This window comes from Mustelus asterias, chromosome 24 (genome assembly GCF_964213995.1).
Source record: "Mustelus asterias chromosome 24, sMusAst1.hap1.1, whole genome shotgun sequence".
Lineage (NCBI taxonomy): Eukaryota > Metazoa > Chordata > Chondrichthyes > Carcharhiniformes > Triakidae > Mustelus > Mustelus asterias.
Window position 1 is genome coordinate 22021020 of NC_135824.1, and position 72089 is coordinate 22093108.

Here is a 72089-nt window from a genome sequence, read left to right on the forward strand (position 1 = left end):
ATATTTTGGAAATTTAGGTTTAAGATTTGGGATTATATTTTTTTTAAATGCATACTTCTGTAAATTCTGATAATTACAAGGGCAACCACTGAATAGCAGGTGCTCCAGTTTTACAAAGAGCGGTAGCTCTTCAGGGGGAGTTTAGAAATTTCTATTTACTAAGAATTGAAACTGCTGAACAGCAAATTATAAATTCAAAAAAATAGTGTTTACTTGGACATATTAAAAAAAAATTGGATGTCTGGTAGACAAGCAAAAACGCTAAAATAGCATGATCTATTTTCCTCTTTTAAATAGTAAAAACTTGTACAGTAATCAAGAACATTTTTCAAAATACAACTTTTTGTACATGGTTTAGAAGACAATTTTGTATTGGAAACCCAACGATTAATGTGTGATTCTGCGGAATCCTGAATGATCTTAACAATTGGAAATAAAGGTTTCTTTTTACTTTTGAATCATTTTCTTTTGTTTGACATTGTGCGGCTGAAAGTGGGTTTGTGTTTCAAACAATGAAGGGACTTTTCAAAAAGCGTATTTAAGAAAAATCTAGAGTATTAAACATTTCATATGGTAATATTTTGCTTGTATTATCCTGTGGTAGGACATAGGCAGGAATCGACTGCCTGGTCCTTTTAAGTTTTCAGACCTCCTTCAAGGGATGTGCACTGAACCATACATTTCAAGATTAGTTCTGGTAGGAATGAAGAATCCTCCAAAAGAAGACAAAAAAAAATACTACTGTCATATTTTAATGCCCACTGTGTTTTATACAGTACCTTTTTGTTCACTGGGAAAATTTTTACTAAAAGTTGCAAAAAGTATTGTGCAGATATGTAAGTTTTTTTTGAATTACTTGAAATGCATTAATAAAGAATAGACTTGATCGACCAATTGAATGTTCTATTTTCTTGATGTTAACTGCATAGAAGTGTTATTCAAAGGATTTTGGGGCCTTTTGGTGCATTATATGTTTGCAGTGTTAGCCCAGATTCAAGATTTTCAAATCCCAGTCAAGAAAAAAGACCACTTTGGCCTTTTTTTTTACTGTTTTTCTTTCTTTTAAGGGGTGGGATTTTGCATTTGTTTTTAAATACTGTGCATTTTAATCAGGCCTAAAGTGAGAAACTCCTCAGACTTGGGTTGCTCTTATTCCAGTTTTAATAACTAATTTCTGAAAGGTCTCCACTTAAGTAAGAATTTTTGTCCAAAGGCTCGTGAGACACTTCAGATAAAATTTATTTGGCTGCTTTGGCATTGTGTAGTCAATGATTGTAGACATTTAGGATTTCTTTATCCTGAATAATACTCCATACCCTGCCCAAATTTGTATTATTGCATTTGGTAAAATACTTTTTATTAAATGAACCAGCATACACATTTTAAAATTTGCAATGGGGAGTTCACTAAAATCTGGCACTTTAGAGCATTTTGTGTTATCGGTAGCAGAGATTTTCTTCACTACAGTAACTTCCTACAGACATGCATGAAAAGCGTCCTTCCTGTTAAGTGTCTTGGGAGGCTGCCATTGATATTGCTGCTGAGTAAGTTTTCTTTTTCCCCTTTTGGCCTTTCCTGCTGTTTCTTTTCCTTCTCCCGCCCCACCACCCAACAATTGGTATCTGGGTGGAAAAGGTGATGCATGCATATATTTTCAGCAGATTTTCCCACATGCTCCTGCAGATCCTTTTTTATGAAGATCGCAACATTATATTTTACCGTACCTTACTCTGGATCAAGCTTCGCAGAGCAGAGAGAAGTGTTAGTAACAGTTGTAGGCACCAAGTAAAAATAATAGCTTGAAAAAAACAATTTGAAACATCATGACATAATTACAATATTAAAATAATTTAGAATGAAGTTCAGAATAACTGTTATCAATACATATTTGCAATTTGGGTGCATTCTGCAACCAGCATTTCACTGACACACAAATGTATGCACGTCAGACAAGTAAGGTCAAGGCTTTTTTTCCGTTTTGTTGATGAAATGGAGCAAATGTCGTATGCATTTAATTGGTTCTCTACATGAAACCTGCCACAGGGATAGAATTATGTTAAACTCGGGTCAATTTGGTATACAAGATTTGTATCATCTAATGGAAATTGAGTTTGGGTAGATGTCTGCCTTTGACCTAATATTTTCAGTATGAACTAAGCATTCAGACGTTATTGTTAATGCAACGAGACATCTGCTGCGCAGAGCTTGTAAAACGCTCAAAACAGGAAAACTGCGTCACCTGCTGCCAAGCACAGCTCTGTCGGAGATGTTTCTACCCTTTTTATAGATGCAAAAACTTGCAACAACAGTGAGGCAAAAGAGTAATTTGAACACACTTCTGTAACCATTCTAACTTTTAAAAGGATGGACAATATGAAATGCCTGAGGGAAAACGTTTCTTTCCTACAGTCACCTACATGTGCGCCCCCACCCAAAGAAAGTGTTAATGTGGCCTTTTGGAAAGTAGCATTTAAGACTTTACCATCTCAACAGAAGTGTAGAAGCTCCCCTGCAGAATGTTGGTTATTAATGCCACTGTCGTGGTTTCAGGTCACATTGCATCTGCAGAGCCTTTAAAGCCATTACAATGGTTGAAATGTGATCCCATCAATCTCTCTGTTGCTATGTGAGAAAGGGAATGAAGCTTAGTGAGGTGCTTGGAGCAAAAGCATATTGGATGTAAATTAAATTCAGTGGAGTTTTTATGACATGTAGTATTCTTTTTATCAGATACTGTTACAAAAAGAGTACCTAACCAAACCATGGGGTGAGAAATCTTAATATGCCACTTTTTGGGGTAATAAAATAAGTCTAAGTGTGAACTTGTACAGTCAATGCATACTTGTTTATTGAACCCTTTAATCAAAAGAGAGGCAATGGCCTAGTGGTATTATCGCTGGACTATTAATCCAGAAACTCAGCTAATGTTCTGGGGACCCGGGTTCGAATCCGGCCATGGCAGATGGAATTTGAATTCAATAAAAAAATATCTGGAATTAATCTACTGATGACCATGAAACCATTCTCGATTGTTGGAAAAACCCATCTGGTTCACTAATGTCCTTTCGGGAAGGGAATCTGCCGTCCTTACCGGGTCTGGCCTACATGTGTACGCAGCAATGTGGTTGACTCTCAACTGCTCTCGGACAACTCTGGATGGGCATTAAATGCTGGCCAGCCAGCGATGCCCATGTCCCATGAATAAAATAAAATGATTACTCTGTCCCACATTATATCCATAATAACCAGAAAGGTAACTAAACTCATTGATATTGTATTCCACCTGAATAACTTGTATTTGTGACAGTTTAGATATGTTTTTGGGATCCTTCCAAATAGAAAACTTCAATTTTTTAAACTTGTCTCAAATCGAGAATACTTTGACTGTAAAAGATAATCATCAATTATGAGTGGATGTTTGGAACTACAGAATATTGGTTAAAACAGTCTGATTCAGTGAATGAGAGCAACAACTTGTGTCATTGAAAGGCTTTGACAGTTTTACCCAAAGAAAATGTTTCCTAATGTCCTTTTATTTAAAAATACATTGTGTGTATGTGTATGCTTGAATACGTTCAAATGTATCTTAACTGTATTGTTAGCATCCTTCCTGTTTTAGCCAGCATGACATTGTTAGTCCTCACTCTAACCAATTTGTGTTAAATCACTTGTCTCTGAAGATAACAGGCATGTATTATTAGTCACGGAAGTGCTGAATTTCAGTAAGTCACAATTCCAAATTAAAGTTCATGCTCTCATTATCTATCTATATCCTTTGGTACCTTATAAATGACGGCATCGACTTATTTTACTAAACGCCTCATAAGTCAGGCCAATATTTCTAAAGAGAAACTTTCTGGAAAGCAGATCTCAAGTTAATTTTAGAATGAAGTATATTTATGTATCATAAACGCCTTCTGACAGTGAGAATTCTGTTATCCCATACTCTTAATATATTAACAGAAATTTCTTACCAAGCAGTTTCTACAATCATTATTTACTGTTGTTAAAAAAGTATTTTTCATTCATCTGTATAGATCTGGGATATTTTTTATTGTGGTTGTAGTTAATATATTTACACGTCCCTTCAATCATGTTTTAGGTTGTCTGTTAGAACAGGTTTATGATTTTTGAATGAATTCTGTGAACTGGTGATCTTGGTTTCAGTTGCTCTTAAACTGATGTTTTCTGGTTGAATCTTCTGTGATGCTTTCTACTTCTGTTACTCACACATCTTACGAATTTTTTCTCTTGGGCTGGTTGAAGGTGCATATCTATATTTGAGGGACAGAAGGTGACTCTGGAAAGAATATTTTTTTAAAACCTGGTTAATTCCAGTCAATCTTAATCATTTGGCAATAATACAGTCAATGTTGTCACTTGTGATTGTAATCTGATGTTGGACAGTTTGTGAACTATTTAATCATTGTAATCGGCTGGCTGAAAGCCATTTAATCATGACTCTCATCGGTACTAAAAAACCTCACTGTTGCTGCTATTGAATCAAGACAATCACAGCCCATAGTGAACTTAAAAAAATAAAATTCGTATTCAGATACATCTTCAAGGCAGCATGGCAAATGATCAGCTTGGTAAATTTATAAAATGCAACTTATTATGGCTTATAGAAAATTTGTGTAGTTAAAATATGAGGTAAACAGTTCTGGTAAAACCTCTTCTACATTTTATTAATTCCAAATCCCACACCTGTAAATAAGATTTTAAAAAGCCATTAACCCCCAAGCTTTCAGTAAATAGCAAGCAGATTCACTTTCACTGTGCTTTGACTTGTGGAGTGTCACAATGCTGCACTGTAATTAAAATGTGAAGCATTGGATAAGGATATTATTAAACTAGAAAGAGTGCAGAAAAGATTTACTAAGATGCTACCGGGACTTGATGCTTTGAGTTAGGAGAGGCTGGATAGATTGGGACTTTTTTCCCTGGACTGTAGGAGGCTTAGGGGTGATCTTATAGATGTCTATAAAATAATGAGGAGCATAAATAAGATAGATAGTCAACATCTTTTCCTAAAGGTAGGGGAGTCTAAAACTAGAGGGCATAGGTTTAAGGTGAGAGGAGGGATACAAAAGGGTCCAGACAGGCAATTATTTCACTCAGAGGGTGGTGAGTGTCTGGAATGAGCTGCCAGAGGTAGTAGTAGAAGCGGGTACAATTTTGTCTTTTAAAAAGCATTTAGACAGTTACATGGGTAAGATGGGTATAGAGGGATATGGGCCAAACGCAGGCGATTGGGAATAGCCAAGTGGTTTTAAAAAAAGGACGGCATAGACAAGTTGGACCGAAAGGCCCGTTTCCAAGCTGTAAACCTCTGACTCATTGAAACAAAGATTGCATTGAGACACCAATGCAAGGGCGGCACAGTGGTTAGCATTGCTACCTCACAGTGTCAGGCACCTGGGTTCAATTCTAGCCTTGTGTGACTGTCAGTGTGGAGTTTGCACATCCTCCCTGTACCTGCGTGGGATTCCTCCGCGTACCCCGGTTTCCCTTCAATAGTCCAAAGATGTGTAGGTTAGGTGGATTGGCCATGTTAAATTGCCCTTAGTGTCCCAGGATGGGTGGGTTAGGGGATAAGTGGGGTAAATACGTGGAGTTACAGGGTTGGGGTCTGGGTAGGATGCTCTTTCAGAGAATCGTGCAGACTCGATGGGCCGAATGGCCTGCCTCTGCACTGTAGGGATTTTATTCTAAGTTAAAATCATAATTGTCCTGATTTGTGTTGATTTTAAGACTATTATAGCCAAGTGATTCGATCACAGTCTCCTTGAACTTTTTTTAATTTGACAGACTTGCACAAATAGTGGGTCAACATCAATAAAGAATCGAGTTGACAACAAATGTTTAGAATCTCAATGAGCACAAATTTGAATGGCATGGCTTTTTTTGGTTAATGTAAACTTGGGGAATAACTCCTCTGTAAACGATCTGACACCACTTTGAATAGAGACCAAAATTTTACTATCGGCTCTAGAAATACATTTTTCTTCATAGAATCATAAAATCCCTCCAGTACAGAAGGAGGCCATTTGGCCCATCAAGTCTGTATCGACCGCAATCCCACCCAACCCCTATTCCTGTAACCCACATTTAACCCTGCTAATCCTCCTGACACTAAGGGGAGAATTTAGCATGACCAATCAATCTAACCTGCACGTCTTTCGGACTGTGGGAGGAAACCGGAGCACCTGGAGGAAACCCACGCAGACTCCATACAGACAGTGACCCGAGGCTGGAATTGAACCTGGGTCCCTGGCGCTGTGAGACAGCAGTGCTAGCCACTGTGCTGCCCCATTTTCTTTGAGGTATCCTTTGGCAGAAAAATATAACTAGAATTTTTGCACTTTGAGGATTTGAGAGAATAGATTTGATTTGATGGCATTACGCAGCTGCAATCGTTTTTCCATTACTTACTTGTGTTGTGTTTCTCCAGCTTTGACTCGTATTTTTCTCACGATAAGCTCTGGATTTAGATTTTGTCCCCATTGAAAGTACGTTTGAACAGTCTTCCAAATGTTTGTCCAAGCGACAGGGTTTTCCCATTTGAACTTCAACATCATCAAATCTCCAATGTTAATGTCGGTGTGTATCAGAAAGGAATATGTTTTGTTGGTCGTAATGCTTTCAACTCTGAAATAAAATCAAGATTCCCACACTATAAAATCGCAATCCAGCGTCATTTCAGAAAAGCTGTTTGTTGATGATTAGGATAGTATCAAACAAAAGATAGTGCCGGTATTCCCTACTCTGATGGGGATTCTTAAACAGTAGCTGAGAATAAGTACCGTGCACAGTTCTTTCCATCTGTTTTTCTTTTAATGACTTTGAAAAAGGGGCAAGCAGGATTCCACTGAGGAGCTCCAAATATCTTGGTTATGGGGAGAAAGCAGGATTAGGCTATTGAGTTGGGTGATCAGCCATGATCGTAATGAACGGCAGAGTAGGTTCGAAGGGCCAAATGGCCTCCTCCTGCTCCTATCTTCTATGTTTCTATGTTGTTTGAGGAAAAGGCAAAGCCTTTACTGGGGAAGTTGCTGTGATATGAGCAAAGGGCATGCTTCTGTAAAAGGCATCCACGTCTTGTTTTGACTGTCAGTAGATCCACAACCGGTTTATTTTGGGATCTTTTCTTTGGCCTGTTGATTAATTAGTTTTGTTCCCTTCCAGCTCTTGTATGAATGCTGAGAAAAGGCAAGGGAGAGGTGATAGAGGGAATTGTATTCACCGCAACCTGTCCATCTGTCTTAGGAGAGATGTGTTCCCAGACATGGAAGGGATTGTGTGAAGCCTGTGCAAGACTTTTGGTTGTATCATTTTCTGTCATGCAAAAGATAACAGGTGGCATGTATTACAAACCTGTCACATTCTTCCTAACTCTGACCTGACACTCAGCTCAATTTGTCTGTATTTTGTCAGTGGATGGACAGTTTTTAGTTAGCTGATAAGGTGAGTAGAAATTCTCTCTATTTTAGAAGACTCTAGGCCAAACTTAGAAGGGTTCATTTTGCCCGATGTGAAGCGTGCACTTCTGCACAAACATATTCCAATTACATAAGTTCTGAGGACTCCGGTACAGGGTTAGGATCAGTGCATGTGCACTTGTCCCCTGATTGCCAGTCTCCCCAACCCACCCACCCCCGCCTCAGTCTTCTCCCACACCCACCTCCCCCCCCCTCCCCCCCAATCTCCACCAATCCCATTGCAGAGTGCACAGCAGATTCCCCCCGCCACAATCGATCTGCACCCCCAGTAGGTCCTGCCCTGTGGGCACTGCCCGGTGCCCTGTGGGCACTCTGGCACCCTGTGAGCAGTGCCAGGGTACCAGGCTGACACTGCCCAAGGGGCACCCCCCGACCTCCCGGGGGGCCCTCAGCGGGGTAAGCATGCCTGTTCCCCGTTTGGGGAGCAGTTGTAAACCCCACTGGTGGGAACTTCTCCTGAGGCGGGGGGGGGGGGGTAGAGACACTAAGCAGGCCCGGAGACTACTGTCCTGGGCTCGCTAACCTTAGAGAAATGTCAATTTCCAAATGGCAATCAGGCCCGCGCCAATTACATCAGAAAAAAAGGGCCTGGGAGACTTAACTTGCAATCAGCCAGACTCGAGCAGCGCAGCAGGCTGGGAGAACCCCAGCCTGTCTCTTGTCACTAAAGGAATCATTAGAAAATTAGTATCTGTCGATTTAATGCCTTACTAAGTATCAGGAACTCCTGATCAAGTAGCACAACCTACCATGACGTTAATGGCTTTCCATCATGAACATACAGGATGCCTTACTGCATAGTGCTTCCAATTAGAGGCACAGACCTTAAGCAAAATCTACTTGCTTCTCTCTAACCCAATCATACTAGTCACCAGCCCCTGGTGATATGTGAGTATATATTCACACACACTGGCCTCTGGTTAATACCTGCCAACGTGTGTTAGTCCAAGTCTGACTGCCTGAGTATATCAGCCACCTTGCTGCATCTAAGTGCCACAAACCAGGTTTCCTCATCAGTTGCTTTCCCATATTCTGATGTTGGACAACTTGGAGATTTTAACAGTAAATTACTGCTACCTCTGATTTGTAATAAAACTGCATGTGTATTCAGAACATTGCACATGCTCAGGATATCACAAAGTGCTTCCCAGCCAGGGGAGAACCTTTGAAATGTACACAATGCAAATTGCCAACATCCAACAAAGTCCTAATTGACTGGAACACAAGGAGAAGACCCCCCTGCTCTTCATCAGATAGAACCAGAAGCTCTTTCACATCCCTTCAGGCAGTGGCTTCACATCAACCTTTCATTCAAAAGAAGCAATAATTTCAAGTAGTAGTAGACAGAAATTAGCCTTCATTTGGCATTGAACTGTTGTTATAGATCTATAAGCATCTTGATCTTTACTGTTATTCATTCAATTCCTGGCTTTTAGATTCTGGATCTGTTCTACCTGAAGTAAAATATCTATATTGAAATATTCCCTCGGTAGAATTCTCAACTCAATGAACCATACAAAACAAACTATAAATTGTCGGGCAGAAATGCACCTTGGCAGATTGATTTGTTTAGATTGATTTTTGGCTCAATTCATTTCAAATCTACCATATGTCAGAGAGTGTAAAACCAGCTCTTCCTAGTGTACAGTCCAATTAATGCCCACTTAAGGGTCCTGCCCTTGATGGTATTAACCCAACAGTGGGCAGAGGGTATGCACAACAAGCGAACCCATGTGGTGATGCTTATGGGCTCAGGAGTTCCTTGTTCAAAGGCGATCAGTGCCAGATCAAAGGATCCAGCATCCGGAATATGAGAGATGGGGAGTTGTTGAGACTCCTGCCCTGCCCTTGCTAGTCCACTTTACTGTGAGCACTCACATCCCCCCTCCTACCATCACTCCCTGTGGCCTGAGTCCATGACAATCTTGGCCGTTGGGTCATGTCATACCAGCAGCAGCCACCACCTTCCCAATGACACTGCATTCAATAGGGCTACTGGTCTTTGATTAACAGTTCACAGCAGGCGAAACCTCCGCTCCCGGAGTCCTTGATTCTGGAAAGGTCCGCCACTGGCCTGTTAAGTTCCTGAGGGCACTTAATTTAAAAGTCGCTTGCTTACTAAAGTCTCCTAGAGGCATGCTGGTTAGGTGCATTGGCCATGCTAAATTCTCAGTGTACCCGAACAGGTGCCGGGGTGTGGCGACTAGGGGATTTTCACAGTAACTTCATTGCAGTTAATGTAAGCCTACTTGTGACAATAATAAATAAACTAATAAATTCTGCCTTGACTCAGTGGTAGCACCCTCATCACTGAGTCAGAAGGTCATGAGTAGAAGTCTCATGATTAAGCATGGGTAAATCTCGAGTGCAAACAGAGATGCAGTCTTTTAGCATCAAACAGAGGCCCTTTCAGGTAGATATAAAACATAATATATTCAAAGATGTACAGGGACGTGTCTCCTGGTGACTGGCCAGCATTTACATCACAACCAACATCCCAAACAAATGAACGATCTAGTCATTTCTGTCTCATTGTCTATAGAAACTTACTATGTCCATGTTTGCCACCTCTTTTCTCTACACTTGAACTACATCCTTGCTTTGTGAAGTGATTTGGGGCATTGTGAGGTAGACAGAAGAATGACACATTTATGTTTTTGTTCTGTTTTTACAGATAAGGAAAATTGAGATGTGATTTGATTTGTTGCATTTTAGTTTTATTCTTCAAAAAGAAATCTCCATTTTAGTTTATTTAAGTTTGTGTGAAAGGCGCAACACTTATTCTACTGTTCGCCTGTGACCATAGATGCTGATGTGGTAATTGCAGTCATTTTTACTTTGAACACCAGAGGGTGCAAATATTGGGGAAACCATTAAAGAATCGAATTCTATTGGGCAGCAAGAAGTGAGAAAAGAAAAACAGGTCAGCAATTATCTACAGCCTTTATCTTAGATTGTGAGAGAATGGAAGCTATTGTGTTTCCAGTATGCACTTTCTCTAACTTAACTAAAGCCCATTTAAAAAAAATTAATTGACAGGCAATGGGCATCGCTGGTTATGCCAGCATTTATTACCCATCCCTCGTTTCCCTTGGTGGTGAGCTGCCTTCTTGAACTGCTGCAGTCTCTGTGTAGGTACACCCACAGTGTTATTAGGGAGGGAATTCCAGGATTTTGACCCTCCGACAGTGAAGGAACGGCGCTGTATTTCCTAGTCAGGATGGTGAGTGACTCGGAGGGAAACGTCCGGGTGGTGGTGGTGGTGTTCCCAGGTATTATCCTTCGAGATGGCAGTGGTCGTAGACTTGGAAGATGCCACTTAAGGAAACTTGGTGAGTTCACGAATACAAAATAGAATTAGAACCATAGAATCCCTACAGTGCAGAAGGAGGCCATTTAGCCATCGACCACAATCCCACCCAGGCCCTATTCCCGTAACCCCTCATATTTACCCTGCTAATCCCCCTGACACTAGGGTTAATTTAGCATAGCCAATCCACCTAACCCCCATATCTTTGGTGTGTGGGAGGAAACCGGAGTACCTGGATGAAACCCACACAGACATGGGAAGAACGTGCAGACTCCACACAGACAGTGACCCGAGGCCAGAATTGAACCCGGGACCCTGGCACTGTGAGGCAACAGTGCTAACCACTGTGCCGCCCCAATTGGATAAAAGTTATAGAGACAATTTTGGTATTGACACTAATACTTTATTTAAAATTATGTTCAAAGTCGGAGACAGTCAAGGGCTGCCTAGGTCTTTTGAGAGATTGGGCAGGTTATATATTAAGTTGAGGATTTGGCCGATGACTATGCCATGATTCCACGTTTTACAGGATAGGTGTTTAGCTAAAATTGCTTCATTAGAAGTAATTGCAGCAATGTTTTTAGCCAAGATCAATTCACATGAGGTTGATAATGCTGCAGGACCGAGTACTATTTGTCTCAGAATGCTGAAGGAAATGTTGGAGGTTATCTGGGCATCACTGGCTCACCCATTCAGTAACTCGCTGAGGTCCTGGTTGGTTGACATTGGGTTATTCAAGTGGGCCCTTTATTTAAAAGAGGTGCAAAATCAGATCCCTGGAAACTATAGCTCCATGAGTTTGACATTAATAGTGGCGAAATGATTGGAAAGCATTTATGTAGAATGTGTTTCTTAATGCCCTTGTGAGAGTTTGGCCATTATTGTGGATTTTATGAAATCTAGTTCTTGTCATACTGCTTTGATTTGAGTTTTGTGAAGAAATGTCCAAAATGCTGGGTGAAGATATGTTGCTTGCAATTTGGAAAAAAAAAATCAATTACCTCACGCAGGAAAGTATAGACTCCCCAAGGCACTATTGCATCATTATTACACTGGAGAGATAGCTAAGCTCATTGGTGATTAATCTGATTGGGGCCCAATTCAGCTGGAGATCCAGAGGACTCCTACACAGGGACTATCACTCATGACCATCTTAATTAATTACTCAAACAGAAGAATTCTTCACTTGCTGGAATAATAACAGCATATGGTAAAATCTCCAGGGTTCTCACTAAAGCAGGAGTGGGACGGACCCCTGTGTGGTTTTCATATGGAAGTGTGAAATGTGCATCCCTAAAAAAAACTGACAGCATCAATGCAGACGCTTACGTGATTGGACTGAGAATTACAGACATTCAGCCCCTCGAGCTTGTTCTGCCATTCAGTTGGACCAAAGCTGACCTGTATCTCAACTCCATTTACCCAGATGTTAAGAAAATTCCCAGGTAACACTTCTCAAATAAACATTTTCCAAAATATGTACAAATGAATCTTTTGAGCTATTGTTGAGGATATGGTTGTGCTTTGCAATATTATTCCATTCATTTACTTACCTTTACGTGCTACCTGTTAAAATAAAAATCACAGCCGAATTGGGAGTCCAATCTAATTGTGTCTGTAAATACGTATAACTAACACCAAAAACTCGAAATAAATTTTGCACAGCAAGTTGCTTCTCTTGGGAGATTGAAATGGCCGCCAGGTTAATCAATTGTTATCAAATCTCAGTTCTGTCAAAAGGTCATCCAGATTCGAAATGTTGGCTCTATTCTCTCTCTCTCCCTACAGATGCTGTCTGACCTGCTGAGATTTTCCAGCATTTTCTGTTTTTGTAATCAATTACGTATCTCAACCAATCAGATTAAAGACTCATTAACAGTGCAGATTTTGAGGAGATGCAAGATTCGACTGAGGTACAGAAAGTAAGATAAAGATTGGTTGAAGAGAGAAAAAAGACTAAGAAAATTGACTCAAACGGAAAATGCTGGAAAATCTCAGCAGGTCTGACAGCATCTGTGGAGAAAGAATGGAGAAAATTGACTGAGGAGAGTTGAGCTGTACATGGGGAAAATGCAAAATTGCCTAATAGTAAATAAATACAATGGTGCGACTTTGCCCTTGTATCCAACTCTTTGCTGCTATTTGTGTTGAATGAATGCATCATTACTACAATAGCAAGACCGTCTCTCTAGTGACCCTGTAATAATCTATGTTACTCTGTGAGATACAGGTGAGAAATGGTGAATCCTGGTGGTTTGCCGGATGCTGGTTGGACAAGTACAGAGAATGGTTTAGTTCCTCACCATTGATAATGAAATGGGAAAGTTCATCTTCAGTGTTAGTTTATCATAGATAGAATAGAAACTCTACAGTGCAGAAGGAGGCCATTCGGCCCATCGAGTCTGCACCGACCACAATCCCACCCAGGCCCTACCCCCATATCCCTACATATTTCCCTCTAACCTACACATCTCAAGACACTAAGGGGCAATTTTAGCATGGCCAATCAACCTAACCCGCACATCTTTGGACTGTGGGAGGAAACCGGAGCACCCGGAGGAAACCCACGCAGACACGAGGAGAATGTGCAAACTCCACACAGACAGTGACCCAAGCCGGGAATCGAACCCAGGTCCCTGGAGCTGTGAAGCAGCAGTGCTAACCACTGTGCTACCGTGCCGCCCATTTACACAAAGCTTTTCTGATGGCACTAAAATCATTGTGTATTTGAATAAACCCAACCTCACCTCAGTGATATCATTTAGCCGAATGGTGGAAAAGTGCAGTAAAAGCAAAAGTAAAATTTGATTAATGTTCTGCAATAGTTTGTTTAATTCATTATCTCGAACTGCCGTTACCACCAGGAATGGACTGCTAATCTCCCAGCAAGTGCTCTATCGAGACAGCGAAGGAACCCATGTGCACGACAACATTAACAACATTATGCTGTTCATGTGCATTTTACGTTAAAGTGGACACAGTGTGAAGATTTTTACTGCCAAATCAGTCCACTTGAACAGAGCGTTAACATTCGAATATGCAAAATACTATCATAACTTGTGACTCATTTTTAATCAACATAATGCAACCTTCTGTGGATTGGTGAATAGGGCCCTAGAAGGAGGCTTTGTTGGGATCAAAAATATAATATTCACTGATCTGTGTAGAAGTGAATACTTTGACCAAAAGTCAAGTTGTTTCCTTGATGTTAATGATTGTTAGATCAACAGGTTGATGGCTTATCCATTTTGAATATTGCAAAATATATGTATTGAGTGATTAATACAGCTACAGTGTTGTTCCTGATAAGGAATTGTATTCAGTGACCTGGCCTCCACAGCATTCTGTGGCAATGAATTCCATAGATTCACCACTCTCTGGTTGGCGAAATTCCTCCTCATCTCAGTTCTAAAGGGTCGTCCCTTTATTCTGAGGCTGTGCCCTTGGATCCCAGTCTCTCCTAATGGAAACATCTTCCCCATGTTCACTCTAACCAGGCATTTCGCTATTCTGTAAATTTCAAAGAGAACTCCATCGAGTACAGACCCATGTAGATGAATATTTGTATCTTTTCATAGTAATTGTCAAGTTTTGCATTTAATATCAGTGCTCGATAAATCATTCATGATCCTTCTTCGAACCTTATACAAAGTATGAGCCACAATTTGACACAGAAAATGTAGTGGTCAAAATTTGGTCCCTGTACCAAATAGGTTTAATGATGTGGAGATGCCGGCGTTGGACTGGGGTAAACACAGTAAGAGTTTTAACAACACCAGGTTAAAGTCCAACAGGCTTATTTGGTAGCAAATGCCATTAGCTTGCGGAGCGCTGCTCCTTCGTCAGATGGAGTGGATATCTGCTCTCAAACAGGGCATACAGAGACACAAAATCAAGTTACAGAATACTGATTAGAATACCCGTGACCACTGATCTTCGGGTAAGCGTTCTCCAAGGCGGCCTTCACGACACACGACAGCGCAGAGTCGCTGAGCAGAAACTGATAGCCAAGTTCCGCACACATGAGGACGGCCTAAACCGGGATCTTGGGTTTATGTCACACTATCAGTAACCCCCATAGCTTGCCTCCTGGACTTGCAGAATCTCACTGGCTGTCCTGTCTGGAGACAATACACATCTCTTTAACCTGTGCTTAATGCTCCCTCCACTCACATTGTCTGTATCTTTAAGACCTGGTTGGCTGCAGAGATTTGCATTCTAATCAGTATTCTGTAACTTGATTTTGTGTCTCTGTATGCCCTGTCTGAGAGCAGATATCCACTCCACCTGACGAAGGAGCAGCGCTCCGAAGCGAATGGCATTTGCTACCAAATAAACCTGTTGGACTTTAACCTGGTGTTGTTAAAACTCTTACCAAATAGGTTTAAACAGGACGCTGACAAAGCATAGCTTCTTGTGACACCCGATATAGGATAATCAGTCAGTCATTATCTACTTAAAGCAGCACTCAAGGTACCACTAAAAACAAATTGAAAGATTGAATTAATCTTCTCAAAAACCCAGGATGTTGTTCCTCAAAGCTAAAAAGAATTCACTTGTTGAGGAAGACCTTTTCAATGAAAATTATCTCAGTTTTTCACAGCATATTTGCATTTCTTCTTATTTTCCCCAAATGTTTGATGCATCACATCTCTACTCAGACATATTAGTGTCATCTGTCTATGCTTGATGTAAAGGATTGCTTTTGATCTAGTGAGCAGACTCTGCGTTTCAGCTTGTGTGAATAAGGAAAGTTAAGACACAATCGGGAAGTTCAACATTTCCTTTTCCAAACAAAAAAATGACTCATTCCTTTGGACCAAGGTGTTTCAATCCCCAAAATTACACCTGGAAAATCCGTCAAAGGGAACAAAGTCTGTTTGCGAAAAGGCTGTCATTTTGCCGTTTTCAGCAGGAGTTAAAAGTCTCTCCAGATATAGAACCATAGAAAATTACAGCTCAGAAACAGGCCTTTTGGCCCTTCTTGTCTGTGCTGAACCATTTTTTGCCTAGTCCCACTGACCTGCACTTGGACCATATCCCTCCACACCCCTCTCATCCATGAACCCGTCCAAGTTTTTCTTAAATGTTAAAAGTGACCCCGCATTTACCACTTTATCCGGCAGCTCATTCCACACTCCCACCACTCTCTGCGTGAAGAAGCCCCCCCTAATATTCCCTTTAAACTTTTCTCCTTTCACCCTTAACCCATGCCCTCTGGTCTTTTTCTCCCCTAGCCTCAGCGGAAAAAGCCTGCTTGCATTCACTCTATCTATACCCATCAAAATCTTATACACCTCTATCAAATTTCCCCTCAATCTTCTACGCACCAGGGAATAAAGTCCCAACCTATTCAATCTCTCTCTGTAACTCAGCTTCTCAAGTCCCGGCAACATCCTTGTGAACCTTCTCTGGACTCTTTCAACCTTATTTACATCCTTCCTGTAACTAGGTGACCAAAACTGTACACAATACTCCAATTTGGCCTCACCAATGCCTTATATAACCTTACCATAACACTCCAACGTTTATACTCGATACTCCGATTTATAAAGGCCAATGTACCAAAGGCACTCTTTACGACCCTATCCACCTGTGACGTCACTTTTAGGGAATTCTCTACCTGTATTCCCAGATCCCTCTGTTCAACTGCACTCTTCAGAGTCCTACCATTTACCCTGTACGTTCTACTTTGGTTTGTCCTTCCAAAGTGCAATATCTCACACTTGTCTGCGTTAAATTCCATTTGCCATTTTTCAGCCCATTTTTCTAGTTGGTCCAAATCCCTCTGCAAGCTTTGAAAACCTTCCTCACTATCCACTACACCTCCAATCTTTGTATCATCAGCAAACTTGCTGATCCAATTTACCACATTATCATCCAGATCATTGATATAGATGACAAACAACAATGGACCCAACACTGATCCCTGCGGCACATCACTAGTCACAGGTCTCCACTCAGAGAAGCAATCCTCCACAACCACTCTCTGGCTTCTTCCACTGAGCCAGTGTCTAATCCAATTTACTACCTCCCCATGTATACCTAGCGACTGAACCTTCCTAACTAACCTCCCATGAGGGACCTTGTCAAAGGCCTTGCTGAAATCCAGGTAGACAACATCCACCGCCTTCCCTTCATCCACTTTCCTGGTAACCTCCTCGAAAAACTCTAATAGATTGGTCAAACATGACCTGCCACGCACAAAGCCATGTTGACTCTCCCTAATAAGTCCCTGTCTATCCAAATATTTGTAGATCCTATCCCTTATCACACCTTCCAATAACTTGCCCACCACCGACGTCAAACTTACTGGCCTATAATTTCCCGGATTTCTTTTGGAACCTTTTTTAAACAACGGAACAGCATGAGCCACCCTCCAATCATCCAGCACCTCCCCCGTGAATACTGACATTTTAAATATGTCTGCCAGGGCCCCTGCAAGTTCAACACTAGCTTCCCTCAAGGTCCGTGGGAATACCCTGTCCGGTCCTGGGGATTTATCCACTCTGATTTGCCTCAAGACAACAAGCACCTCCTCCCCTTTAATCTGTAAAGGTTCCATGACCTCCCTACCTGCTTGCCCTATTTCCGTAGACTCCATGTCCGTTTCCTCAGTAAATACGGATGCAAAAAAAACATTTAGTATCTCCCCCATCTCTTTTGGTTCCATACACAGTCTACTACTCTGGTCTTCAAGAGGACCAATTTTATCCCTCACTATCCTTTTGCTCCTAACATACCTATAGAAGCTCTTTGGATTTTCCTTCACTCTGTCTGCCAAAATAAGACAGGTTGCTAAAAATATTTTGTGACTAAGGCTGTAATCAGACCACGGTTTGAATATTGTGAGCATTTTTGGGCCCTGTATCTAAGGAAGGATGTGCTGACCCTGGAGAGGGTTCACGAGAATGATCCCTGGAATGAAGAGCTTGATGTATGAGGAGCATTTGAGGACTCTGGGTCTGTACTCGATGGAGTTTAGAAAGATGGGGTGGGGGGGGATCTTATTGAAACTTACAGAATACTGAAAGGCCTGGATAGAGTGGATGTGGGGAAGATATTTCCATTCGTAGGAGCAACTAGGATCCAAGGGGATGACCCTTTAGAACCAAGATGAGGAGGAATTTTGTCAGCCAGAGGGTGGTGAATCTATGGAATTCATTGCCACAGAAGGCTGTGGAGGCCAGGTCATTGAGCGTATTTAAGGCAGAGATAGATAGGTTCTTGATTGGTATGGGGATCAAAGGCTACAGAGAAAAGGTGGGAGTATGGGGTTTAGAAACTTATCAGCCGTGATTGAATGGCGGAGCAGACTCGATGGGCCGAATGGCCTAATTCGGCTCCTATAACTTGGCCTATGTACTAAATCTGAGAGAATTTGCAATGTATTTTATTTGTTCACATGCTGTGGGCAGTGCTGGAAAGGCCAGCATTGGTTATCCTCGTGTACATTTATCCACCTGGATAAAATGTTTACAAAGGGAACTTTGGTGGTGTCCAGGGAAAACCTCTTTTGGAAAACGTCCGGTGCTGATGACCGAATTAATATGAGGCATGAAGTTCTGAGATGTGATGTTTTTAAAAAGGATCCAGGACTATCAATCCCTTCCACATTTCTACACGATGCAGAATTCAATAAACTGGAAACAAATTGGATAAAACTTCCTTTTTAAAAAAAAAACCCAGTACTCACAATTTGATTGGTAAATTTTCAGCATCACCTTCTGTTCCAATCAAGGAAACCTTGAGAGTAGGTTCCAATTTATTGTGTTCCATGTGGTTGATGAAGCGAATCTTGAATTGGTAATGATAAACTGAGGAAATTGAAATAAAATAAGTTGAAATTCATTTTATAATGAAATGTGTGCAACTCAAAAAACTGCCACTTTAATAATCTTGGTGTCACCTCCAATTTTCTTTTAAAATTAATCCACGGGATGGGGCGTCACTGGCTAGGCCAGCACTTACTGCCCATCCCTATTTGTCCTTTGGGAGGTGGTGGCGATCTGAACCACTGCAACCCCTGAGGTGTAGGTACACCCACTCTGCTGTTAGAGAGGGGAATTTCAGGATTTTGAATCAGTGACAGTGAAAAAACAGCGATATATTTCCAAGTCAGGGTGGTTAGTGACTTGAAGGGGAACCTCTGGGTGGTGGTCTTCCAAGGTAACTGCTGCCCTTGTTATTCTAGATGGCAGTGGTGGTAGGTTTGGAAGGTGCTGCCTCAGGAGCCTTGCTGAGTTCACGAATACTAAAATACAAATGGATAAAAGTTACAGTAACAATTTTGGCATTCTGATGCTTGCGTTCTCCTTGTGGTCGTGGGTTTGGAAGGTGCTGCCTCCTGCCCACTTTATGAAGCTATTGACTATTGCTGGGGTACATTTAAATGAACACGGGGGGCGGGTGGAGGGGACATCTAAAACCTTGCCTGTGTGTCCATTGAGAAGTGCTAAAAGGCTATTTGACCTTACAGCATTATGGCTAGTTCCTATCTTGTCATAGATTCATAGAGGTTGACAGCATGGAAACAGGCCATTCGGCCCAACTTGTCCATGATGCCCTGGTTTTAACCATGAAGCGAGTCCCAATTGCCCGCATTTGACCCATATCCCTCTATACTCATCCTATCCATGTAACTGTCTAAATGCTTTTTAAAAGGCAAAATTGCATCCGCCTCTACTATTACCACCTCTGGCAGCTTGTTCCAGAAACCCACCACCCTCTGTGTGAAATCCTTGGCCCTCTTGACCCTTTTGTATCTCCCCCCCGCTCACTTGTGCCCTCTAGTTTTAGACTCCCCTACTTTTGGGAAAAGATGTTGACTACCTACTTATCTATGCCCCTCATTATTCAGTCCTCACAAGCTTTGTCTCATCCAAATGCAGTTAGATGGGAACCTGGCCTGGCTAACCTCATCTACAACCTTGCTGCTGTACCAGCTGAGATCAGCGACTGAGGTCCAAATCCAGGGAGAGCTTCATTTTCACCATTTCATCTGAATAATAACCTGATTTTTTTTTTTTTTGCAAAGCGAGCAATGGAAATAATTGGGCACGTTACCTTTGTATGGCATGTTAGCGCGGGTTTTGAAGTACATTTTCTTGCTCCTTTGAGTGCGGACCTTTTTAATGTTATAACCCAAAGTGTTGCATCGATTCTTTCTGCAGCTCAAGCAGGTTCCTTTGTTAAACGTGCTCAGGTCATTGCACCAATAAGCCACAATCTGTTTGTCTTCATTCAGTAAGGAATCGATGAACAAGTGCACCGATCGTTCATGTGCACACTTCACAGTTTCTGTAATACCTGTGAGACCATGAAATAAACCAACAGTTGCCACAATAATTTGTCAGCTTAAAGTTTGAACAAAAGAACCCGATGATGTAAAATAATTGGATGAGAGGGAGTGGGGGTTGGGGGTGGGTAACTGACGATGCAAAATGCCTACAGCTTAAAGTCAGGCAGAAATAATGGCAATTACTGACCATCTGCAGATACTCTTCGGAGCAATAAATAGATTCCACCGTTACCCAAATATGTATTGTGATTACACAGAAATGAATGTTATTTGAATAGATGGGGGGTTAGGTTGAAGTTGTGCCCACAAGTACACCTGGATCCTGAGCTGAATTTGCTAATTCGCTGCGTGTGCTTGGAGATTGATTGAGTAAATACTCTATGGCGTTACGTTCGTGCTGGCAATGAACCGCTGAGATTACACTAATGAAGAAAAGCACAGACCTCTCATGCGTATGTGGATGTCCAGCTCTGCCAGTGACGTTGTCTGTTAATTGAACCTTAGATGATGGAGTGATGGGGATAAATATTAATAAATCAGCTGCTTATATCTTTAGTGCCCAATTTGCTACTTTCTTGGTGCATCTAACTGCAGGCGGTGGGGGTGGAGGTGGAGGGCGGGGGGCGGGGGGCGGGGTTACTTTAGACCATGGGCTCTCCCCTGTCTGCAGCATGTGAAATCTATGCTGAAAGAGGGACAATCACAGTCCTTTTCCCCTCACTTCCACCCCTTCCCCACTGCCCCATACAAAGGCTTTCTTCTCCACAATGTTGCAATCTGTGGCTTTGAAGTGAAAAATAGTTGTGGAACTGGGGGGGGGTTGGGTGGGGGTGAAATCAGCTGATGGACCACCCCATGCCTGCATTATCTTGTTTCAAGTTACAGTTCTAAGGAATGTCTTCATACAGCGATATATGGATTCTACTCCATGACTCTACTCTAGGACAGAGTTGAGGAGGAACCTCTTATCACCTCAACTCACTATCACCGGTGTCACGTGATAGCGAGTTGAGGAACAGGGAGAGAGTGCAGTTAAACATGTGGTTGCAGGGATGGTGTAGGAGGGAGGGTTTCAGATACGTGGATAATTGGAACACATTCTGGGGAAGGTGGGACCTGTACAAACAGGACGAGGTGCACCTGAACCAGAGGGGCACCAATATCCTGGGAGGGAAATTTGCCACGGCTCTTCAGGGGGGTTTAAACTAATTTGTCAGGGGTGTGGGAAAAGGAGCTGTAGTCCGGAAGTCAGTGTTGAGGGTGGTGAGGTATTGGGGAAGGTATCAAGGTCAAGGGTGGGTACCGGTAGACAGGAAGGTGGGTTGAAGTGTGTCTACTTCAATGCAAGGAGCATCCGGAACAAAGTAGATGAACTTGGGGCGTGGATTGGTACTTGGGACTACGATGTTGTGGCCATTACGGAGATGTGGGTAGAACAAGGACAGGAATGGTTGTTGGACGTTCCGGGGTATAAATGTTTCAGTAAGTGTAGGGAAGCTGGTAAAAGAGGTGGAGGAGTGGCATTGTTAATCAAGGATAGTCTAACGGCTGCGGAAAGGCACTTCGAGAGGGATCTGCACACTGAGGTAATATGGGCTGAAGTTAGAAATAGGAAAGGAGCGGTCCTGTTGTTAGGAGTTTACTATAGGCCCCCAAATAGTAATAGAGATGTGGAGGAAGAAATTGCTAAGCAGATTATGGATATGTGTGGGGGTCGCAGGGTAGTTGTCATGAGGGACTTTAACTTTCCAAATATTGATTGGAACCTTTGTAGGTCAAGTAGTTCGGATGGGGCAGTTTTTTGTGCAGTGTGTGCAGGAGGGTTTCCTGACACAATATGTGGATAGGCCGACAAGAGGTGAGGCCACATTGGATTTGGTACTGGGAAATGAACTGGGCCAAGTGTTAGATTTGGTTGTGGGAGAGCACTTTGGAGATAGTGACCACAATTCGGTGTCTTTTGTTATTGCAATGGAGAGGGATAGGGCCGTACGGCAGGGCAAGGTTTACAATTGGGGGAGAGGTAATTATGATGCGATTAGGCAAGAATTAGGGGGCATAAGTTGGGAACAGAAACTGTCAGGGAAAGGCACTAATGAAAAGTGTAACTTTTTCAAGGAACAAATACTGGGTGTCCTTGATAAGTATGTCCCTGTCAGGCAGGGAGGAAATGGCCGAGTGTGGGAACCATGGTTCACGAAAGAGGTGGAATGTCTTGTGAAAAGGAGGAGGGAAGCTTATGTAGGGATGAGGAAACAAGGTTCAGATGGCTCGATTGAGGGTTACAAGTTAGCAAGGAATGAGCTGAACAAGGGGCTTAGGAGAGCTAGAAGGGGACATGAGAAGTCCTTGGCGGGTCAGATCAAGGAAAGCCCCAAGGCTTTTTACTCTTATGTGAGGAATAAAAGAATGACCAGGGTGAGGTTAGGGCCGGTCAAGGACAGTAGTGGGAACTTGTGTATGGAGTCAGTAGAGATAGGCGAGGTGATGAATGAATACTTTTCTTCAGTGTTCACCAAGGAGAGGGGCCATTTTTTTGAGGAAGAGAAGGTGTTACAGGCTAATAGGCTGGGGGAAATAGTTGTTCGGAGGGAGGATGTACTGGCAGTTTTGAATAAACTGAAGGTCGATAAGTCCCCTGGGCCTGATGAAATATATCCTAGGATTCTTTGGGAGGCCAGGGATGAGATTGCAGAGCCTTTGGCTTTGATCTTTGGGTCCTCACTGTCCACGGGGATGGTGCCAGAGGACTGGAGAGTGGCAAATGTTGTTTCTCTGTTTAAGAAAGGGAATAGAAATGACCCTGGTAATTATAGACTGGTTAGTCTTACTTCGGTGGTTGGTAAATTGATGGAAAAGGTCCTTAGGGATGGGATTTACGACCATTTAGAAAGATGCGGATTAATCCGGGATAGTCAGCACGGATTCGGGAAGGGCAAGTCATGCCTCACAAATTTGATTGAATTTTTTGAGGAGGTAACTAAGTGTGTTGATGAAGGTAGGGCAGTTGATGTCATATACATGGATTTTAGTCAGGCGTTTGATAAGGTCCCCCATGGTCGGCTTATGATGAAAATAAGGAGGTGTGGGATAGAGGGAAAGTTGGCAGATTGGATAGGTAATTGGCTATCTGATCGAAGACAGAGGGTGGTGGTGGATGGAAAATTTTCGGACTGGAGGCAGGTTGCTAGCGGAGTGCCACAGGGATCAGTGCTTGGTCCTCTGCTCTTTGTGATTTTTATTAATGACTTAGAGGAGGGGGCTGAAGGGTGGATCAGCAAATTTGCTGATGACACCAAGATTGGTGGAGTAGTGGATGAGGTGAAGGGCTGTTGGAGGCTGCAAAGAGACATAGATAGGATGCAAAGCTGGGCTGAAAAATGGCAAATGGAGTTTAACCCTGATAAATGTGAGGTGATTCATTTTGGTAGGACTAATTTAAATGTAGATTACAGGGTCAAAGGTAAGGTTCTGAAGACTATGGAGGAACAGAGAGATCTTGGGGTCCATATCCACAGATCTCTAAAGGTTGCCACTCAAGTGGATAGAGCTGTGAAGAAGGCCTATAGTGTGTTAGCTTTTATTAACAGGGGGTTGGAGTTTAAGAGCCGTGGGGTTATGCTGCAACTGTACAGGACTTTGGTGAGACCACATTTGGAATATTGTGTGCAGTTCTGGTCACCTCACTATAAGAAGGATGTGGAAGCGCTGGAAAGAGTGCAGAGGAGATTTACCAGGATGCTGCCTGGTTTGGAGGGTAGATCTTATGAGGAAAGGTTGAGGGAGCTGGGGCTGTTCTCTCTGGAGCGGAGGAGGCTGAGGGGAGACTTAATAGAGGTTTATAAAATGATGAAGGGGATAGATAGAGTGAACATTCAAAGACTATTTCCTCGAGTGGATGGAGCTATTACAAGGGGGCATAACTATAGGGTTCATGGTGGGAGATATAGGAAGGATATCAGAGGTAGGTTCTTTACGCAGAGAGTGGTTGTGGTGTGGAATGGACTGCCTGCAGTGATAGTGGAGTCAGACACTTTAGGAACATTTAAGCGGTTATTGGATAGGCACATGGAGCACACCAGGATGACAGGGAGTGGGATAGCTTGATCTTGGTTTCAGATAAAGCTTGGCACAGCATCGTCGGCCGAAGGGCCTGTTCTGTGGTGTACTGTTCTATGTTTCTATGTTTCTCTCAGAGGGTCGTGAATCTCTGGAATTCTCTGCCCACTGAAGTGGTGGAGGCTACCTCGTTGAATATGTTTAAATCACGGATAGATGGATTCCTGATCGGTAAGGGAATTAGGGGTTATAGGGATCAGGCGGGTAAGTGGAACTGATCCACTTCATCTTATTGAATGGCGGGGCAGTCTCGAGGGGCTAGATGACCTACTCCTGCTCCTATTTCTTATGTTCTTATGACATACTCAATATTCCCACGACTGAATTCCACACTTCCTGTCCTGTGCCTCCATCATCAGTCACATCGGTAAACACATCATTATCACTGTAGCTTTTAGTGTTAACTTATTGTTCTTAAAATGCGGGAATATTTACAAACATTTCATCCAAGGTCCAATCATACCTAGAATTCCATACTGGGCAATGTGGTTGTACATGTGTTTGAGGTGGCAGCCAGGTTGAATGGTGCCACCGTTCGGGTAGAAATCATAATGGGCAACAGGCTGGTTGATTCCAACACTCAGTCCTATGTGCTCCTGCGTAAATGTGTGAACAGCATCAACAAAGGTCGCATCGTCAGGAGATAACCGTTCTGTTGATGACATGCCTTCAAACAGTGGTCCCGCTGGGTCCAGACCTGTACAATGAGCAGAGTACATTTATTAAAGAAAGGCGTATGTTTATATTACACATTTCGTGACTTCACGATGGTGGTAAATGTCTCACTGCCAATTTAAGTCCGTTTCTTGTACTGAGGTCACTGTTGCAACATGACACCAATTTACACGCAGGAATAAGCCTCAAATGGTGATAAAGTAAATGACGAGATCACCACTTTTTAGATTTTGGTTCCAGGATAAGTGTCGGCCAAAACATTTAACAGTACCCCCTTTCTCTTCTTCGAATAGTGTGAAAGGATCCTGTGGGGGGCAGATTGGGACCTCAGTTTAATGTTTCATCAGCAAAGTGGCACCTCCAACAGTGCAGCACTCCCTGTCAGCACTGCACTGAGATATAAATGATGTGGAGATGCCGGCGTTGGACTGGGGTGAACACAGTAAGAGTTTTAACAACACCAGGTTAAAGTCCAACAGGTTTATTTGGTAGCAAATGCCATTAGCTTTCGGAGCGCTGCTCCTTCGTCAGATGGAGTGGAAATGTGTCTCTCTGTGCCCTGTTTGAGAGCACATTTCCACTCCATCTGACGAAGGAGCAGCGCTCCAAAAGCTAATGGTATTTGCTACCAAATAAACCTGTTGGACTTTAACTTGGTGTTGTTAAAACTCTTACTGAGATATAAACTCAGACTTGTGCTCAAGTCTCTCGAACCCATAACCTTGTACAGACATTTAGTTGAATATAAGTAAATAATGAATTGAATACACCTCAGTTTGCTAATGCACACCTGAGCTTGCACGCAAAAATATTTTATAAACTGTAGTGAAGCCAAGTTATAAACATGCCTTTTCTAATTAACAGCTTTAAGGCCACTTGGTTAAATAGTTTGAAATAAATCTTAATTCAGGACATTTGCCACAATGTCATTTATCCTCCAACACTATGAAACAGTCAGTTTTTTAACACATTGCAGAGTTAGAGTGTGCATTGCCACCCACAATTTCTTGCATTGTACAATTCCCAATTCAGGAGCAAAAAAGGATACAGATAAAGACTGGTTCCTCACTCTTCCTGAGGAATGGAATGTGGGAAAGGAAAACCCAAGCTACTTTTCTTCAAATGGCTAAAAGTAAGCCATTGCAGACCTGACACAGAACGTACACGCAGAACTATTTTTAAAACTGAAGTGAAACCATGTTATAAACATGCCTTTTATAACCAACAGTTTCAAAGCCACTTGGTTAAATAGTTTGAATGGACAATATCACAAGAGGTGGAGTCTGCACGTTCTCCCCGTGTCTGCGTCGGTTTCCTCCCACACTCCAACGATGTGCGGGTTTGGTTGATTGGCCATGCTAAAATGCCCCTTAGTGTCAGGGGGACTAGTAGGGTGAATGCTTGGGATTGTGGGCATAGGCCTGGGTGAGATTGTTGTTGGTGCTGGCTCGATGAGCTGAATGGCCTCCTTCTGCACTGCAGGGAATCTATTCTATGATTTCTGTATGATTTCCAGTATAAAGTGATAGAACCATAGAACCCTACAATATAGAAGGAGGCTATTCAGCCCATCGAGTCTACACCGACCACAATCCCACCCAGGCCCTATTCCCCACAATCCCACGCTCATCCCCCTGACACTAAGGGGCAATTTCCCATAGTCAAACCACCTAACCCGCATATCTTTGGACTGTGGGAGGAAACTGGAGCACCCGGAGGAAACCCACGCAGACACGGGGAGAACGTGCAAACTCCACACAGACAGTGACCCAAGCCGGGAATTGAACCCGGGTCCCTGGTGCTGTGAGGCAACAGTGCTAACCACTGTGCTACCGTGCCGGATGAAAGGAAAAGAAATTAAAGAAACACTGGACATATTCAGATATTTGTTTAGGATCAATTCAGGATCTTAAATGATCCCGTATGGAATTGGAATATAACATATACAGTCAATGTATGATGATAATTTGGAAGCTCAGTGATTGGGTGCTGCTATGGTGAAGTGTTAGAAATCCTAGTACTGCCTCTCAGTCAGATTGGCACACTGGCCATTGTAGGTCGGGGAAGACTGAATGTTTCGGGGCAGTTTGACATTCCGAGTATTGCAGATCTGAGTTTGAATCTCAGATTTGATCAACTTTCACGTGAGTATTTGCCCAGTTTGTTCAAGGGAGCGGGAATCACTGAAGGAAACACACAACTGGAAGAGTTGAGAGCTCAGATGTCCACGTAAACTCTGCTGTTTCTGTTTACCAAATGGGAGAAGATCTGTTTCTGAGGTTTTACCTCGACTTCTGATTAGCCTTTCGTGTGTAACTGTGAAGGGACAAGGATCAAGAGATGAAAAGTCAAGGATATAAGATGGATTAACTGCTTCACGGAAAGATGCAACTGCACAAAGCTATCAGTTACAAAAAAGTGTGTAGTATTTGGGCTGTTTGATTTGACAGTGAAAATATAGCTGAACAATGTGAGAACAGAGTGAAGAGTACATTCTAATATTGCGTGCGTTACCTGGAAAAATTTGAACTATGAACATTACACTGACATTATCATGTTCTCAAACACGTTATGAAATATTCAGCGTGTATTAAATGTATTCAATCTTATTCATGGGGTCATGGTTAGTGAACAAGCCCAATTTCAATCTTGTGGCCCACTGAGATGAAGGAGGCCCACTCACACGGCCCACTCACCAACCTGGGTTGCCCTTTTAAACCATTCACCAATATATTGGATAAATATATTCAGAAACAACTATGTTTTCAGATTTAAATTCATTGAATGTCCACAGTTGGGATAAAACACTTTATGAACATTAAACTGATATTATTAACACTTTGTTAACTTGTTGTGCCTTTTGGGAAGTTTGCGGGATGTTATTATAACAATCTAGAGTCGATGGCTACTCCATTGTCTGGAACATTCAGAAACAATAGCCAACTTCAAGAAAGAAGTATCACATTCAGGAATAATTCCAATCCAGCCGAACCATTCCCATTCTTTGCTACTGTCCAGAATTCCTGCTCCGTATCCCAAAGTGCAAATCCTTCATTCCAGCAGCAAACATTTCTTCATGACGTCTGCAATTCTCAACCCGCTGGCAAATTAAATAGCAATTATAAGGTAGAAATGACCTAAAATGTGAAATATCTATCGCAATGGGTGGCACGGTAGCACAGTGGTTAGCACTGCTGCCTCACAGCTCCAGGGATCTGGGTTTGATTCCTGGCTTGGGGGCACTGTCTGTGCGGAGTTTGCACGTTCCCCCCGTGTCTGCGTGGGTTTCCTCCGGGTGCTCCGGTTTCCTCCCACACTCCAAAGATGTGTGGGTTAGGTTGATTGGCCATGCTAAATTGACCCTTAGTATCCTGAGATGCGTAGGTTAGAGGGATTAGTGGGTAAATATGTAGGGATATGGGGGTAGGTCCTGGGTGGGATTGTGGTTGGTGCAGACTCTTTCTGCACTGTAGGGTTTCTATGATTCTAATTCATCCCCTCCCTGTTAATTACGATGGAATAGAGGAAGCATTTTTCCAAGTATAGAAAAGGTCTGAAAAGGGTAGTAAACATTTGCACACACTGATTTCAGATCGTGCTAGCAGCAAAAAAATCATTGCTCCTGTCATGGTTGCCATGGCTATGAATTTTAATGAGTTTAAGGTTCCTCTTCATTGATCACTGTGCAGTTGCTACAGAGACATTTCCTTTCAATGCAATTGTCTTCAGCCATGACATGCAGTGCGACATGATTGGTGTAATATGTAGTAAATAATTGTTCAGTATGCGTGATAGAAATGTGATGGGCGTGTCTTACTGTCATACCTTGTAAAAACTGGCGACCACTAACTAGATGAATAAATGCTTCATTAAGATCTCTTCTCGGCCTTTTGGCTAAGATCAAATGTGGTATGGGTTGCCTGCGCTTGGTCGAGGTCATTAGGTCACATTATGGGCTTCATTTTCATATGAAGCAATTTTTCTTGGGCAACACCTCGGCCTTTTGGCTAAGATGCAAAGCCTTAGAGGAGGAAGATCTGTGCCTCCTCCAATCAGCTTGGCTCATGTAGATCAGGCCCAAGACAGGGTAGAGGATTGCATGCCCTGTCTTGTCAGCCTGGATCGGAAATGTCTCAACTTGTTGAGACTCTGAATTGGACTTGATTTGATTGAATTGGAAAAGTATTTTAAAAAACTGTTTACAGAGAACGAGATAAAGGCTACCGTACCTCATGACTCCTAACTGGCAAGGAAAAGCCACGCTCAGCCCTAAGGCCCTGCTACATCTTCATTTTCTGTTTCGGATTTCTAACCATGATCATGTTTCCTTTTTGTGCACCGGGCTGTTTTCCACAGAGGAGTGTTTGATGCAATTCCCTTTCCAGCAGTGTCGGGTTGTGGTTAGGTTTAAAGCCAGAGTTTGCTCTTATCAATGCTCAGGTGTACGCCCCCCCCCCCCCACCCCGCCCCCCCTCCAAAGGGCCATTTGGATGGCAGTCCATTAGCTGGATGTGTATATGGCTGTTTTATGGATTTGATGTCATGCTCACTGCCAGTGGATTTTTGGCATCAGAAAATTTGAAGGCTTGTTCACTTATTATACACCGAATCCAAAACTTTGCCAAACCTTTGAGGAGGGAAAGTTGGCTTCTTTCCCACAGCTATAAAAGACTGAGGGATGATCCAACCGAGATCTTTAAAATAAGTCGAAAGGGGAGATAGAGAAATTACTTCCTCCAGAGAAGTGACCTTAAAATTCAAGCTAGGTTACTTAGAGGATGTCATGATGATGGAGGGAAGCCCTGGATTACTACGGAAATATTGAACTTTGAATAAGACCTGTAGTTTTAAAAATGGATGCACAAGCAAAAGATGAGGATGTAAATTCAGTCATTGGTTGAATTGCTGGTGGTTGATTGAGGAGGTAGACAATGGATACATCAAAATATATAGCACTTGGGACGAATGGGATCAAAGGTTATGGGGAAAAAGCAGGATTAGGCTACTGAGTTGGATGATCATCCATGATTGTAATAAATGGTGGAGCAGGCTCGAAGAGCTAAGTGGCCTCCGTCTGCTCCTATCTTCCATGTTTCTAAAAGCACGAAAGCTATACAGAAACTAACTGCCATCTCCTGTGGAGATAATGGAAGCTGATTATCATCTCAGCAGGAATTGAGCAATATCCCAGATTGGTTTGTAGATTTCTGCCTTCCAGGAATGTACAGAAATTGGGCTTAAAAGCCAGCTGTAAAACTCCAGTCAATGTCAACTAGTGCTGGGTATGACACAGGAAGAAAGACAGCAGCAGAACCCCTGCAAGTTTTGCAGGTAACTCTCTCTGATTGCTGAAGCAAAGCCACAGCTGAAAAGGAAACAGGGCTTCTCAGCCAATCTACAAACACTGGAACCTCAAAACTGACTGTTCACCTGTTGCAGTCAGTGCTACTGAAATCACAATGGCCACGTTTTGCCATCTACTCTTCACAGACACATTCAATACTAATTCCTTTTTTAAACTTATTCTCACTTCTAATCTTTGTAAATATATATGTATTTGCTTCATCAGTTTTCTCATTTAGTTGCTAATAAACTCACTCTTTATTTAACTCAAGATAGTCTGGTTATATTGGCTCCTTTTAAACAACTATATTGGGATGGGAAAAGGCCTGTGCTTGGGAAAGGATCCTTAATTAATCTTCTTGCGACTACCCGAGGGGTTGAATAAAAAAAGGGAGGCAATTCATCCCCATTCACCCGGGGCGTAATAATCTGAGGCTATGCCATCCAAGATAACAACTCTGGGGAACCTTACCTGAGGACTAGCCATAACAGGGAGAAATCAGGACAAGGGGGCGGAAATCTGGAATTCTCTTCCCTGAAAGGCAATGGATGCGAGGAAAATTTGAGCATTCAAGACCAAGGTTGATCGATCCTTGTCGGTTGAGGATAGAAAGAGATGTGGAACGAGGGTGAATGGAACTGAGGTCTGGATTAGATCAGCCATGATCTACTTTAACGACAGAACAAGCTCCAGGGGCTGAATGGCCTTGTCCTATTCATACATTCCGAAAGTTGTTAAGCACACAGATTGTTTCTTGCGATATGGGGTTGATTCTTGGGGAGCCATTGTTAAGAATGTGCTTCATGCCAGGAGAGTTATCACAAATCTCCGATTAGTCTCTCTAAGCCTCACTGTACTCTCATGCCTTACCTGTTATTCTTCCAATTCTGTTTGGCCCAGTGATATAATTCCCGGCAAATCCCGAAACGTGAGCTCCAAGACTGTATCCAATCAGGTGAACTTTTCCCTTTGGAAACCCAAAGAATTCCTGAGGGTGCAAAAGATTCACATTCCTTTAGAGGCATTTTGGCAATCTTCATCCAATGGGAAACTTTTACAGTTAATGGCCCTGCGTTTCCACCAATAGCCAACACCAAAAGGATACAGGGCCTGTGAGTGGCTGGTTATGTATTGACTCAAATAAATTGATTGCTCCAAACCAAAGAGATGAGACGCCAAAACGGTAAGATTAAAATTAGAATAATTGACCCGGATGATCTGCTAATTTATAGAATCATAGAATCCCTACAGTGCAGAAGGAGGCCATTCGGCCCATTGAGCCTGCACCGACAACAATCCCACCCAGGCCCTATCCGTTTAAGCCTGCTAATCCCCCTGACACTAAAGGGCAATTTAGCATGGCCAATCCACCTAACTCGCACATCTTTGGAGTGTGGGAGGAAACCGGAGCATCCGGAGGAAACCCACGCAGACACAGAGAGAATGTGCAAACTCCACACAGATAATGACCCAAGGCTGGAATTGAACCAGGGTCCCTGGCGCTGTGAGGCAGCAGTGCTAATCACTGTGCCGCCGTGCCGCCCTAGATCATTGCTATTTGTGGGATCTTGCTGTGTGTAAATTGGTTGCCTCATTTCCCTTTATCACTACAAGGATTACACTTCAAAAGAATGTTGGCTGGTAAGCACTCTGCGATTTCTGAAGAATTGCAAGAGGTGCTGTACAAATGCAACTCTTTATCACATCTTAGAATCCCTACAGTGCAGAAGGAGGCTGTTTGGCCCATCGAACTTGTACCAAGAACAATCCCACCCAGGCTCTATCACCGCAACCCCACATATTTACCCTGCTAATATCACTGACATTTAGAGGCAATTTAGCATGGCCAATTCACCTAACCTGCACACCTTTGGAGTGTGGGAGGAAACCGGAGCACCCGGAGGAAACCCATGCAGACACGGGGAGAACGTGCAAACTCCACACAGACCCGAGGCCGGAATTGAACCCGGGTCCCTGGCACTGTGAGGCAGCAGTGCTCACCACTGTGCCACATTTGTTGCTGGGTGTTTGTGTCCAAGGGATTAATTTTTGAAATGTATATGGAATTAGAGTAAAACAGTTCACTTTGAAACTGAAAGCTGTCATGCAATAGATTTTGTGTTTTATCATAACTCACACTCAGCTACAGCATAGAAGGAATAGTCTTTTGGTCAGAAAAACATCAGTGTAGAGGATTCTTCCACATTGTAGTTTTTCTAATAGACCAGTGGATTAAATTCCCAAATCTACAGACACCAGAGATTGTGAAATTGCTGGAATAATGCAGTGTGCACTTTGCTATTCTTTAAAATGAAATTCTGCCATAGTTCAAGGACAGTCTAACAACTTGTCTTCATTCCTGTGATAATCAGTTCCGCAGGGAGATTTTTCACAGTGAAATTTTGTCATGTATTTGACCCAAATTCCAATTGCATTTTGAAAAGCTTCACGCAAATATCAATCAGATAGCAATGAATCCAGTCCCAGCAACGTCTGCAGCTCGGTTCTGAAAAGCACATGGATTAGTCACCAAAAATGATACATCTGCATCCCGCAGCAATCTGGTGAGAGGCCATTTTGTTCAGCTCATTCCAAAAACTCCATCTCCCATAGTTACTCACACCGAGGGTGGATAATGTCTTTGAATCTGACTTCCCCCCCAATTCTGCACATCACCTAATCTCCACCAATCATCTCACCCATTGTTACGTCCCCCACTAACATCACAGTTACCGTTACCCACAATTATCTCCACATTCAACCCTCCAACACCTCTTTGTTAACATCCCGAGCTCCATCCTACAATAACTCCCAATAGCATGTAAGAAATAGGAGCAGGAGTAGGCTATTCAGCCCATCAAGTCTTTTTTTCTATCCATTGACAGGATTTTAAAAAATTCATTCGTGGGACATGGGCGTCGCTGGCTGGCCAGGATTTATTGCCCAACCCTAATTGCCCTTGTTCAGAGGGCAGTTGAGAGTCAACTACACATTGCTGTGGCTCTGGAGTCACACGTAGGCCAGACCAGGTAAGGACGGCAGATTTCTTTCCCTGAAGGACATTAGTGAACCAGATGGGTTTTTCTGACAATCGACAATGGTTTCATGGTCATCAGTAGATTCTTAATTCCAGATTTTTTTATTGAATTCAAATTCTACCATCTGCCGTGGCGGGATTCGAACCCGGGTCCCCAGAACATTAGCTGAGTTTCTAGATTAATAGTCTAGTGATAATACCACTCAGCCATCGTCTCCCCTATAGTTGTCACTGGCTGGGCCGGCCCTGCTGCTCATCCCTAATTGCCCTTGAACTGAGTGTCTCACTTGGCCATTTCAGAGGCCACTTAAGAGTCAACCACACTGGTGTGGGTCTGGAGTCACATGTAGGTCAGACCAGGTAAGGATGGCAGATTTCCTTCCCTGAAGAGCATGAGTGAATCAGATGGGTTTTTCCAACAATCCACAATGGCTTCACGATCATCAGTAGGCTTTTAATTCCAGATTTCTATTGAATTAAAATTTCACCATTTGGCATGGTAGGATTTGAACCTGGGTCAAGTTACCAACAGTCTCTGGATTACTAGTCCAGCGACAATACCACTGTGCCACCCATTTCCCTGCTCCACCATTCAATATGATCATGATTGATCTGATCATGGCCTTAACCCCACTTTCCTGCCTACTCCCAACAACTTCCAGGTCACTCAGAACTCTGCTGTGCACATCCTATCCTAATCCTAACCTATCCTAATCCTATCCTGTCCTAAATCCCACCCAATATAGAACATAGAACAGTACAGCACAGAACAGGCCCTTCGGCCCACGATGTTGTGCCGAGCTTTATCTGAAACCAAGATCAAGCTATCCCACTCCCCATCATCCTGGTGTGCTCCATGTGCCTATCCAATAACCGCTTAAATGTTCCTAAAGTGTCTGACTCCACTATCACAGCAGGCAGTCCATTCCACACCCCAACCACTCTCTGAGTAAAGAACCTACCTCGGACATCCTTCCTGTATCTCCCACCATGAACCCCTATAGTTATGCTCCCTTGTAACAGCTCCATCCACCCAAGGAAATAGTCTTTGAACGTTCACTCTATCTATCCCCTTCATCATTTTATAAACCTCTATTAAGTCTCCCCTCAACCTCCTCCACTCCAGAGAGAACAACCCTAGCTCCCTCAACCTTTCCTCATAAGACCTCCCTCCAAACCAGGCAGCATCCTGGTAAATCTCCTCTGCACTCTTTCCAGCGCTTCCACATCCTTCTTATAGTGAGGTGACCAGAACTGCACACAATATCCCTGGGTTTGTTGAGCTGTGATTTCTCCCTATCCCAATTATCCTCTTTTACAAATCCAGCCAAGTCAGTAGCACAAATACCTCTGCCACCTTCTTCAGTTCTATGTCGAGGCAATCACAGAGTCCCTACAGTACAGAAGGAGGCCATTCGGCCCATCGAGCCTGCACCACCGAGGCCCTATCCCCGTAGCCCCACATATTTACCTTGTTAATCTCCCTGACACTAAGGGGCAATTTAGAATGGCCAATCAACCTAATCCGCACATCTTTGGAGTGTGGGAGGAAACTGGGGCACCCGGAGGAAACCCACGCAGACACGGAGAGAATGTGCAAACTCCACACAGTCACCCAAGGCCAGAATTGAACCCGGGTCCCTGGCGCTGTGAGGAAGCAGTGCTACCCACTGTGCCACCGTGCCGCCCAATGTCCTTCATTCCCTCGGTTCTGTTCTCTTGTGCATCTGTCCTTCTCCACTGCACTGTCAGTGACCAGGACTTCCGCCGTGTTAATCTTGCTCTCCGCAGTGACCTCCTTTAACCCCTTACTTTGACCTTGTTGCTCTCCACCTTTGAGCACTTCCTCATGACCATTTTCTGGCCAAATCTGTAGCCATTTCTCTGAATTCTTATGTGTCCATTTCTCCCTTGTGGCTGGTCTCAGGTCATTGCTACCTTATAATTGCTAATTAATTTGCCAGCGGGTTAATTGTATTTGAGAATTGCAGACGTCATGAAGAAATGTTTGCTGCTGGAATGAAGGATTTGCACTTTGGGGTACGGAGCAGGAATTCTGGACAGTAGCAAAGAATGGGAATGGTTCGGCTGGATTGGAATTATTCCTGAATGAGATACTTCTTTCTTGAAGTTGGCTATTGTTTCTGAATGTTCCAGACAATGGAGTAGCCATCGACTCTAGATTGTTATAATAACATCCCGCAAACTTCCCAAAAAGCAGAACAAGCTAACAAAGTGTTAATAATTGGAGGCACAGCAGTTAGCACTGCTAACGCAGCGCCAGGGACCAGGTTTCGATTCCCAGCTTGGATCACTGTCTGTGTAGAGTTTGCACGTTCTCCCCGTGTCTGCGTGGGTTTCCTCTGGGTGCTCTGGTTTCCTCCCACAGTCTGAAAGACGTGCTGGTTAGGGTGCATTGACCCGAACAGGCGCCGAAGTGTGACGACTAGGGGAATTTCACAGTAACTTCATTACAGTGTTAATGTAAGCCTTACTTCTGACTAATAAATAAACTTTAAAAAAATGTCGGTGTAATGTTCATGAAGTGTTTTATCCAAATTCTGGACATTCAATGAATTTAAGTATGAAAACGTAGTTGTTTCCGAATATATTTATCCAATATATTGGTGAATGGTTTAAAAGGGCAACCCAGGCTGGTGAGTGGGCCGCGTGAATGGGCCTCCTTCATCTCAGTGGGCTACAAGATTGAAACCGGGCTTGTTCACTAACCATGACCCCATGAATAAGATTGAATACATTTAAAACACGCTGAATATTTCATAGCGTGTTTGAGAACATGCTTAATCATTCATATAATAGAAGAATCAACTTCAAATGGTAAAAACAAAAGAAATATTTACATTTTGATTGGATACAGAGGGAGCGCGTGGCTCTCACAGTTAATGTTCTATGCAGTCAACACATCATTGACCGGAATGATTTGATTAGAATTGTTCTGAGTTGAATATAAAAGAGACGCCACATTGAAACCTCCGATGGTCACTCAATATAAATCCCAGACAGTGAGGGTTCATTCCAGCCATCTTCCATTGGTGTGACAGAAGGTTGCTGCAGTAATGTTATTTTCACTGAGTTTAAAATGTCCTGCTGTTCACTGATCTCAAATTTGAGCTGTAATCTATAAATGTCTTTTCTTTCCAGAGTGGCTGAGAAAAAGAAAATGCTAGTTTAATTTAAAACTAGCATTGAAGCAAATTGTTTAGGCTGGGATTTTCCAGCTCCCACACCGATCACATTTCCAGTGGGAATGTGATCGGTGCAGACTCGATGGGCCGAATGGCCTCCTTCTGCACTGGAGGGATTCTATGATTCTACAATTTAGCCTGGCCAATGAAGGCAATGAAGTTACTGTGAAAATCCCCCAGTCGCCACACTCCGGCGCCTGTTCGGGTACACCGAGGGAGAATTTAGCACGGCCAATCCACCTAACCAGCACGTCTTTCGGACTGTGGGAGGAAACCGGAGCATCCGGAGGAAACCCACACAGACACGGGGAGAACGTGCAAACTCTGTACAGACAGTGACCCAAGCCGGGAATCAAACCTAGGTCCCTGGCTCTGTGAGGCAGCAGTGCTAACCACTGTGCCACCGTGCCATCCTAATGGGCGGGAAAGGCTGAAGATGGAGGCAAAGGACAGTTGAGAAAAACAAGGTAGAAAAACAATCTGAAACCATCAGAAATGCTCAATTCTCTTTAATTTGAGTTTTGTGATATCCTAACTCCGGTACCTCAGTCTGTCTTTATCGATGTGGCACGGTAGCACAGTGGTTAGCACTGCTGCTTCACAGCTCCAGGGTCCCGGGTTCGATTCCCGGCTCGGGTCACTGTCTGTGTGGAGTTTGCATATTCTCCTCGTGTCTGCATGGGTTTCCTCCGGGTGCTCCGGTTTCCTCCCACAGTCCAAAGATGTGCAGGTTAGGTTGATTGGCCAGGTTAAAAATTGCCCCTTAGAGTCCTGAGATGCGTAGGTTAGAGGGATTAACGGGTAAATATGTGGGGGTAGGGCCTGGGTGGGATTGTGGTCGGTGCAGACTCGATGGGCCGAATGGCCTCCTTCTGCACTGTAGGGTTTCTATGGCTTTCTATGATACATTTCCCTCTGCACCACAGTGAACACATTTGTCCAAACCTTGCACTGACTGGAATCCTACTAGAAACCCCTAAGCCTGTCCTTTATTTGATATTGGGAAGTCAATTCTTTCCCTGGTCCTTTATTGATTGTTGAATGGCCTTGTCGATTTAAGCTAATGTCAGGGTGATATCACTACCTTTGAATTGGCAGGGAGCATCAAGTGAAAAAAACTCCATAATAACTGGTGATTGGATCCAATTGGATTGGATCCAATAACCCGATTAAGGTTGGTGGTGTTTTTGGTTGGTATGTCTTTCCTTCTCCAGCCTGTGCAAATCTAAGTGGTTGAGGGTTTTTATAGCTGCTGTTTGTCATTAATTGGACAATGATTTGTTGCGTTGCACTCATTCCGTTTTACACAATTAGATTCTCCGGCCACTCTGCGGGAATCTGATGTAAGGTCTTGAGGACAGAGTGAAGAATGTGACATCAAAAATCTAATGGCAAAATAAAAACTACTCGAAGACCTCAATTTTGTGGATTTACCTCCAGCCAGTCCAATAAATCTGCAATCTCCCGTCCGACTATTCGCGTGTTTTTCACTGCGATGGGATAATGTTGGTGGGCTAGTGTCAGCCAATCAATCACCAGCACGTTAATGTATTTTAGCCTGACTTTCAGGGCAGCCGCCATTTTCCAGATCCAACCTTCGTACATTCCATCGAGCTGAGGAAATGAAGAGACAGGAAAAATCTGTAACGCCCTTCGCCAAGCGTGGTGTTAATTATCCCGTAAGACCATAAGACATAGGAGCAGAGTTAGGCCACTCGGCCCAGCGAGTCTGCTCCTCCATTCAATCATGGCTGATATTTTTCTCATCCCCATTCTCCTGTCTGTTCCCCATAACCCCTGATCCCCTTATTAATCAAGAACCTATCTATCTCTGTCTTACTCCCACAAATAGGGTCCGTTTTCCAAAACAGTAACCCATCCTTTCTCTTTGTAGATGCTACGTATTCCCTCACGTCATTTGGAGATAATGCAAAATCTATAGAAACAGGCCACTCGGCCCAACATGTACAATGCTAGTGTTTCTGCTCCTCCCCCACCCTACTGCTTATTCCCAATGGAACAAAGTGGGAGTACCGTCCATCCATGAATAATCGTCACCAAAGGATAAGAGGTGTTGAAGCCACAGGTCTCCAGGGTCGCTCTGAGGTGGGGGGTGAAGCAGCAAATCTCCTTGTTGGACGTGTACCCCTTAAAGAGACAGAATTTGATGGGAACTGCATGTACTTTCCTTCTGTCAATCGAGGTTTCATCTGTTATGTATGAGACAACATCAGCGTCATGAGAGATTCAGCTCAAATATTAACAATAAGGATGGTCTTAAACTTCACAATGTAGCTTCACAAAATGAGCAGTTATAAAGAAACATGAATATCTCTTTACCTCTGTCGGCAGTTTAATGTTTAATAAACAGTTGGAAAATTCCAGGCTAAAGTCTTGAATGACGCTAATTTCCTCCTCTGTCAGGTACCGCATGCTATTGAAAAGAGGTTGGATAGGCTTGGGTTGTTTTCTCTGGAGCAGAGAAGACTGAGGGGTGACCTGATGGAGGTGTTCAAGATTATGAAGGGCATGTACAGGGTGGATAGGGAGCAGCTGTTCCCCTTAGTTGAAGGGTCAGTCACGAGGGGACACAAGTTAAAAGTGAGGGGTGGGAGGTTTAGGGTGGATTTGAGGAAAAACATTTTTACCCAGAGGGTGGTGACGGTCTGGAATGCGCTGCCTGGGAGGGTGGTGGAGGAGGGTTGCCTCACATCCTTTGAAAAGTATCTGGATGAGTACTTGGCACGCCATAACATTCAAGGCAATGGGCCAAGTGCTGGCAAGTGGGATTAGGTGGGCAGGTCTGGGCATTTAATGCGTCGGTGCAGACTTGATGGGCCGAAGGGCCTCTTCTGCACTGTAGTATTCTGTGATTCTGTGGTTGGTCCATGATTACGCTTGGCAAAGTACCGCGGTGGTTTGCCACTGGCTTCTGCAGTATGGCTGACCAGGAATCTCTCCCACTCTTACCCTCTGCCATCAGGCATATTGGAGTCATTCAGAGGCTGATCAACCTGTTTGTCCACATTCTGAACATACCTTCCATGGCCATCAAAGCCTGGAGTGGGACTCGAAGCCAGAGCTCCTGACCCAGAGGGACTCGAGTTCCTGGCCCAGAGGGACTCGAGTTCCTGGCCCAGAAGGACATTACCCACTGGGCCACTAGACCTCCCATTGAAACTGAGTTAGCTCCCTTTCGAGGTGTGGTCCCTCTCATTCTCCAAATGTTTGTGAGAAGAAAATGTATTTTTGGGATGTTATTTTTGAACAAAGTGCATTTACACAAATTGTAAAAAGTAAGAAGTCTCAAAACACCAGGTTAAAATCCAATAGATTGATTTGGAATCACAAGCTTTCGGAGCACTGCTCCTTCATCAGGTTTTTAAAAAGACACCGTGTTTAAAAAGTGGTTAAAATGCTCGTGAGTTCAGTTTATCAAGTTATCTTTTCAAATACTGTAATTAATAAGAAATGTATTAGTCTGGTTCAATTATTGTTACTGATACCGAGGCTGGAACTTTCCCAGTACTTTGGAAGCGGATTTGAAGGTGAGGGGGAAAAGCAGGAATGAAAGGGTCGGATTGCCTCCTCGATGTGTTCCCGCCTTTTCACAGCGGGAACTGCAACTCAGCTGGCAATGGTGGGTGGCCGGTTAAGGGAGGTGATGAGGGAAGGTGGGATTATTATTAGTTTTTATTCTTTCACAGGACATGAGCATTACTGATTGGGTCGGCACTTGAGAAGGTGGTGGTGAGCTGCCTTCTTGAACCGCTGCACGGTAGCAGGGGTGGCACAGTGGTTAGCATTGCTGCCTCACAGCGCCAAGGACCAGGGTTCAATTCCCTGCTTGGGTCACTGTCTGTGTGGAGTTTGCACATTCCCCCCGTGTCTGCATGGGTTTTCTCCGGGTGCTCCGGTTTCCTCCCACATTCTGAAAGACGTGCTGGTTCGGTGAATTGACCCGAACAGGCGCCGGACTGTGGCGACTAGGGGAATTTCACAGTAACTTCATTGCAGTGTTAATGTAAGCCTTACTTGTGGCTGATAAATAAACTTTAATTTTGCAGTCCCTGAGGTGTAGATACACCCACTATGCTGTTAGGGAGGGAAATTCCAGGACTTTGAACCAGCGACAGAGAGGGAAGACGATAGATTTCCAAGTCAGGATGGCGCATGTGTGTTGGAAGGAAAATTTCATCTTCCCATGTACCATGGTGGGTTCCCCTTGCCTCCCACCGGCAGATGTAGTCGACCATTGAAATTGCCATTTACGTTACCAGCACCGTGACATCCCGCTGGATGGGAGGGGCCACAAAATCCTGGCCATAGTGAAGGAGGAGTGGTTAAGACATTGGATGGGATAACAACGATAATGCAGAGTCATTAGAAAGGCTGGCTAAATTTAAATTGGTAAGTCACCACGCAGGAAGAACTGGATGAGCTATATACTGTGGGCACTTTCCAATGGAACTAGCAGAGGCACTTTGCTATCATCTTCCAAACCCCCTTAAATATGGAGACCGTGCCAGAGGACTGAAACATTGTAAATAGGAAATCCATATTCAAAAGAAGGATAAGCCCAGCGACTACAGGCCAGAAGGTGTCAGCGTGGAGGTGGAAACGTGTTTTTGAAATGAAAATCCAGGACAAAATTAACAGTCACTTGGACAAAGGTAGATGAATTAGAGAAAGCCAGGATGGATTTCCTAAGGCAAATTGTGTTTAACTTAACACTTCTTGTTGTTCCTCTTCCTGAATCCAATGGTGCACAAGATCGACTTTCATCTGATTCCATAACAAGTGTTTCCTGGAACAAATCGCTTGAAGGGCGACACTCCGCATCAGGAATGGCTGACCAGGAGTCTCTCCCACTCTTTGCCACACACAAGATTTTGCAGGTTGATACTCAACTTGTTTGGTCGCATTATGAACAACACCGTCCTTGGTCATCAAGTCTTGGGGTGGGACTCGAACGTCTTGCTCAGAGGCAGGGAAGCTGCCCACTGCACCACAAGACCTCCTCGTTTAACTAACTTGTTTGAGTTTTTTGATGGGGTAACAGAGAAGGAGGTAGGGCCTGGGTAAGATGCTCTGTCAGAAAGTCGGTGCAGACTCGATGGGCCAAGTGACCTCCTTCTGGATTGGCCATGCACCATGGTACATGGGAAGATGAAATTTTCCTTCCAACGCACATGTGCCATCCTGACTTGGAAATCTATTGGCCCTTAGTGTCCCAAGATGTGTAGGTTAGATGGATTAGCCATGGTAAATGTGTGGGGTTACGGGAATTAAGAGGGGGAGAGGAACTGGGTCAGATACTCTGTCAGAGAGAGAGAGTCGGTACAGATTCAATGGGCCAAATAGCCTCCTCCTGCTTTCTAAGATTTGGTAGCAAGAACAAGGAGAGACAATATAAATTAAGGAATATGATTCTAAAAGGCATGCAGGAGCAGAGAGATTTGGAGCTATACATTGAAGTTGGGAGGCCAGATTCAGAAGGTTGTTAATCAGCCATTTGGAAGATTAGGCTTTATGAATAAAGACCTAGAGTGAAAAAGTAAAGAAGTTTTACTAAAACACGGGCCACAACTAAGGCATTGTGTTCAATTCTGGGCACCGTAAGGAAAGATCTGGAGGCTTTAGAGGATGCAGTAAAGATTTCCGAGAATGGTTCGAGAGGCATTTACGAGAGAGATGAGGGACTTCAGCTAAGAGGATAGATTAGGGATGTTGGGGATATTCCCCTCAGAAAAAAGATAGTCCCGAGGGGATTTGAAAATGGTGTTAAAAAATCATGAGGGTCTGTATGGAGTAGTCAGAGAAACATCTCTCCCAGAAGCATCAAGAACCAAAAGGACACTGACTTAAAGTGATTGGCAAAAGAAACCAACAATGACATGTGGAGAACTTTGGTGAGACCACACCTGGAGTAGTGTGTGCAGTTTTGGTCTCCTTGTCCGAGAAAGAATATATTTGCCATGGAGAGGGTGCAATGAAGTTTCAGCAGACTGATTCCTGGGATGGCAGGATTGTCATGTGAGGAGAGATTGGGTCAAGGGTGCGGAATAGGTTTACTAGGAAGCTACCAGGACTTGATGGTTTGAGTTATAAGGAGAGGCTGGATAGACTGGGACTTTTTTCTCTGGAGCATAGGAGGCTGTGGGATTATCTTATAGAGGTCTATAAAATATTGAGGGGCATAGATCAGCTAGAAAGTCAATATCTTTTCCCAAAGGTAGGGGGGGTCTAAAACTAGAGGGCAAAGGTTTAAGGTGAGAGGGGAGAGATACAAAAGGGTCCAGAGGGGCAAGTTTTTCGCACAGAGGGTGTTGAATGTCTGGAACAAGCTGCCAGAGGTAGTAGCAGAGGCAGGTACAATTTTAAAAAGCGTTTAGACAGTTACATGGGTAAGATGGGTATAGAGGGATATGGGCCAAACACGGGCAACTGGGACTAGCTTAGGGGTTAAAAAAAAGGACGGCATGGAAAGGTTGGGCCAAAAGGCCTGTTTCCATGCTGTAAACCTCTATGACTCTATAACTAGGCCTGTATTCACTGGAATGTAGAAGAATGAGAGGCAATCTAATTGAAACATAGAACATAGAATATAGAATATAGAACATAGAACATTACAGCGCAGTACAGGCCCTTCGGCCCTCGATGTTGCGCCGATCAGTGAAACCAATCTAAAGCCCCTCTAATCTACACTATTCCAATATCATCCATATGTTTATCCAATGACCCTTTAAATGCCCTTAATGTTGACAAGTCCACTACTGCTGCAGGCAGGGCATTCCACGCCCTTACTACTCTCTGAGTAAAGAACCTACCTCTGACATCTGTCCTATATCTCTCACCCCTCTATTTAAAGCTATGTCCCCTCGTGCTAGCCATCACCATCCGAGGATATGAAATTCTGACACGGCTGGGCAGACTGGATTCAGGGATGTGGTTTCCTCTGGCTGTAGGATCTAGAACAAGTGATCACAGTCTCAGGATACGGGCTCGGCCATTTAGGACTGAGATGAGGAGAAACCTCTTCACTCAAGAGGGTGGTGAGCCTGTGGAATTCTCTACTGCAGAAAGTTGTGGAGGCCAGGTCACTGAATATAATTAAGAAGGTGATGCGCGATTGATTCACACGGGAGGCTAGGACGTACCCGGGAATAAAGGCTTTTATTCACAACAAGATTGGAGCACACTACTTAACAATACTATCCCAGACTAAGGGCTACTAGGAAGTAGCAGTGACCTTTATACTCCTGTAAGAAGGCGGAGCCGAACGGAGTGTACCACATAAACAATGATAACAGGTGGAACACCCCAACCCTAACCCCAACAGTAACAAGAGTAACATATGTACAAGTACCCATAGTGGTAACCATCTATGGTTCACCACAGAAGGAAATAGATTGCTCGATGCTAAAGGTGTCAAGGGGTATGGGGCAAGAGCTGGAGTATAGTGCTGAGATAGAGGATCAGCCATATTGAATAGCAGAGCAGGCTCGAAGGGCCGAATGGTTTACTCTTATTTTCTATGTTTTTATGAGGAAAAGCCTTTTTGCACAACAAGGGTGGAAATGCCAATTATTAGGAAGCACATGTTTAAGATAAAAGGGGGAAAGTTTAAAGGAGATGTGAGAGGCAAGGTTTTTTACACAGAGGGTGGTAAGTGCCTGGAGTGCACTGCCAGAGGAGATGGTAGAAGCAGATACAATAGCAATGTTTAAGAGGCATCTTGACAGGTACATGAATAAGCAGGGAATAGAGAGATACGGACTGCGTACAGGCAAAAGGTCTTTAGTTTAGAAAGGTGTCATGTGTTGGCGCAGGCCTGATGGGCCGAAAGGCCTGTTCCTGTGCTGCACTGTTCTTTGTTCTTTGATTTGAAATACACGACCGATCCGTGTAATAGAGGCAGATTCTATCATGGCTTTTAAAAAGAATTGGAGAATTATCTGAAGAGAGAAAAATATTGCAGGGCTCCAGGGAAAGGGTGGGAGATTAGGACGGGCTGCGTTGCTGTTGTGGAGACGTGGACGGACATGATGGACTGAATGGCTTCATTCTCTTCTGGTACCATTCTCTAACTCGGTGATCCACACATCCAGCATGTGGCTCAGGCCCTGATAGGAGGCCTGTTTCCAGGCCTCTGCTTGTGCAGTGTTCCTGTGACGCAGCTCCCCTCAGATAGCATCGAGTTTGTGCCCAGAGTCCAGGGCTAACTGATTTCTAAACCAGCGCTCCGATATTTGGTGGAGGCTAAAGTCTACTCCCGCACCTTTCCTGCTGCAAACGTGAGGCTGCTGTTTACGCAAATTGACACATAATTGTCAGAGACGCTTCTGTGACGGCGATTCGAGAAATGCAACCAAAGGGGCTGCAAGAGAGCAGCTATTCCCTTTTGCTGAGAGTAATTTCTTAACATGCTGCGTCCTTGACACAGATGTCAAACAATCCAGTACATTGTAACTATCAAAATATCCGTGGACTTTGCCCACTCAAAAAAAACCCCAAATGTCGCACCCAGAACTTCAAATACCTTGTACTTTCTTTTATTTACGATTCTATATCTCATGCCAAGCTCAATTGTTTCTGAGCCTATCTTGTTGACTGGAAACTGGCTGCTCTCGAGTGTAATACTTTTCAACAGACTTAAACAATCAAACACAATGGATTGGCTGTGTTTTTGGGTGCATTATTGCTGTGTTCTTCCACTAGAGCTGGAGTTCTTTTGGTTATATCGGGGTGAAAGGTAATATTCACAGGGATGGGTTTAACGGTACGAGGGTCACTTGCCCCTTTCCACCCAGTCCGAACTCAATTCAAACAACAGAAAAACATTTCCCGTCTCCCCCGGTCCTTTAATGGAAAATGTAACTGCTGGTTCATGCGGAATTGCCCCTGGCAGAGGAACCCAATCATCGATTCGCGGAGAGCACGGCATGAGTGAGGTGCTGAGGCCAAAGTACAGAACTGCCCAAATAACCGTAGTCAAGACAACAGCAGGAATAGCCTCACAGCGCCAGGGACCCGGGTTCGGTTCCCGGCTTGGGTCACTGTCTGTGTGGTGTCTGCGTGTTCTCCCCGTGTCTGTGTGGTTCTCTCTCACAGTCTGAAAGACGTGCTGGTTAGGTGCATTGGCCATGCTAAATTCTCCGTCAGTGTACCCGAACAGGCGCCGGAGTGTGGCGTCCAGGGGATTTTTAGAGCAACTACAGTCCAAAGATGTGCGGGTTAGGTTGATTGGCCATGCTAAAATTGCCCCTTAGTGTCCTGGGATGCGTAGGTTAGAGGGATTAGTGGGTAAAATATGTAGGGATATGGGGGTAGGGCCTGGGTGGGATTGTGATCAGTGTAGACTCGATGGGCCGAATGGCCTCTTTCTGTACTGTAGGGTTTCTATGATTTCTATGATTACATTGCAGTGTTAATATAAGCCTGCTTGTGACACTAATAAATAAGCTTTAAACTAAACAAATATCCATTTCCTTTTTTATTTCTTCTTTCATAGGACGTGAGCATCGCTGACACGGCCAACATTTGTCACCCATCCCTAATTGGCCTTGAATTCAATGGCTTGCTCGGCCGTTTAAGAGCGTGTTTAAGAGTCAACCATGTTGCTGTGGCTCTGGAGTCGCATGTAGGCCAGACCAGGTAAAGGTGGCAGATTTCCTCCCCTAAAGGGACATTAGTGGATTCTGAGAGCAATCGATTAAGGTTTCATGGTCACTGTTACGGAGAATAGCTTTTCAACTCTAGGGTTTATCCATCGGATTTCAATTCTAACAATGTGCCGTTGTGGGATTTGAACCCATGTCACCGGAGCGTTAACCTGAGCCTCTGGATATTGGCTGGGTAACCTCACCACTATATCATCTGTGTAATAATCAGGAACCATAGCCTGCATCGTGATCATCAGCCATCTCACTACGATGCATTGAAGGACAAAGGGTGATGGAGATGGCTGAGCATAAACTAATCTCGCTTTGATTAGTCAAAGCTGTTGAATGCTCAAAGAGAAATTTTGGTGATGAATCACTAAATGTTGTCGTCACAGCTGTGTTTTAACTCCAAGGAAGAACAAGATCTGTAACTAGCTTGTGTCTTAAAACAGGTTTTTTTCCAAGACAGCTGAGCAAAAGCACAGACTCACTCAGTTCCCCCCAGGCACCCAGAATGAACTGGTCTATATACTCTTCCAATCATTCCTGAATCCTTCCCCATGTTGAGACAGTTGTGTTTAATTACCAACTTAAAGCATGTCTCCTGCATAGCACAAATTCAAAAAGATTGGGGAGGTGATGGCCTAGTGGTATTATCGCTAGACTATTAATCTAGAAACTCAACTAATGTTCTGGGCACCCAGGTTCGAATCCGGCCACGGCAGATGGTGGAATTTGAATTCAATAAAAAAATCCGGAATTAAGAATCTACTGATGACCATTGTCGATTGTTGGAAAAACCCATCTGGTTCACTAATGTCCTTTAGGGAAGGAAATCTCCTGTCCTTACCCGGTCTGGCCTACATGTGACTCCAGAGCTTCCAGACTCTCCACTCCCCTCCTAGGGCATCTAGGGATGGGCAATAAATGCTGACCAGCCAGCGATGCCTGTGTCCCACAAATGAATTTTTAAAAAATGAACGGTGTGAACCCAGTGATTATCCCCATGAGAATAAAAAAGATGTTGATTTGGAACTGAATCTGATATACCAGTTAATCGAATGATATTATTGCAAAATCAGGCTGGCAAGCCCGAAATGATAGCGTGAATATATTCCATAATGTTTAGTATGTGGCACTAGTGTGCTAACACTGATCTAACTTTACTGCTACGTTTGTGAGATTCAGTAACATCTTTATATTGCCAATGCAAGTACTTAATTAGCTGTAAAACACTTTGAGACATCCTGAGGTCGCTATATAAAAGTAAAACTTTCCTTTTCAGGTGAAGCTGGCTTCCTGTGGCTGAGATATAGACATGATGTGGAGATGCCGGCGTTGGACTGGGGTAAGCACAGTAAGAAGTCTCACAACACCAAGTTAAAGTCCAACAGGTTTATTTGGTAGCAAATACCATAAGCTTTCGGAGCACAGCTGACGAAGGAGCTGACGAAGGAGCTGACGAAGGAGCTGTGCTCCGAAAGCTTATGGTATTTGCTACCAAATAAACCTGTTGGACTTTAACTTGGTGTTGTGAGACTTCTTACTGAGATATAGACACAGAGATTGGTTTTGAAAGGGGCAGGTCCTTAGGAAGCCATTGTAGGATCGTGTTTTCCTAAAAATGTAAAACTTGCAATCTTGTTGGGGATCATTTCAGCCAGTCGCTGAAACTTGAATTTCTTTTGAGATGTCCCTGCGGGGAATGCAATGCTGCAGCCTGGGATAATGCTAATAAATCCCGAGGTCACTTTAGCTGTCACAAGTACTATTGTGTGACTATCAGTTTGCTTGAAGCAGACCGCACGCATTAACAATTCCCTCTCAGCTGCGGCTGCCTTGACATGTTGATCCTTGGTGAAATTCAGGAAGGTATGGCGAGTGGGTCTGTCACTGCTTGGGACATGCTGAAACCTCTCTGTCTTCCTTTACGACCTCCAACCTGCGACCTTGTCAAACCCAGTATAAGATGCCGTATGGGGCACCCATGTTGGCAGGCACGGGGGAACCAGCGCATGCAGTGAACATCCTGGAGCCCAGTGCCAAGTATAAAAGCTTCACACTGACACTGATTTAGCCGTGTTGTGAAAGGTGATTGCTCATGAGTGGCAGAATCGCTGGCCCATGAAAGATTAAACTTGTACTTGATATCCTCATGGTGATTATTACACAAACTTAATCTTGACTGAGCGGCATCATCATTTATCTGTGTGATGGCACGCACGACGCAAAACGTAACAAAACCCTCCCGCAGAACCCAATACACTGTGCTCTCCAAAAATAATAATACATGTGGCTCCAATGAAATAACCTCACTTCAGGGTTTAGATATTAAATGTCTAACACTGTTTACAAATGGCTTGACGAGATTATTCATCCCTAATCTTTATTTATTTCTGGCCTAGATACCAAAACGTTGCAATATTCAGAATTTCAGACAAGTGTCACCGTGCAAGCTTATAATTAATTTATTCATGGTTATTTGTGAAGTCTTGTACAAATTGAACAAGGCGAACGAGACCGAAAGAAATAATTTTATTGATTTTTTATTCATTCGTGGGACATGGGCATCGCTGGTTGGCCAGCATTTATTGCCCATCCCTAGTTGCCTGAGGGCAGTTGAGAGTCAACCACATTGCTGTGGCTCTGGAGTCACATGTAGGCCAGACCAGGTAAGGACGGCAGATTTCCTTCCCTAAAGGACATTAGTGAACAAGATGGGTTTTTCCGACAATCGACAATGGTTTCATGGTCATCAGTAGATTCTTAATTCCAGATATTTTTTCTATATTGAATTCAAATTCCACCATCTGCCGTGGCGGGATTTGAACCCGGATCCCCAGAACATTAGCTGAGTTTCTGGATTAATAGTCTAGTGATAATATCACTAGGCCATCGTCTCTCCATTGCCTCCCCATATTTAAGGAAGATTGCATGGTAAAATAATCTGCCACTACGGGGATGATTTTACACTCCCACTTTCAGCTGGCAAGATTGGCAGCGGGTGTGGAAAATCCTGTGGGAGGCCCGGAAAGCGATTTACACTGGTGGGATTTCTCATTGCAATTGACACCCCCACACCCCTCACCACCCCCGGGAATGATGTCACGGGAATCCTGATGTTTAATATCGGGATCCCCATTCGAATACATAAACATCTGAATATCAGCTCATTTGCCTGATATTCCTCCCCCGTTATATAATCTATTCATGTCGGCGTGAGAGAACTCCCTCCCTAACAGCACTGTGGGTGTACCGACACCACGTTGAGTGCAGCCATTCAAGAAGGCAGCTCACCACCACCTTCTCAAGGGCAACTAGGGATGGGCAATAAATGCTAACCTAGCCAGCGATGTCCACATCCCGTGAATTAATGTTTTCCTCAGTGGCTCAGGGTCAGGCTTTGTTTAATAATGTTTCTGCTCCTCAGAGTAAAGGGACGACCCTTTAGAACCGAGATGAGGAAGAATTTCTTCAGCCCGTGGGTGGTGAATCTATGGAATTCATTGCCACTGAAGGCTGTGGAGGCCAGGTCATTGAGTGTATTTAAGACAGAAATAGATAGGTTCTTGATTGGTCAGGGGATCAACGGTTACGGGGAAAAAGTGGGAGAATAGAATTGAGAAACTTATCAGCCTTGATTGAATGGCGGAGCAGACTCGATGGGCCGAATGGCTAATTCTGCTCCTACATCTTATGCTCTCATGGGCTTGGTGTCACCTGCGGTGTTTCAATTCTTTAATAAGAATATTAATGCTATTGATGCAATGTATTGTTAATTCTGTTAGCGATAAAAGTTCAACTCACTATTGGCTGACTGAGGCCGAAACATTAGGCAGTTATAGAATCATAGCGTTTCACAGTACAGAAATGGCCCTTCAGCCCTTCATGGCTCCATAAGCCACCAAGCACCTATTTATTCTAATCCCATTTTCCAGCACTTGTACGCTGGCATTTCAAACATTCATCTAAATGCAGTTGAAAACCATGGAAATGGATCAGGGAAACCTTGGCTGTGCTATTGATTCCTGAGGCCCACTCGGCCTAATATTCAAATAGGCCCATAAATAGGTGACTGAAAAGAGAATGAGGATGTTTAAATATGCAAATCATATTTGCATATTTAAACATCCTCACTCTCTTTTCAGATTCCAATTGCAAAGTTTTGGTGTTAAATGGGAGCTGCACAATCCGCTTGGTTTTGCCCGGTGGTAACCTTGACGAAAGGTCAAGTGGAAAGCCATCTTTATGCTGAACCATTGGAAACTGGAGACTTCCTCCGGGCTGCAGCTGTACTGGGACCCCTCCACCCCAGCTCCCGCCATTCAACCTGCCATCCCAGCCTGCCCATTTCTGGGCTGGCGACTTGCATCAAGGTGTCTATTTGGCAGCCGCTGTCCACCAGCAACATTTCAATAAACCTCAAACCCAAATTTGGATCAGAAACGGGTGGGACAGCTGTGCCTCCAACCTTGTCCTCATTCTGGCTGGAATCCAGCTCTCTCCCCCATTTATATCTCATGACCCAGCAGCCTGCAAGGCCCAATCGTGCACTTTGAGGCCCACAACAACAACTTGCTTTGACGCTGAGATTATAATATCAAGCAACATCCCAAGATGCATCCGCCAATAGCAATGTGAGTGTGATAACCCCCATGATCTGCATAGGGCATCATTAATTGGGCTTGTTGAATAAGAGCTCCCTGGGGATTGGTAATTAGCCAACCAGGTGGAGCTTGTATACTGAGCCCTGTATAAAGCAAGACCCCGAGTGGGTCCGTTATTCTTTATGTCCCGGTTGGGACCCGTTGTGTTCACCACACACTTGCGGTTATTGTTTATTTAAATGTTGCACAATAAAAACACTCTACCATCACGGCCGACTCCTGGAGTTATTATCGTGAGAAAACTGAGAAGACATCATGAGGAGTGACTAAAAGCTATGTCAAAGTATGTGTTAAGATGGGTATTAACAAAGGATAGAGGGCAGCATGGTTTTGGAGGGAATTGCGAAACTTAGGGCCTAACTTACTGAAGGCATGGCTGCCATTAGTGGGATGGTGGGACGCACGAGAGTCCAGAGCTGGAAAATTGCCGCGTTCTCAGAGAATAGCAGATAATAGCAAAGAATGACACCATGTTGATGTCAGGAGGTGGTTTATTTCTTGCTGCCACTTTATTGATTTATGTTTTAATGGTGTGAGTGTCATGCTGATATTAAAAGGAAAAAGTAAGTGTCCTATTTGGGACCAGCTTTATGAGACAAGAGGAGAGCGAGAGCATGAGATGAAAAAAAGTCTAATTATTGGCTAAAATAGCCTCCCCTGTCTTGAGGATTGGATTTGCGAGGGATATTGTGGACTGGACAGTTTCCAAAGGTTAAAGAGGCAAAGACGGAGCCCAATTGGGAGGAAAATAGTGAAAGGGGAAACAATATTGGGAAGAGATGCAAACAAGCAGGCAAATGAAAAGGTAAAAGGGACATGTTTGAGAATGTTAAGTTTCAATGGAGAATGGATAAGCATAGATAGACCGAGGGCTTAAAGAGAGGGTTAGACCAAAGAGAAATAAACACAAGCACTGGCATTTTCCCGTCCCGCCTTCCACGGGAATCATAGTGGGGCGGATCATGCAAAGATCCGTTGACCTCGGGCAGGATTTTCCGGCGAGCGAGACCGGACAATCCCACCCGAGATGCTAGTTACAAGTTAATGAGATGCTAGTTACAAGTTAATGAGATGCTAGTTACAAGTTAATGAGATGCTAGTAACTAGTTGTAGACAGACTCCACCCAGAGTTGACGGGTCGCTCTTGGAGGTTCCCCGTGCACTGTGATATTATTTTGGTGAAACCAATTAAACTAAATTATACAAACTGAGGGGCTAATTAAAAGAGTGGCCCCTTAAAGGGGTATCTCACCAAACAAAAACAAATCACAAAGGAAGCCCAAAACATCAAATAAAAATGTGATTAAAGAGGTCAATAAAACACCCAGTCCCTGCGGTGCCCACTGGGTATGGAAGGTGCTCGCAGACACGGTGTGCTCCCTCTCCAGGGACAGCGGCGGAGAGGCAGACAGTCTAGCTGGACGCCCCCCTTGACCGCTCACTGCCTGGACCTGTTTGTTCAGGCCCTGGAGTAGGTCCATGAGGAGGTTCTCGACACTCCCCGTACCAGTTATTTTCAGCAGTGCTGCTTAGTCAGTTTTCACAGTGAGATTGTTAGATCGTTGCTATGGTACATGCGCTCTGCTTTCCTGGCAATGTTTGTCAGTGGTTCTCTGCTATTGCCGTCCATTCCCAGGGGCAGAGAATGAAGAGGCAGGCCCCAAGTCAACCTCGGCTGGAACAAGAATCGAACCAGCGCTGTTGGCATTGCTCTGAACCACACACTACACATCTAGCTAACTGCCCCCCCCTCCCCCCGCAGCTCAGTGATGTCAATAGAAAATTCATGTCAGAAAAGACAATCTTGAATCCTCCTCCTGATTGTTCTGTTGAACCACAGAATCCATACAGTGCAGAAGGAGGCCATTCGGCCCATCGAGTCTGCACCAACTTTCCCGAAAGACCATCTTACCCAGGCCCAACCCGCCCAACCTATCCCTGTAACCCCACACATTTACCTTGGCTAAACCACCTTGAAGGGGGAAGTTTCTAACCAGTTAATAAGGTTTTAGACAGAATACATAAGTCACTGACAGGACTACCAATAAAGAACTAAATGATTCTTGACAAATAGTCAAATAGACAAATAGTTTACACATATCTGGATGCACTAAGAAAATTAAACAAGTAACTATGATTTAAAAACATATATACTGATTATTTAAATGTATTTTAAGTATTGTGTGAATCATTGCTCATTTCAGCCAAAAGCAGGTTACTGCAAGGGATGATGGTAAAGGTGAATAGCTCAGAGCCAAAGGCCTGGGAACCCTGTAGTTAGTGAAATTCATATCAGAAAGTTTCTTATAAAGGAACACATCTTAAAACGTTTGTGAATAGGTCCATTCATTGTCTAGACTCAGGATAAGGATCCTGCCTGGACGCAGGATCACGTGTTTATTCAGGTTGGCAATGATCCAGTGGGAATGTCCACCTTGACCCCTGTGGCAAGCATCTAGGGTAACCAGGCAACCAGGAAGTGACTTTAGCCAAGATGGGAGTTAGCATCCGGATTAAATGGACGAATGAGACATCATTATGCTGGATGGTAAAATGCAATTGGCTGAGGTGTATGTCAGGGATTATTATTGATAGATGTTTACTGAATGTAATTGATTTTAAACTAATATGAGATGGGAATAATTGATAAGAAAAGCTATAATTGATCTGTTTTTGATTGTATACGTGAGATTCATTGGAGACGTTCTGTTGTTCTATCACTCAACCCTTTTGGTGATCTCCAAGTAGCTTCTAGTTTAAAAAAAATAAATGTTATGTCTTTAGTTATATCTATAATTAAAGACAGTACCGGCCATCTCAATTTTCCCCACAGTGACCTAACCTACACATCTTTTGACACTAAGGGGCAATTTAGCATGGCCAATCTGCCTAACCCACACATCTTTGGACACTAAAGTGCAACTTAGCATGGCCAATTCACCTACCTACACATCTTTGGACACTAAGGGGCAATTTAGCATGGCCAATCCATCTAACCTTGAGTGGGAGTGGGAGTCCTGGAGGACTTGTAGAGGTATCAATGGTTGGTTCTCTTCGAGGACTACGCAAGGTCATTGGTGACTGGCTTTCTTACCCTCCCTAATGAAAGAAAGAGTTCGTACCCACGATGTGAAATAACCAAGACAAAACGAGGAGAGTAAAGAAAAATATAAAGCAAATCTTACAGTGAGAACTATTTCCTTGCTAAAGGGGAAAAACAGCAGCAAACAAGGGTTTGGTTATTCTCCCGATCCAGATAAATGAGTAATTCCCTATAAACAGACACTGTGTAAAGTGGAGCTGGCCACCTTTAGGAAGACCAGCATGGTTAGTGTGGGCATCGCACCATAATCACTGCACTCTCTGATGGTGTGGCTGCTTCAGTGTGCACTTTGTGACTGAGACACGCAATTATCCGTCCCAAAATTCACTTCTGACTTTCGTCAGCAAAAAATGTAAAGATGTGGCTCGTTTTGCAACATTTCTGTACGAACACATAATTTAAAAACCGGTTGCAAAACATTAATCTTTCTCTACACCCTAGCCATGACTGTAACACTACATTCTGCACTCTCTCCTTTCCTTCTCTATGAACGGTATGCTTTGTCTGTATAGTGCGCAAGAAACAATACTTTTCACTATATGTTAATACATGTGAAAATAATAAATCACGTCAAATTGAAACATTTTGCATGTCGCTGTACTAAGGAGAAGTCAATAAACCTCCTGACTCCTCTCTATTGACAAGACTGTCCAAACAAAGTCTGTCGCTGCGTGTGTTGAATCCAGGTGACTGATTCTCTGTGGATTCAGAAGGTAATTTAATTTAAACAAAGTTAAGTATGGATGTAAAATAAACTCAATTCAGTTTATTGCTCATGGCACTCTCGATGAAGGGACAGTTTGTTTCATATTCACATTTAGATACATTTAGATTAAATTATCTCCTGAATGGTGGAAAGTTGATCTTCCTAATAATATATTTTGACCTTTGTTCGAATGATTTTTTTCTGAAATGTACAAAAGGTGAAACCCAGTTGCATTTCTGCCATTTAATGGATGCATTCTTCCTTTTGCTCTTGTGGCGCAGTGGGGTAGAGTCCTCTGAGTTTGGAAGCTCTGGGTTCGAATCCCACCCCGGGACTTGATGGCCAATGAAGGTGCGTTCGTAACGCGGCCAAACAGGTCAACCTGCAAGTCCTACCAACACACGTCAGTGGCGGGCGGAAAGTAAGAGCGAGAGAGATTCCCCATTGTCCGTGCTACAGAAAGAGAGTTAGAACCTTCACCGTCACTCTTCATAGAATCCCTACAGTGCAGCAGAAGGCCAATCAGCCCATTGAGTTTGCACCAACTCTCCAACAGAGCATCTTATCCAGGCCCACCCTCCCTGCCCTATCCCCATAATCCCACGTATTTACCCCACTAATCATAGAATCATAGAATCCCTACAGTGCAGAAGGAGGCCATTTGGCCCATTGAGTCTGCACCGACCACAATCCCACTCGGGCGCTATCCCCATAACCCCAGGCATTTACCCCACTAATCCCCCTAACCTGCACAACATGGGACACTAAGGGGCAATTTAGCATGGCCAATCCACCTAAACTGCACGGGGGGCGATTCTCCCAGCCCGCTGGGCTGCTCAGGTAGTGCAGTGAGCTGGGAGACATCAGCGGGGACCGTTTTGCTGGCTCCCCACTGGGTGCCACAGCCTCCGAGTGTCTCCGAGACTAGGGTTTTTGATGTGATCGGCTCTGTGCCGGGAATCAAAGCAGATTATCATGCGGAAATCTCCAATTCCATATGATTAGTGGGCCCAGGACAGAATTCTCCGGGTCCACTCGTGTCTCCCATCCCCCGCTGGGAGCTGTTTCCTCCAGCGTGGTTTAGTACTGGTCCCCACTAATGGGGAACAGGCGGCCTGACCCTACTGGAGGGAAGATAGGCCATTGAGGTCCTCCCTGGGAGGTCGGGATTAAGGGGGGGGGTGCCTCTGGGCAGTGCCAACCTGGCAGTGTCAGCCTGGAACCCTGGTACTGCCTAAGGGGCACCTTGGCACTGTCCACCGGGCATCAGGCACTGCCGAGGGGGTGGGGACTATTGGGGGGACGATCGGTGGGGGGGAGGACCCGCTGCCACTCTTGAATCGGGATTGGTAGGGGAGCGAGGGAGTGAGGACAATCAGGGCTGGCCATCAGGGGGCGGAGATCGGGGCTGGCGGGGGAGGGGGCTTCATTGGGGCTCGTCATTAGGATCAGGGAGGTGGGGTCTGCCTGGGTGTGGGGGGGGGGGGGGGGGGTGGGGGAGGAGAGATCGGGGCTGGCCAGGGCGGGGTCATAGGGGCTGGCCCAGGGAGGCCCGGGAGGTCAGCGATTGGGGGTGTTGGAAGGCCAGCAATGGATGTTGCGGGGCTGGCCAGCGATCGGGAGGCAGGCCATGGGGGGGCGGCCACTGTGCATGAGCCGATCTCAGCACTGACAGATCGGTACATGTGCCTCTTGAGGCCCGTCCCCTGATTTTCAGAGTGAATCCTGCTCAGGGTTCCTGTGATGCACAGAGTGTGGGAGATTCATTCTGGAAATCACACTAAAAAACCAATGGGATTTACTCCCATTTTCCCGCATGCTGGGAACTTCGAATGCTTTTGGGAGAATCCTGGCCCACATCTTTGGAGCACCCGGAGGAAACCCACGCAGACACGGGGAGAATGTGCAAACTCCACACAGACAGTGACCTGAGCCGGGAATCGAACCCGTGTCCCTGGCGCTGTGAGGCGGCAGTGCAAACCACTGTGCCACTGTGTCGCCCATAGCTTTAGGCTGCAACGTGCGTATAAAAGTGCATGTTGCCACAGCAACTCAAGACTCCCTGAGTGATCCGTGACACATCACCAGCAAAATTAATTTCAACAATTTCTGAACAAGATGTCAAGATAAAAAATTGTGGCTTCAATCCTCTCGCGCTGACCCTAATTTGTTCTCTCTGCTCTGTCCCTCTGCTCAGTGACTTTATGATGGAAAATATTTTCCAATACCGCTGTAACTCTTACAGCCTTTGCTGGAATGTGAGACCACATTGATTATCAAGAAGCGTTATAACTGACACGGGAATTGCTGCTATTGATGGCCAGTGGTCCACATAGCAATCCCCCTGCATTTCAGAGGAGATGGACAACATTGCGTTTCATTTGTCCTATTATCAAGATTATGTCTGAAACCTCGCATTCCTGAGTGGATGGATAATTTCACATCACCAGTCCTTTCCTCTGGCCAGCTTATTGTGACAGCAGAAATAAAACCATCCTAAATCAAAGAATTCTTGTCAAAAAAGCAAAGACAATAAGGAAATGTGCAGATGGATTGGAAATATTAATGCCAAACTTTCATTTTGTACATGCTGTAATGTTCATAGAATAGAATCCCTACAGTACAGAAGGAGGCCATTTGGCCCATCGAGTCTGTACTGACCACAATCCCACCAGACCCGTAACCCCGCACATTTATTCTGCTAGTCCCCCTGACACGAGGGTGAATTTAGCCTGGCCAATCAACCTAACCCGCACATCTTTGGAGTGTGGGAGGAAACTGGAGCACCCGGAGGAAACCCACGCAGACACGGGGAGAACGTGCAAACTCCACACAGACAGTGACCTGACGCAGGAATTGAACCTGGGTCCCTGGCGCTGTGAGGCAGCAGTGCTAACCCACTGTGCCATCGTGCCACAATGTTATTCCTATTTGCTCAGCGTGTGACATCCAAAACATGTAAATCTCTCAAGGTTGTTCTGGGGAACAAAGGTGAGTGTCGCCTTGCTGGACTGGAGACTGCCATTCCTGAGTCAGATCGCTAGTCGGATGAACATGTGTGTCTGGTACGTTGATCACGAGAATGCTGAGAAAAATGTCTGGAATTAAGAATCTACCGATGACCATGAAACCATTGTAGATTGTCGGAAAAACCCAGCTGGTTCACTAATGTCCTTTAGGGAAGGAAATCTGCTGTCCTTACCTGGTCTGGCCTACATGTGACTCCAGAGCCACAGCAATGTGGTTGATTCTCAACCGCCCTCAGGCAATTAGGGATGGGCAATAAATGCTGGCCAGCCAGCAACGCCCATGTCCTATGAATGAATTTTTAAAAATCTGACAGATTGAGGAATAAAATGGGCTCGCAAAACTGGACATTCTGGCTGGGATTTTACGGCCTTGCTTGTCCCGAAACCGTAAAATCCCGATCTTCCCATTGTCCACCCCTCGCCCGATCCGATTCCCCTGGCAGGCGGAGCAGTAAAATTCCAGCCTCCGTATCCAAGACTGGTAAAGGTTCAAAGAACTTTTACCTGCTCCCTGTCATGAATATTCCTGTCAGCAATTTGCTGCACATTTTTAACACCCGTTTTCTGCTTGCCCCCACACCGATGGGCAGAATGGCCATTCCATCTTTAGAAGAGGACCCAGGTGGAGCTTGGAAAAATAAAACCTCGCCTCCTTTGCACAGACATGGCTGCAACACCCTGTGGCCGGGAGAAACTATTGTAAACCTGGGATTGTGAGATGGAATTTGTACGTGATAGCTGCTTATAGATCTCTGAGTCAGATGAAAATGCAAGGTTTTTAATCAGACCTCAGGTGATTCGATCCTTAAATTCAGCACCCATTTGCATTAACGCACAAATTCACCTTAGCGCTCCATCACTTATTGTCCACTAATTGATTGGTGGATGGAAATGTCACTTTAACTTTGTTTGGATTCCCTCCACGGTTAGTTGTTTTGTAAACCAAATGGCGTGACAGTGGCATTGGTTAATGGTTTCTATGTCAGGGCCATCAACCTGTCCTACACCTGGAGGCCAGTTACTGAGGTCAGAATGAGCATGGCTTGACTTTTATACAGGATGACTGACCCCCAGTGGAAATGTCTCATTCACGCCAGTTATTGCTTCACCATTGTTGCTTCATTGGCTTCTTGTTCGCTCTGACACTGGTGACTCACCCCTTATCTGATTCCAATTTTGACAGCTAAGCTTTTCAACGCGAAGTATTGGCCCAGAACTGTTCACCACTCAGATATTCGATTAGCAGACTCTGGCATCAAAGGATACCCCCAAAACCAGTTCAAACCATCAGAGGGGAGGCGATGGCCTAGTGGCATTATCGCTAGACTATTCATCCAGAAACTCAGCTGATGTTCTGGGGATCTGGGTTCGAATCCCACCCACGGCAGATGCTGGAATTTGAACTCAATAAAACAAAAAGTATCTGGAATTAAGAAGAACCATGAAACCATTGTCAATTGTTGGAAAAACCCATCTGGTTGTCCTCTACGGAAGGCAATCTGTCACCCTTGCCTGTTCTGCCCTACATGTGACTCCAGAGCCACAGCAATGTGGTTGACTGTTAAATACCCTCAGAGATGGGTAATAAATGCTGGCCCAGCCAGTGATGCCCACACGCCATGAATGAATAAAAAAGACAAGATGCTAGCAGAGGTATGAAAAAGGAGAACAAAAGCACAACATATTTGTGGTGCATTATGGAAATCATTCATACATTCGAATAGAAAATTGGATTATAACAAGTGTGCTCCCACAAATTCCTTAAAAATAAAGCATAGCTTTCATAGAATCATAGAATCCCTGCAGTGCAGAAGGAGGCCATTCAGCCCATCGAGTCTGCACTGGCCACAATCCCAGCCAGGCCCTATTCCCGTAACCCCACATATTTACCCTGGTAATCCCCTGACACTAAGGGGCAATTTATCATGGCCAATCAGTTTACCCTGCACATCTTTGGACTGTGGGAGGAAATCCACACAGACACGGGGAGAACCTGCAGACTCCACACAGACAGTGAGCCGAGGCCGGAATTGAACCTGGGTCCCTGGCGCTGTGAGGCAGCAGTGCTCACCATTGTGCCACCGTGCCGCCTCATGGGGAAAAAAATGCACTTTTGGCACCATTTATTGAAAAATCCATAGAGGAGGAAAATAGTTTGCTGAGATTGGATAAAGTGGCCCCCATGACCCACAAATGAATAACAAAAACGACCAAACCATCCAGCTCACTGCCTAGACATCAGAGCAGGTTCTCATGAGGGGAGCCGGGGCTATAGGTTTGTCAAAGGAAACTGAGTCAATATTGACCATACATTCAAGAGCACACCTTTTACTTAAAAGCTAGTAAGATTTACTAAATATCACCATGCTTTTAACAGGAATTCATGTTTTCCTGGACTACCATTGGTGGTTTATTGTTTGAAAACTACATCAAGACAAGAGGGACCTGAGCTTCCTTTAGATCATGTGACCTTAGCATTGTCTCGAGCAGAGACTCAATTCCAGTCACAGTCTCATCCACGTCCTTTGATAGGATTTTTAAAAATCTAGTTTCTTTCAAGTCCTCATAGATACCGACAAAGCTATTCAGCTACATGGTGCATCTTTTACAGGCAATAAGTGGCCTCCTAAATAGCCAATGTGTCGGGCAGGAAGTGCACATTTACCACAAAGCGAAAGCTCGAGTATATTGGGTATAAGTCAAAATAAATCAGCAATCAGCATCCAATACCCACTCCTTAAGAGGGCAGGATTTCTCTGTGGGCTGTAGGATCATGGCGGGGGTTGGATGGGTGTGTGTGTGTGTGTGAGTGTGTGTGTGTGTGCACGTGTGTGTGTGTGTTTGTGTGTGCATGTGCGCATGTGTGTGTGCGTGCGTGTTTGTATGTGTGTGTGTGCATGTGTGCATGTTTGTGTGTGCGTGTGCGCATGTGTGTGTGCGTGCGTGTTTGTATGTGTGTGTGTGCATGTGTGCGTGTTTGTTTGTGTGTGCGTGTGCGCATGTGTGCATGTGCGCGTGTGTGTGCATGTTTGTATGTGTGTGTGTGCGTGTGTGTTTGTGTGTGTTTGTGTGTGCATGTGCGTGTGCGCATGTGCGTGTGTTTGTGTGTGCGTGTGCACATGTGTGCGTGTGTTTGTGTTTGTGTGTGCGTGTGCGCATGTGTGCGTGTGTTTGTGTGTGCGTGTGCGCATGTGTGCGTGTGCGTGTGTTTGTGTCAGCGAGAGGCCCACGCTATTTGGGGAACAGTCACTGGCTGCGATTTTCCCCAGATTGGCCAATTAGAACTCAGGGGTGGGCTCGCCATCCAATCAGGGATGGGCGAAGCCGGTTGGCCAATCGCAAGCTCTCTGGCTCGGCAGCAGCGAGGTGCTGCCTTTTCGCCGCGTGAGGGAGGGGGAGCTCCAAGATGGAGATGCTGTCTCTCTCCGGTGAGGTGAGAGCGGCTGCCCTTGGCATCGAGACAGAACTTGACCGAGTGTGGCATCAAGGAGGCCTAGCCAAACTGGAGTCAATGGAAATCAAGGTCAGAACTCTTTGCTGGTTGGTGACAGTGGGCGACAGCAGATCCGGTGGTGCTGGCATTAAACTGAGCAACACTGGCTCAAAGCCTGAGGATCAGCCACCTGAGCGATGGCGGGAAGGGGAAATTCCCACCCCCTCAATCTCTGGGGCACAACTGGCCACATCTGCTGGTGGTGGGAATCAAAAGTTTTCCTACGTTACAGGGATGTTCGGAATGAAAGTAAACTTTTATTAGACAGTTAAGGCTTGACATCTCGGAACTCTGAATGTTAGACTACCTCAGATTGCTGGAATACAGAGCAGCGAACAGAAAACATTAAAGGGCAGCAGCTTGTGGCATGGGCAAAATGAAATGGCTGGAGGGTCGGCTGGGGGAGGGGAGGGGAGGGAGCGGGGGTGAAATCAGGCACCCAGGCCTTCAATTAAAATTAGCCTTATTATTTTTATGTCCGAATTCCGTATCCTGTAATCATACGCCATACTGTATAAACCGCTATTCTCACAGGATCCTGACGTTAATAACTTTATAAATCAAAAGTTATTGGTTTCAAGCACTCTCAGGACCCCATGGTCTTCCGCACAAGTTGCCCGTATGCACTAATGAGAAAAATGTGATAAATAGAGGACATGCCACGGGGTAGCCTTGAGATACAATAAATAACTCCACAAGTCAGGCTGAAAGTTCACCTCACAAGTAATAAAATCGAGAGAGAATAATAGTCCGCTTCATAAATGGTGATACTTGTCAAATCTCAGCCCTAGCAAAGACATCCTGTTAGTGCCATATGTTTAAAGTTTAACTTTGAAAGAAATGTGGGTATAGATATGTTTAATTTGATTTTTGATTTGATTTATTATTGTCACATGTACTGGGATACAGTGAAAAGTATTGTTTCTTGCGCGCTATACAGACACAGCATACCCTTCATAGAGTACATAGGGGAGAAGGAAAGGAGAGAGTGCAGAATGTGGTGTTACAGTCATAGCTAGGGTGTAGAGAAAGATCAGCTTAATATATGGTAGGTCTGTTCAAAAGTCTGATGGCAGCAGGGAAGAAGCTGTTCTTGAGTCAGTTGGTACATGACCTCAGAGTTTTTGTATCTTTTTCCCGACGGAAGAAGGTGGACAGAGAATATAGGTCCAGAATATGTACTCAGTGGCGAAGGACTGGCCATGGCCGTTCATCTTGCAGTGAGTTTAACAGTTTATTTATTAGTCACAAGTAGGCTTATGTTAACACTGCAATGAAGTTACTGTGAAAATCCCCTAGTTGCCACACTCTGGCGCCTGTTCGGGTACACTGAGGGAGAATTTAGCATAGCCAATGCACCTAACCAGCACGTCTAATGGAGTGTGGGAGGAAACTGGAGAACCCGGAGGAAACCCACGCAGACACGGGGAGAATGTGCAGACTCCGCACAGACAGTGACTCGAGGCCGGATTCGAACCCGGATCCCTGGCGCTGTGAGGCAGCAGTGGTAACCACCGTGCCACTGTGCCGAGATGTTTCCCTGTGAGTCGTGACCTCGACGTCAGCCTCAATTCCAGGTCACGATCTCGGGAAAAGGCCGGGATTGGGTGTCAGGCGTGGCCTTGCCACAGTGTCCGGTTGAGAAGTTGCCTCCAGCAATGGTGTCCCGTTAGAGATGGCGATGATCTTCCAGCTTTGGAACGGTCCATGGATTGGGATCCGTCCTCCCTTTTGCAGTGGCGGGGGGGGGGGGGCACGGCCGAAGGGGCCAGCATTACCACAGAGACATCTTCAGTAGGAAGGGAGCGTCTGCCATGAGCTGCATTAGCACAGGCGTCAGTCTCCCTAAACGGCATCTCTGCTGCTTGGGGAGACCAGAGCCTTGAGAATTACTGCCAGAAAATTACTAAAATGGTTTCAAATGCTTCACATCTCGGACCTGCCACTGTGAAGGCGCCTCTGCTGCACTGAGAGATTGTCCAACGATAATTATCATTCATCACCCCAGTAATAACTCACCCACTCTTGAATCCACCATCCCTAACCTTTCCAACCATTCTGAGTGTGGAACTGATGGCAAAGCACAGAACGGTCACACTGCTGCTGTCAATTCAGTTCTGCGCTGTGTCTTTGAGAGTTGCAGTCTGTGGGGAGCTGGCTAACCTGACAATGGCTGTGCACGGGTGGATACTGTTTGATTTACCCCAGCATAAAGGTGAATGCTGATAGCCCCAGCGACAATCCAAGATGTGTAGGTTAGTGGGGGATTAGCCATGGGAAATGTGTGGTGTTACGGGGATAGGAAGGGCCTGGGTAAGATAACCTATCAAAGAGTCAGTGTAGATTCGATGGGCCCAATGGCCTTTTCTGCACTGTTGGGATTCTATGATTCTATGACATTAGTGGTCATAATAATAGCAGCGATTACAGTAATGAGGCATGGACTATAGGAACATGGGAATTAGGAGCGAGAGTAGGCAATTCAGCCCTTTGAGCCCGTTCTGCCATTCTATATGATCATGGCTAATCTCCATCTCATCCTAACTCCACTTCCCTGCCTTATCCCCATTGCCCTTTATCCCGCTTTTGATCTAATATTTATCCATATCTCTTTCCTGAACCCATTGATTGATTCTGTGTCCGCTGCACTTTGGGACAGCGAGTTCCATAGATTCACAACCCGCTGTGAGAAGTAGCTGCTTCTCATAGAATCATAGAAACCCTACAGTGCAGAAAGAGGCCATTTGGCCCATCGAGTCTGCACCGACCACAATCCCACCCAGGCCCTACCCCCATATCCCTACACATTTAACCACTAATCCCTCTAACCTACGCATCTCAGGACACTGAGGGGCAATTTTAGCATGGCCAATCAACCTAACCCGCACATCTTTAGACTGTGGGAGGAAACCGGAGCACCCGGAGGAAACCCACGCAGACACAGGAAGAATGTGTAAACTCCACACAGACAGTGACCCAAGCCGGGAATCGAACCCAGGTCCCTGGAGCTGTGAAGCAGCAGTGCTCACCACTGTGCTACCGTGCCGCCCCTTATCTCTGTCTTGAACCTCCCCCCTCTTACTCTACAACTATGACCTCTTGTCCTAGACTGTTCTAGAAGGGGGAACAACCTATACAAGTCAAGAAAAGCGGCTGAACAGCTTCCACCTCTGTTGCCTCAGATGAATATTGGGTATCTCCTGGCAGGACAGTGGTGAATATGGAACTACACCAGTGTTCAGGGATCGCCACCACGTTCGTCCTCTGGAGTCAGTGGCGGCTCCATTGGCTGGGTCATGTGAGCTTAATGGATGATGACTGCATCCGCGATGTGGGCTGGAATTTTCCAGCCATTCATGCTGGTGGGATTCTCCAGTCCCACTGCAGTGGATGGAGATTTGGCTGAGCATCAAATTCTCCATCCTCGCTGGCGGCGGCAGGGGCTGTGAATGTCTGGAACATTCCGGCCATGCTCGATGGTGAACTTGCTATTGGCATGAACCCAACTGGTCATCTGATTCTGTAACAGAAGAACATTCGGAAGCGAGACTTCGAGTTGACCGGGGTCAGAGTTGGGACACAGGAAGCCCTGGCTGCCGAAGGAGCCCCTGGAAAGAAGTCTTCAGGAATGGCGTGCAGGAAGTACAGGATAGAAGAAAAGACCAGGAAATGGAAAGGCGAGCCCGCCGGAAACAAAAAAATATATAAATCAACCTCGGGACGATGCTATTCTCCTTGCCAGCTGTGGAAGGAACGGAGACTCATGATTCTGGGCAGCACGGTGGCACAGTGGTTAGCACTGCTGCCTCACAGCGCCAGGGACTCGGGTTTGATTCCAGCCTTGGGTGACTCTTTGTGGAGTTTGCACGTTCTCTCTGTGTCTGTGTGGGTTTCTTCCGGGTGCTCCGGTTTCCTCCCACAGTCCAAAAGTGTGCAGGTTAGGTGGATTGACCATGCTAAATTGTCCCTTAGTGTCCCAAGATGTGTAGGTTAGATAGATTAGCCATAGTAAATGTGTGGGGTTATGGGGATAGGGTGGGGGAAAGGGCCTGGGTAAGGTACTCTGTCAGAGAGAATCAGGATGTGGAGATGCCGGCGTTGGACTCGGCTAAACACAGTAAGAAGTCTCACAACACCAGGTTAAAGTCCAACAGGTTTATTTGGTAGCAAAAATCACTAGCTTTCGGAGACTATCTGTAACTATCTGTAACCCCCACGACTTGCCTGGGCTTGCAAAATCTCACTAACTGTCCTGTCTGGAGACAATACACATCTCTTTAACCTGTGCTTAACGCTCTCTCCACTCACATTGTCTGTACCTTTAAGACTTGATTACCTGTAAAGACTGGCATTCCAACCATTATTTTGTAAATTGAGTTTGTGTCTTTATATGCCCTGTTTGTGAACAGAACTTGCACTTACCTGATGAAGGAGCAGTGCTCCGAAAGCTAGTGGCTTTTGCTACCAAATAAACCTGTTGGACTTTAACCTGGTGTTGTGAGACTTCTTACAGAGAGAATCAGTGCAGGCGCGCTGTGTCGAATGGTTTCCTTCTGCACTGTAGGAATTCTCTGATTTGGCCACTACAGCCTTAACAGACAACGTTCAATACAGGAGTGATATAGACGCGGGCACCACCTATCATCTCCCAGGATGGCTCGATACTGAAAGGTAACATTTACTTCACTGAGTCACCAGCTTATGAGTTCAGGTCTACCTCTGAGAGCTGAACTGGACACACCAGTGCAATACTGCAGGAGATGCTGCTCTGTCATAAATGCTGTCTTTAGGATAAGACATTAAATCAAATGGATGTAAAAGGATGGCACGGTGGCACAATGCTTAGCACTGCTGCCTCACAGCACTAAGGACCCGGGTTCGATTCCCAGCTTGGATCACTGTCTGTGCGGAGACTACACGTTCTCCCCGTGTCTGCGTGGGTTTCCTTCGGGTGCTCCGGTTTCCTCCCACAGTCTGAAAGACGTGCTGGTTAGGGTGCATTGGCCATTCTAAATTCTCCCTCAGTGTACCTGAACAGGCGCCGGAGTGTGGCGACTAGGAGATTTTCACAGTAACTTCATTGCAGTGTTAATGTAAGCCTACTTGTGACACGAATAAAAAAAAACTTAAAATTAAAGATCACTAGGCCTCTGTATTGGAGCAGAGCTGGGGATATATCCCCAGCTGCCTGTCCCATATTTATTCCTCAATCAACATCACAATTATTTGGGATTATTTGGTCACTATCACCTTGCTGTTTTGGGGATTTTGCTGTGCACAAATGGGCTGCAGCATTTCCGATATTACATTCGTGACTACACTTCATCCGCTGTGAAGAACTTTGGGACAACCTGAGGTCCCACCAGGTACTATATAAATGCAAAGTTTTTCCTTGTTTCTCATATCTCAGTGTTTGTAGAACAGGATGTCCCTGATGCACGATCAATCGAGCAAAGACTAGTTTGTATGCAAGAACAAATAGGCTTTTATTAGCAAAAGACTTGGAGCACACCCATGCCGATGAACTGGTCCAGACTGAGGCAGGGGGGTGTAGAGCAGTCGCCTTTATACCTGGACCAGGGGGGGGAGGAGTCCCGGGCAGGGCCGGCAGGGATATGTCCAGGCATGTCACACACACAGGTAATAAGCTAACAGTGGTTTACCACAGTCCCCAAAATCTCTAAACCTGGCAATCCCAACACTGTAAAATATTCAAAGTAATGGACACAAATAAAGAAAATGTTAATCATTATTCTTTGTGATTATTGGAAAGTGCTCTGAGGCCTCCTTGAAGTAGATGCACTCAAATTATTTGGTGTCATCTTTTGATATAACAAGGATATTTACCTTTTTAAAATTCATTCATGGGATGTGGGCATTGTTGGTAGGTCAGTGTTTATTACCCATCCCTAATAGCCCTTGAGAAGGTGGTGGTGAGCTGTCTTCTTGAACCGCTGAAGTCCATGTATTGTAGGTACACCCACAGTGCTGTTAGGGAGGGAATTCCAGGATTTTGACCCAACGACGTGAAGGATCGATGATATTTCCAAGTCAGGATGATGAAGACTTGAAGGGGAACCTCCAGGCGGTGGTGTTCCCATGTATCTGCTGCCCTTGTCCTTTTAGATGGTAATGGTCGTAGGTTTGGAAGTCCCTGCCTAAGGATTTTGATTTTGATTTGATTTGATTTATTATTGTCACATGTATTAACATACAGTGAAAAGTATTGTTTCTTGTGCGCTATACAAACAAATATTACCATTCATAGAGAAGGAAACGAGAGAGTGCAGAATGTAGTGTTACAGTCATAGCTAGGGTGTAGAGAAAGATCAACTTAATGCGAGGTAAGTCCATTCAAAAATCTGACAGCATCTGGGAAGAAGCTGTTCTTGAGTCGGTTGGTATGTGACCTCAGACTTTAGTATCTTTTTCCCGAAGGAAGAAGGTGGAAGAGAGAATGTCCGGGGTGCGTGGGGTTCTTAATTATGTTGGCTGCTTTGCCAAGGCAGCGGGAAGTGTAGACAGAGTCAATGGATGGGAGGCTGGTTTGCGTGATGGATTGGACTACATTCATGACCTTTAGTAGTTCTTTGCAGTCTTGGGCATGTCTTGGTTGCGGTCTTGGAACCTGGGTGAGTTCCTGCAGTGTGACTTGTTGAAGGTACACATGGCCGCCACTGTTCGTCGATGATGGGGGGGATTGAATGTTTGCAGAAGGCGTCACAATCAAGCAGGCTGCTTTGTCTTGGATGGTGTCGAACTTCTTGCGTGTTGTTGGAGCTATATTCATCCAGGCAAGTGTAGAGTATTTAATTGCACTCATGACTTGTGCCTTGTAGATGGTGGACAGGCTTTGGGGAGTCAGGAGCTGAGTTACTCACTGTGGGGTTCTGAGGCTCTGACCTGCTCTGGTAGCCACAGTATTTATATGGCTGGTCCAGTTCAGTTCCTGGGCAATGGTAACCCCATGGATGTTGACAGTGGGGGTGAAGTTGAGTACAACATTGAGTAAATGGAGTTTAATTGATTCAAATCAAAGGAATTCCTACAGTGAAAAATGAAGAAAATAACCAGGCAATAAATATGTGCATACATAATGGAAAATAATGATTGCAAACGAGGTGCAGTGAAGGAATTGCTGTTTAGAGATAGATGTTCTCCGCCTCAAAGAGCAAATGCCTAAGGGAGCAGCACAAAACTTGAGTGTGTGTGTGGTGTGCTCGAATCTAATTTAGATTTAGGGGCTAAATATTATTAGGCGTAGGAAAGAAGGATGGATTATAGGAGACTGTGGTTAGAATTTTGCTGGAAATGATTAATAATTATTACTCCGACTGATGTTATTCAGAAATACAGCTGTAAATATTCACGCCAGAACCTCGGAAGGAACCTATGTTTATTCTGTGCCTTTCCCAAGCTCAGGAAGTCTCTAAGTGCCTCACTGACCATGAAATACTTTTGAACCGGGAGTCATTGTGGTGATCTAGAGGAAGTGGATTATTTTTGCAATAAGTATAAAGAACCATTAAGGCCAATGCATTATTCAGAATGGCTTCGGACTGGAAACCACTGGTCAAACCACGTTCCAGGGGCTGCATTGGAGATTCAGCAGAGTTAGTTTGACAGCCAATTCCATCATTCTTAAAATAACAGATTTAAAAACATATGGTTGCAATTAGCCTGAAGATACTTCAGGCGACATTCCTTTGTGCATATTTCAATAACTGAAGCACCAACTATTTTATCTGAAACAAATTAATGTTTCTGTTAAGATGCCAGAGAGAAGAACATCTGGCGTTAAGTGTCTCTAACTTAACATTGCAAAAAAAAAATGTTGTTTCTGGAGTGCATCATTTAAAATGATTCAAATTGTACTTTCCCAATGATAAACCATAGTCACTTGGTGGAACCAAGTATTCCTGAAAAAAGAGACATGCTGTTGAAGTTTTTTGTCTCGCACTCATCAGGACACTTCGCGAGAATACCAAATATCAATGGGAACAACACTTTATTCGGCAGTTAATGATCGCTGGCGCATTCTGCATGGCAATGCCTCTACCAATCAGAATCCACTTGGCAACCAATCAGGCAGTAGAAATTGTTGTTCCCTTTGAGATTTGGTATTCTTGCAAATCTGTGCTGATGAGTGAAAGGTGAAAAATTTCGACAGCATGTCTGTTTTTTTTCAGCTCTAATATAGTATCCTGCCCACACCTTCAGTTGACATGGAATCATCTAAAGACACTGGGAAGGAAGCATGTGGCAAAAATGAAAATGGGAGGAATACCTGAACTGAAGTCTTGTGGGAAGTTAGAGGCAGTAATTTCAAATATTGTCCGTTTGCTTCTGAACTGCAAGTTAAATCCAGCCCAAAACGACGAAGGATCTATCTTTCTATCAAGTGCAATGGGACAGCGGTTAGCACTGCTGCCTCACAGCGCCAGGGACCCGGGTTCGATTCCTGGCTTGGGTCACTGTCTGTGTGGAGTCAGCACGTTCTCCCCGTGTCTGCGTGGGTTTCCTCCGGGTGCTCCGGTTTCCTCCCACAATCCGTTAGACGTGCTGGTTAGGTGAATTGGCCGTGCTAAATTCTCCCTCAGTGTATCAGAACAGGTGCCGGAGTGTGGCGACTAAAGGATTTTCACAGTAACTTCATTGTAGTGTTAATGTAAGCCTACTTGTGACACTAATAAATAAACTTAAACTAAACAGAGCCACTTTGGTAAGTCTCAGGCTGCGTTGTTCTGACTGAACATTTGCTTCACAGGTGAGTCAGACTGGCAATGGCAATCAGACAACCACAATTAACGTAGAATAGCAATGTGTGGCCTAGGCAATATGGTTCTCGGAGGGCAGCTGGCGTAGTATCGGTGTCCTACATTCTGTCCACACAATACCTGAACTAGTTTAACACAGCCGTAGATTGTATCTCTCTGCTTCCTGATGTGTAGACCGCAGTTCCCATTTAATGTTTTTAAAACGGTGGCACGGTGGTTAGCACTGCTGCCTCACAGCGATTCCGGGCTTGGGTCACTGCCTGTGTGGATTTTGCCGTTCTCCCCGTGTCTGCGTGGGTTTCCTCCGGGTGCTCCGGTTTCCTCACCCAATCTAAAAAATGTGCAGGATTGGCCGTGTTAAATTCTCCCTCAGTGTACCCGAACAGGTGCCGGAGTGTGGTGATTTTCACAGTAACTTCATTGCAGAATTAATGTAAGCCGGCTTGTGACTAATACATAAACTTCGACTTTGATTTTAACTTTAATGTATTGTAAAAACCCACCTGGATCACTAATGGTCTTTCGGGAAGGAAATCTGCTGTCCTTCCTGGTCTGGCCTACATGTGACTTTAGATTCACAGCAACGTGGTTGACTCTTAAATACCCCCTCAAGGGCATGTAGGGATGGGAAACAAATGCTCACCCAGCCAGCAAAGAACAAAGAACAAAGAACAATACAGCACAGGAACAGGCCCTTCGGCCCTCCAAGCCCGCGCCGCTCCCCGGTCCAGGATTGAATCCTGAATCCAGGATCCCTGCCCAATTTTCCAGCCTATCTACATCCTAATATCCTATCCAGCGAGCTGTCCCTCACAGCTACGATGCTTTGTTCATCACAACCTATTAACTCACCCCCACCCCCCCATTCCAGACCATGTGATCTCCAGGGAGAGGCGAAAACCCAGAGTGAAAACCCCAGGGCCAATATGGGGAAAAAAAATCTGGGAAATTCCTCTCCGACCCCCTGAGGCGATCGAAACGAGTCCAGGAGATCACACTGGCCCTGATCGGAAAATGCTTCCCAACCCTAGTCATTTCCACTTCTGCTTTACGAACACCATCTGAATTCCCTGCCCCCGAGACAGGTTCCCAACTATCCGCAGTCTCGCTCTGTACTGGCACCAGCAAGATGATCATAGAATGAAGCCTTGAAACGAGAAACAAAGAACAATTAGCCCGCGCCGCTCCCTGGTCCAAACTAGACCACTCTTTTATATCCCTCCATTCCCACTCCGTTCATATAGCTGTCTAGATAAGTCTTAAACGTTCCCAGTGTGTCCGCCTCCACCACCTTGCCCGGCAACATTCCAGGCCCCCACGACCCTCTGTGTAAAATATGTCCTTCTGATATCTGTGTTAAACCTCCCCCCTTCACCTTGAACCTATGACCCCTCGTGAACGTCACCACCGACCCGGGGAAAAGCTTCCCACCGTTCACCCTATCTATGCCTTTCATAATTTTATACACCTCTATTAAGTCTCCCCTCATCCTCCGTCTTTCCAAGGAGAACAACCCCAGTTTCCCCAATCTCTCCTCATAACCAAGCCCCTCCATACCAGGCAACATCCTGGTAAACCTCCTCTGTACTCTCTCCAAAGCCTCCACGTCCTTCTGGTAGTGTGGCGACCAGAACTGGACGCAGTTCTGTGGGCAAAGCCCACATCCCATGAAAGAATAAAACAGGAAGGCCAGGTGTCCAATGAGCTAACGCGGGAAACCAGAGAAGCTACCTCCGGCTGCATCCACACACACGCACACATCTCTCAGTGATTCCGTAAAATATTTAGAAGTATTGTGTTAGCCAGAACAAACATAAGAAACCTTCCCACAATCTTTCCAAAGTGACCGGGAGAGATCTTCGTTCGGTCTGTCCGCACACAATATATCAAATTTCCCTGACTCGTACATTCCTTCTAGGACTTAATAAATTATGCGACTATTCCCAGTCCTGGTCAGTTCACACAGCTGACGTTTTATCAATATGTTGGGTTGTTAGTGAAAACTGGTTGAGGAAGTAAGCTCAATAATCCTTTCTCTCTGGTCCTAATAGACAGCGAGGTAGATTAATCATTAAATCCAAAGTATTTCTGGCAGCCCAGTTTCACAGAGGTGAACAGTGTTACTTCACAGTGGGACCTTGTACCATTTGCCAAT

At 44.6% G+C, this 72089-nt stretch overlaps 2 protein-coding genes across 3 annotated transcripts in view; one reads left to right on the forward strand and one right to left on the reverse strand.

The window, feature by feature from the left end:
* adam10a (ADAM metallopeptidase domain 10a) overlaps window positions 1-894 on the forward strand; it is a 136189-nt gene extending 135295 nt beyond the window's left edge. For both annotated transcript variants that reach the window (XM_078241423.1, XM_078241424.1), the window contains exon 16: window positions 1-894. This exon is cut by the window's left edge and continues 1068 nt beyond it. The gene's annotated coding sequence lies outside the window, so the exon portion shown is untranslated.
* Window positions 895-4032: 3138 nt separating this feature from the next.
* Window positions 4033-38718, reverse strand: lipca (lipase, hepatic a). Its single transcript, XM_078241425.1, has 8 exons — window positions 38529-38718; window positions 37929-38108; window positions 31122-31239; window positions 24696-24929; window positions 19879-20121; window positions 18509-18629; window positions 6436-6651; window positions 4033-4300 (listed from the first exon to the last, which is right to left on the reverse strand). Exons 2-8 carry the CDS (start codon window positions 38097-38099, stop codon window positions 4174-4176), a joined length of 1230 nt encoding a protein of 409 aa, XP_078097551.1. The 5' UTR covers window positions 38100-38108; window positions 38529-38718; the 3' UTR covers window positions 4033-4173.
* Between the last annotated feature and the right edge of the window lie 33371 nt (window positions 38719-72089).

What these genes read in the sequence shown, in the direction of transcription:
- lipca (XM_078241425.1), bottom strand. Translation starts at nt 38,099, where the DNA reads ATGTACGAAGGTTGGATCTGGAAAATGGCGGCTGCCCTGAAAGTCAGG. An exon ending in CGCTAACATGCCATACAAAG is followed by an intron (nt 18,630 to 19,878) that starts GTAACGTGCCCA and finishes CAATTTCCTCAG; the next exon opens with TTTATCATTACCAATTCAAG. An exon ending in GCTGGAGAAACACAACACAA is followed by an intron (nt 4,301 to 6,435) that starts GTAAGTAATGGA and finishes TATTCTTTCCAG; the next exon opens with AGTCACCTTCTGTCCCTCAA.